This window comes from Salmo trutta, unplaced genomic scaffold, assembly GCF_901001165.1.
Source record: "Salmo trutta unplaced genomic scaffold, fSalTru1.1, whole genome shotgun sequence".
Lineage (NCBI taxonomy): Eukaryota > Metazoa > Chordata > Actinopteri > Salmoniformes > Salmonidae > Salmo > Salmo trutta.
Window position 1 is genome coordinate 1 of NW_021822903.1, and position 72,089 is coordinate 72,089.

The 72,089-nt window shown below is 45.0% G+C and overlaps 1 protein-coding gene and 1 long non-coding RNA gene across 2 annotated transcripts; both read right to left on the bottom strand.

Moving 5' to 3' along the window:
* Positions 1-208: 208 nt before the first annotated feature.
* LOC115186297 (piezo-type mechanosensitive ion channel component 2-like) lies at positions 209-13,550 on the bottom strand. Its single transcript, XM_029745967.1, has 4 exons — positions 13,424-13,550; positions 12,656-12,872; positions 2,006-2,171; positions 209-454 (listed from the first exon to the last, which is right to left on the bottom strand). Exons 1-4 carry the CDS (start codon positions 13,548-13,550, stop codon positions 311-313), a joined length of 654 nt encoding a protein of 217 aa, XP_029601827.1. The 3' UTR covers positions 209-310.
* Positions 13,551-13,582: 32 nt separating this feature from the next.
* On the bottom strand, positions 13,583-41,961 carry LOC115186298 (uncharacterized). Its single transcript, XR_003875672.1, has 3 exons — positions 41,865-41,961; positions 23,507-23,669; positions 13,583-13,692 (listed from the first exon to the last, which is right to left on the bottom strand). It is a non-coding gene; the product is annotated as an uncharacterized LOC115186298 (long non-coding RNA).
* Between the last annotated feature and the right edge of the window lie 30,128 nt (positions 41,962-72,089).

Sequence of the window (72,089 nt, forward strand, 5' to 3'; positions counted from 1 at the left end):
TGAATTAAGGTCATGGAGTGTTACACGTCATATCATCTGGGCCTTTATTGCTCAACTACGCTTCACAATCTACCCGATAATCAATCGTTATAATGCATTAATAAAGTATGTATTCATTCTGAAATAAAGCAAGGTCAGACGTTATATAATGGTTGTCCGAAGTTTCTATCCTCTTGTCCATTGATGAGCCTTCCACCACAGCTTGCCCTTTTTATATGTACCGCTGAACTTTCTTCCCAATGATCAATATTTTTCCTAATGCATTAACACACCAGGTGAGATGAAGAGAAAAGCCTGAACGTTACGCGAGTCACCGTCTCCCTACGTTTCTTTCCTCTGTGCGTTGGTGAGCTTTCCACCACAGCTGTCTCCTCTTGTCTGCAGAGTTCCTGGTGCCGTTCCCAACCGCCTCCTCTTCCTCTCCGTCCTCTCCCTCCTCTTCTTCATCATCCTCCTGTTGAAAAAAGGAATATCTAATCAAAACTCTCCAACATGGTCTGATTGACTAGTGGAAACATAACATCTTCAGTCTGTTTCATGTGATGACCATCACCATGTTCTACCAGCAGTACAGAACCTACTACCCAGAACCTACAGTACAGAACCTACAGTACAGAACCTACTACCCAGAACCTACTAGCCAGAACCTACTACCCAGAACCTACAGTACAGAACCTACAGTACAGAACCTACTACCCAGAACCTACAGTACAGAACCTACTACCCAGAACCTACAGTACAGAATCTACAGTACAGAACCTACTACCCAGAACCTACAGTACAGAACCTACAGTACAGAACCTACTACCCAGAACCTACAGTACAGAACCTACAGTACAGAACCTACAGTACAGAACCTACTACCAGAACCTACTACCCAGAACCTACTACCCAGAACCTACTAGCCATAACCTACTAGCCATAACCTACTAGCCAGAACCTACAGCACAGAATCTACAGTACAGAACCTACAGTACAGAACCTACTACCCAGGACCTACAGTACAGGACCTACAGTACAGAACCTACAGAGAGCTGAGCGTAGATGCTTGGGAGAGAGAGAGAGCGAGAGCGTAGATGCTTGGGAGAGAGAGAAGCGAGAGCGTAGATGCTTGGGAGAGAGAGAGCGAGAGCGCGTAGATGCTTGGGAGAGAGAGAGAGAGAGAGAGACTGTACCATCACATCATAGATAAAGGTGTCCTTGGTGGTGTAGTTTTGAATATACATTTTGAATTCAGAACCATGTCCATTCTACTGCAGAATTGATAGCCATTCCGTTCTAGAATTTAGAAAAATGTTGTCCATTCTATGTCCATTCTATGGCTTATGTTCCCTACTATGTTTATGGGTTGTATCTTTATGGTGTTCCTATCGCCTCTATAGGTTCCTGTAACCAGAGGAGTATGAGAGATACCAGGGTGTTACCTACCTCTATAGGTTCCTGGAACCAGAGGCGTATGAGAGATACCAGGGTGTTACCTATCGCCTCTATAGGTTCCTGGAACCAGAGGAGTATGAGAGATACCAGGGTGTTACCTACCTCTATAGGTTCCTGGAGCCAGAGGAGTATGAGAGATACCAGGGTGTTACCTACCTCTTCCTGGAGCCAGAGGAGTATGAGAGATACCAGGGTGTTACCTACCTCTATAGGTTCCTGGAACCAGAGGAGTATGAGAGATACCAGGGTTACCTACCTCTTCCTGGAGCCAGAGGCGTATGAGAGATACCAGGGTGTTACCTACCTCTATAGGTTCCTGGAGCCAGAGGCGTATGAGAGATACCAGGGTGTTACCTACCTCTATAGGTTCCTGGAGCCAGAGGCGTATGAGAGATACCAGGGTGTTACCTACCTCTATAGGTTCCTGGAGCCAGAGGCGTATGAGAGATACCAGGGTGTTACCTACCTCTATAGGTTCCTGGAGCCAGAGGAGTATGAGAGATACCAGGGTGTTACCTACCTCTTCCTGGAGCCAGAGGTGTATGAGAGATACCAGGGTGTTACCTACCTCTATAGGTTCCTGGAGCCAGAGGCGTATGAGAGTGGCCAAGGTGTAGTACAGCAGCAGCAGCATAATGGGGTTAAGAAAGTGGTGCCAGGCCAGCACAGGGTTAACTATCATCCTCCATGTAGAGGAGCAGTCAGTCTGGATGATGGAGGAGATGCCGAACAGACTGGAGAAGAGAGAGAAGAGAGAGAGAAAAAGACAGAAAAGACAGAGACAATATTGGACCAGGACTCTATTGACAAATAGATGTAACCTCATTGAGAATTATAGCACCTAAATAAAGGTTAGATACAGTCCTACAATATACTGACTGTATTTATACAGTTTACATACAGTTTTTAAGTAAAAATAAATGTAGAAACCGACTGGTATACGGTAGGTCCTCTATTGACTGCAAACAGCAGTATTTTTAATGCAAGGACTTTAAAATGTAAATGTTGTTAAGACTACAAGGGACCAAAGCAAACATAACTTTTGTTTATATACACACACACAAGAGCCTCAAGTTAAAAGTTATATTATTTAAAGCACTGTAGATCTATTTAGTTGGCCAGACTAGTTTTTCCAATAGGAGTTTAATTGGTCTGAATTGATAAGTCGGGTGCATCAGCCAATAATAACTAACCAGCAGTATATTATATTATTACCGATAATAAGTTCTCAGAACCCAGAATATTGATCTCAGTCAGTCCAAAGCCAGGAGGAGAGAAGGTGCCGACTAGGATTTTGTAACGACCGTCGTCGCAATGAGACCAAGGTGCAGCGGAGGATGTGTTCATCATAAAGGATTTTAATAAACGAATGAACACTACAAACAAAACACGAAAACGACAGCCAAACAGTCCTGTCAGGATTAACACAAACCTAGACAGAAAATAATCACCCACACCCCCCAAAAGGAAAAACAGGCTGCCTATGTATCACTCTCAAACAGCAACAACGAACTACAGCTGTTCCTGATTGAGAGCCACACACGGCCCAAACCAAAGAAACAAACCAACATAGAAAAATAAACATAGAACGCCCACCCATGTAACACCCTGGCCTAACCAAAATAGAGAACAAAACCCCTCTCTATGGCCAGGGCGTTACAGATTGTCTCGGGAAACACTCTTCAAAATGGAATGTTAGATTCAAATGAACACAAAATACAATTTCACATTGTCCAAGTAAGTTGTTACATGGAAGCCGTAGTGGTTGAAAGATAAAACAAGGAATACTTAGATCAGCAATGTCATTTCATTGACCACGAAGCTAGAGGGTCATGCACTTTCTTTGACTTCTTACAAAGTCGCCATGAATTTTAAAAAAAGCACACGCATAATTGACACCGCCGGACTGCACACGTGACCCGAACGCAGTAAATAAACCGTACAGGAAACCCCTACAGTATAGTAAAAGAACATGTCATTTTGACTCTTCAGACAGTCACAAATTTGATAGGCCTAAGCACAATTCACTACGTAGGCATCTCTGTCCACAGACATGAAGTCTGTTAACAATTCATTTACATTTACATTTTAGTCATTTTAGCAGACGCTCTTATCCAGAGCAACTTACAGTAGTGAATGCATACATTTCATACATTTCATACATTTGTTTTTTCTTCCACCGTACTGGTCCCCCGTGGGAATCGAACCCACAACCCTGGCGTTGCAAACACCATGCTCTACCAACTGAGCCACACGGGACCATAGGTTCAGAGAGAGAATTCAGAGAGGCACGAGGGTAAGTTCTATCTCCTTCTGTCCGCCTAAACTATTTCCCTATCCAGTCCCACTGAAAACCTAAAATCCTGACTCCCGTCTCGCATGGAAAATTCCTGACTTTATTCTGTAATCCACAGGGTTGCATTATCACGTCACTGGTCTGTGCATGTCAAAATACCTCTATAACATGTCCTCCGCTTCTCTGTGTCTCTCTCTGCGGTCAATATGAGAGCTTCTCTGTGTCGTCTCCTACTGCGGTCAATATGAGAGCTTCTCTGTGCTGTCTCCTACTGCGGTCAATATGAGAGCTTCTCTGTGTTGTCTCCTACTGCTGTCAATATGAGAGCTTCTCTGTGTTGTCTCCTACTGCTGTCAATATGAGAGCTTCTCTGTGCTGTCTCCTACTGCTGTCAATATGAGAGCTTCTCTGTGCTGTATCCTACTGCTGTCAATAGAGAGCTTCTCTGTGTTGTCTCCTACTGCTGTCAATATGAGAGCTTCTCTGTGCTGTGTCCTACTGCGGTCAATATGAGAGCTTCTCTGTGTTATCTCCTACTGCTGTCAATATGAGAGCTTCTCTGTGTTGTCTCCTACTGCTGTCAATATGATGCTTCTCTGTGCTGTCTCCTACTGCTGTCAATATGAGAGCTTCTCTGTGCTGTATCCTACTGCTGTCAATATGAGAGCTTCTCTGTGTTGTCTCCTACTGCTGTCAATATGAGAGCTTCTCTGTGCTGTGTCCTACTGCGGTCAATATGAGAGCTTCTCTGTGTTATCTCCTACTGCTGTCAATATGAGAGCTTCTCTGTGTTGTCTCCTACTGCTGTCAATATGTGAGCTTCTCTGTGTCGTCTCCTACTGCTGTCAATATGAGAGCTTCTCTGTGCTGTATCCTACTGCTGTCAATATGAGAGCTTCGCTGTGTTGTCTCCTACTGCTGTCAATATGAGAGCTTCTCTGTGCTGTATCCTACTGCTGTCAATATGAAAGCTTCTCTGTGCTGTCTCCTACTGCTGTCAATATGAGAGCTTCTCTGTGCTGTATCCTACTGCCCATATGAGAGCGTCGGTAAAGAATGTATGATCAACAAACGGTATGAGAGTAGAAATTGATATTTTATAAAACAGTTGGTCCCTGTTAAGATACCTTGATAGTAAAACCCTCTAGAGTCTAAGCAGGGAGGGGGGTTTTGTACTAAACTAACATATGGGATTGTTTTAAAATTGTCGTAGCAAGGATCATTTAGCTACAGTATTTGATTAGGAGTTTTTTAACCCCTTAAGGAATCGATTCATTTTTTAAATTGGTACCCAGCTACCTTCAGACTAGTCTTGTGAGGCTTTGTTGGGGCGTCCTACTGAAAGACTCACCTTTCCACTGAAGGGAAAGGTGACGGTTCAAACACTACGGAAGTTACAGAAGTTGGCAGATCAGATATACTGACTTTAAAAAAAGTGTCCCAAGACGCTTGTGAGGTTACAGAGCAAAACGGAGAACGCCATCGTGTTCGTGAGAGTCTCATCTTTCATAACAGAGGTCATAATTTGTGACGCTACAGACGTTTTTTGTGAGAAGACCAATTTTCGGGACGTCTCATGGTCTGACGAACAACCGCTCTGGCTCTTGTCACCTTTCACCTCAGAAGTGGAGTTGCGACATCAGCAGATGAGGTGGATTGAGACGCATTCGATGGAAAACAGATATCTCTACCTTAAACTGACGGATTTTGATGGGGATATTTTTCATTATGCTAATTAGATTTCCGCGGTCCCGCGGACATTGACTCTAAAGGGTTAAAACTATTCCCACTCTTCACTCGAACCCTGTTATTCATGAGCTGATTTGCTATCTGTTTAATCATCAACTCGATTTAGCCAATATAGGAAATATTATGTCTTTTGTTGAAGGAGGTTATCTAGCAAGCTAAGCAACTTTGGTCCTTTGACTTTTGTTTGACTGACGTTATAAAGTTTGTATTATTCTATGGTCGGGGTGCTCTGTGTCCAGATATCCTACTGCTAAAATGCACATTTGCATGTTAGTCATTTAGCAGATTGTCACGTCCTGACCAGTAAAAGGGGTCATTTGTAATTGTAGTTTGGTCAGGGGTGTGGCAGGGGGTGTTTGTTTTGTGTGTTTTGGGGTTTTGGTTCTAGGGGATTTTGGTTCTAGTTTTCTATTTCTATGTTTCTTTTTCTATGTGTGGCCAGGTATGGTTTCCAATCAGAGGCAGCTGTCTATCGTTGTCTCTGATTGGAAACCATACTTAGGCAGCCTGTTTTTCCCTGTGGTTTTGTGGGTGGTTGTTTTCGGTATAGCCTATGTGCCTTACGGAACTGTTTATTGTCGGTTAGTGATTGTTGTTTAAGTGTTCTCTTTATTTAAATAATAAAAGAAGAGGAGCACTTTACCCGCTGCGTTTTGGTCCCCCTTTCATCGACACCTGTGACACAGATGCTCTTATCCTGAACGACTTACAGTCAGTGCCATCATTCATCGAGGAACATGGCAACGCTCTGAATTTGAACGGCCTGTTTTGCATATTCATAACAATGTCATTGGCCATCAAAGACAGTTACTTCATCGTTACTAAATACATTTGCTCTGAAAAAAACGTTACATATTTTGTTGCAGACAAGCCGACAAGGTGGCACAGAGACCCTCTTATTTGGGGAGAACCCTGGCAATAGTGACCATATCTTGGTTTTAAACGCTTTAAATTGACATTTCCAATTTTTTTTCATGTGGGGACAGGACCTTTATGTATGGACAGGAACTTTATGTAGGGACAGGACCTTTATGTAGGGACAGGACCTTTAGTAGGGACAGGACCTTTATGTAGGGACAGGACCTTTATGTAGGGACAGGACCTTTATGTAGGGACAGGAGCTTTATGCAGGGTCACAGGATCTTTATGTAGGGTCAGGAGCTTTATGTAGGGACAAGACCTATATGTAGGGACAGGACCTTTATGTAGGGACAGGACCTTTATGTAGGGACAGGACCTTTATGTAGGGACAGGACCTTTATGTAGGGACAGGACCTTTATGTAGGGACAGGACCTTTATGTAGGGACAGGAGATTTATGTAGGGACAGGACCTTTATGTAGGGACAGGACCTTTATGTAGGGACAGGAGATTTATGTAGGGACAGGACCTTTATGTAGGGACAGGACCATTATGTAGGGACAGGACCTTTATGTAGGGACAGGACCTTTATGTAGGGACAGGACCTTTATGTAGGGACAGGAGATTTATGTAGGGACAGGACCTTTATGTAGGGACAGGACCTTTATGTAGGGACAGGAGCTTTATGTAGGGACAGGACCTTTATGCAGGGTCACAGGAGCTTTATGTAGGGACATGACATTTATGTAGGGACAGGAGATTTATGTAGGGACAGGATCTTTATGTAGGGACAGGACCTTTATGTAGGGACAGGAGCTTTATGCAGGGTCACAGGAGCTTTATGTAGGGACAGGAGCTTTATGTAGGGACAAGACCTATATGTAGGGACAGGACCTATATGCAGAGTCACAGGATCTTATGTAGGGACAGGACCTATATGCAGGGTCACAGGATCTTTATGTAGGGACAGGAGCTTTATGTAGGGACAGGACCTTTATGTAAATGCAGGGTCATATACACAGTCAGACTCCGTTTCCTTCCACCTGCCCAGTTCTGTTACATCAACGCAGATGAAGGACAGGAGACAAGGAGATGAAGTCACTCTAGAGTATTGAGATGCAGCCCCTGTGGAATAAGAGTTACCACCAGTTATACCGCCTCACCCCTCCCTCCATACTACTTCCTGCAGCTGGTAATAGCAGGTCACATGACCTGAGTGTCCCACTCCCTTCCTCCCCCCTTCTCCCTGAAGTGTGCACATGTTCTCTCCCCGTCAAACGATATCAAAACAATGTGATTGGTGTTTAACTAAGCATTCATATCCCTTCACACAATCCGTTTTTTTTTTTTAAACCCATGAAGTGCAGCCGTGTTCACTCCAGGGAGACGTGGGAAAGAAATCAGAGAAAGGGGATTGATCTATTGTGGTGTAGAGTTGAAATTTCCCCTAGGACACTGTTTCCCCCCACTAATGGTTAGGGTAAGGATTGGGGGAAGTAAAGCTGATCCCAGATCTGTAAGCTAGGGGCATTTCACCCCAAAATCGGTCTATTGTAAGCTGAGGAGGCAGGAAAGCAATGTGGAAGCTAAGTCTTTCACCACCCTCACTCAGCACCGCCACACAGCCAGCCAGGCAGCAAGGCCAGACCTACTGTCAACACACACAATTAGGACTCCGGAGATGTTAGCCTATTGTATCATGGGGACAAAAACAACACTATAGCAGACATGGGTTCAAATATTATTCAGAACAATTTGAAATACTTTATATGGGCTTGATTCAGCTTTAGCTTGAGCAATGGAACCAATAGAATTGTCGGGAAATTCCAAACCACGCCCATACGGTACTCCAGGAAGACTAGAGAAAAACGTAACACTGTTTGAAAGATTTCAAATAGTATTTGAACCCAGGACTGCACAGCACTTATTTAGGGAGTGGGTGAGTTTCCCTGGTAGGCTAGGACACGGAGGGTTGGGTGTAGTGTAGAGTAGTGTACTGTGGTGTACTATACTGTAGTGTAGTGTAGTGTAGTGTAGTGTAGTGTAGTGTAGTGTACTATACTGTAGTGTAGTGTACTATACTGTAGTGTAGTGTAGTGTAGTGTACTGTAGTGTAGTGTACTGTAGTGTAGTGTACTGTAGTGTAGTGTACTATACTGTAGTGTAGTGTACTATACTGTAGTGTAGTGTAGTGTAGTGTAGTATAGTGTAGTGTAGTGTAGTGTAGTGTAGTGTGGTGTAGTGTAGTGTAGTAGTGTAGTGTAGTGTACTGTAGTGTAGTGTACTGTAGTGTAGTGTACTGTGGTGTACTATACTGTAGTGTAGTGTAGTGTAGTGTAGTGTAGTGTAGTGTACTATACTGTAGTGTAGTGTAGTGTAGTGTAGTGTAGTGTACTATACTGTAGTGTAGTGTACTATACTGTAGTGTAGTGTAGTGTAGTGTAGTGTACTATACTGTAGTGTACTATACTGTAGTGTAGTGTAGTGTAGTGTGTAGTGTACTGTAGTGTAGTGTACTATAGTGTAGTGTAGTGTAGTGTAGTGTACTGTAGTGTAGTGTACTGTAGTGTAGTGTGTAGTGTAGTGTAGTGTACTATACTGTAGTGTAGTGTACTGTAGTGTAGTGTAGTGTAGTGTAGTGTGTAGTGTAGTGTAGTGTGTAGTGTAGTGTAGTGTGTAGTAGTGTAGTGTAGTGTAGTAGTGTAGTGTGTTGTAGTGTAGTGTGTTGTAGTGTAGTGTGTTGTAGTGTAGTGTAGTGTAGTGTAGTGTAGTATAGTGTAGTGTAGTGTGGTGTGGTGTAGTGTAGTATAGTGTAGTGTAGTGTAGTGTAGTGTAGTGTAGTGTAGTGTAGTGTACTGTGGTGTAGTGTAGTGTAGTGTAGTGTAGTGTAGTGTACTGTGGTGTAGTGTAGTATAGTGTAGTGTAGTGTACTGTGGTGTAGTGTAGTGTAGTATAGTGTACTGTAGTGTAGTGTACTGTAGTGTAGTGTAGTGTAGTGTAGTGTAGTGTAGTGTAGGTGTACTGTGGTGTAGTGTAGTGTAGTGTAGTGTTGTAGTGTAGTGTAGTGTAGTGTAGTGTAGTGTGGTAGTGTACTGTGTGTAGTGTAGTGTAGTGTAGTGTAGTGTAGTGTACTGTAGTGGGTGTTGTACTGTGTAGTGTAGTGTGTTGTAGTGTACTGTGGTGTAGTGTAGTGTAGTGTAGTGTAGTGTAGTGTAGTGTAGTGTAGTGTGGTGTGTAGTAGTGTGGTGTGTGTAGTGTAGTGTAGTGTAGTGTGTAGTGTTGTAGTGTAGTGTGTAGTGTACTGTAGTGTGTAGTGTAGTGTAGTGTAGTGTAGTGTAGTGTAGTGTAGTGTAGTAAACTATACTGTGGAAGAGGACATGTGGCACCCTATTCCCCATATACTGTAGTACACTACTGTTTAGTTGTGCACTATTTAGGGAATAGGGTGCCATTCAGACACAGTCACAGTTACTAGGACTCTGTTCATCAGCTCATTGGGGGCCAAGGTTTTTAACGCATCACTCACGCAAGACGCCATCAGGGACACTGACATATCTCAGAGGCTGTGGAAAGTCAACCAAGATTAACAGAACAGAAAGATGAACTACTTAAATTAACATCAGAAGTGGCTTTTTATATCCGTTGACTAATTATTAGTGCTTCGTTAAAGACTTTACGACCAAGTGAGCATGGTGTGTGCAACGCCAGGGTTGTGGGTTCGATTCCCACGGGAGGCCAGTACAAAAAAAAATAAAAAAATAATGAAATGTATGCATTCACTACTGTAAGTCGCTCTGGATAAGAGCGTCTGCTAAATGACTAAAATGTAATGTAAATGTGAGTGAGAAATTAAATTGAACTGTACGCGTCTTTATGTCGTTCTATGAGTCAAAGCGTGAATAACGCGAAAGGCTGTCGCACCTACAAATATTCATTTCACTCTAATCTGTTACACAGCCAGAACAGCCGCCATTAAAGGCAATCTTAAGTGGATGAAAGCAAGTCATTTCAATGAGTTTGTCTTTCAGAAGGCAGCTTGTCAATACACAAAGAGTATCCTCTCCCTCCTTGTGCAAAGTGAAAGGAAGGAAATGGGGGACCATCAAGGTGACAGGTGCTATACAAGGTGATGCTAATGGTATACAAGGTGATGCTAATGGTATACAAGGTGATGCTAATGGTATACAAGGTGATGCTAATGGTATACAAGGTGATGCTAATGGTATACAAGGTGATGCTAATGGTATACAAGGTGATGCTAATGGTATACAAGGTGATGCTAATGGTATACAAGGTGATGCTAATGGTATACAAGGTGATGCTAATGGTATACAAGGTGATGCTAATGGTATACAAGGTGATGCTAATGGTATACAAGGTGATGCTAATGGTATACAAGGTGATGCTAATGGTATACAAGGTGATAGTCACTATATAAGGTGATGCTAATGGTATACAAGGTGATGCTAATGGTATACAAGGTGATGCTAATGGTATACAAGGTGATGCTAATGGTATACAAGGTGATGCTAATGGTATACAAGGTGATGCTAATGGTATACAAGGTGATAGTCACTATATAAGGTGATGCTAATGGTATACAAGGTGACAGGTGCTATATAAGGTGATGCTAACGGTATACAAGGTGATAGTCACTATATAAGGTGATGCTAATGGTATACAACGGTGATAGTCACTATATAAGGTGATGCTAATGGTATACAAGGTGATGCTAATGGTATACAAGGTGATGCTAATGGTATACAAGGTGATAGTCACGATATAAGGTGATGCTAACGGTATACCAAGGTGATAGTTGCTATATAAGGTGATGCAATGGTATACAAGGTGACAGTTGCTATATAAGGTGATGCTAATGGTATACAAGGTGACAGTTGCTATATAAGGTGATGCTAATGGTATACAAGGTGATGCTAATGGTATACAAGGTGCAGGTGCTATATAAGGTGATGCTAATGGTTATACAAGGTGACAGGTGCTATAAAGGTGATGCTAATGGTATACAAGGTGACAGGTGCTATATAAGGTGATGCCTAATGGTATACAAGGTGACAGTTTGCTATATAAGGTGATGCTAATGGTATACAAGGTGATGCTAATGGTATACAAGGTGACAGGTTGCTATATAAGGTGATGCTAATGGTATACAAGGTGACAGGTGCTATATAAGGTGATGCTAATGGTATACAAGGTGACAGGTGCTATATAAGGTGATGCTAATGGTACTACAAGGTGACAGGTGCTATATAAGGTGATGCTAATGGTATCCAAGGTGATGCTAATGGTATACAAGGTGACAGGTGCTATATAAGGTGATGCTAATGGTATACAAGGTGACAGTTGCTATATAAGGTGATGCTAATGGCATACAACGTGACAGGTGCTATATAAGGTGATGCTAATGGTATACAAGGTGACAGGTGCTATATAAGGTGATGCTAATGCTATAGATAGCCATAATAGTATTGGACGTGACACACTGCTGTATGTAAGGCCAGCAGACTAAAGACATTATAATCAATACTCTCCAGAAACAAGGCTATCTTGCCAAGGACACAGTGACAAGGGCAACACTGCTAAAATACATTACCTAAATAAGTAGCTTCTGCAATCATGGCACAGACTGGGTGGGAGTTTACTATATTGCTAACACTGATCCAATTGTTTCAGATGTAAAGGGGGGGGGGGGGGTTAAGGGTCGATTAGGAATTCAACCTTTCCACTTATCCGCAACCTCCACATAAACAACTAATGGTCTCCCTATCCCATCCCATCGTATACATAAAATATAATGACAACATATGTTACAGCCAGTAAGTATTGAGGAACAAGAATACACTACGTTTAGAAGCCTGGTAGATTTCTACAAGTGGATTTTGGCTTCTGCTTGGGACGTGTCGATACTGTTTACATTTAGTAAATGGTGAAAGTTCATATTTACTATGAAATTGCAGATTTACTGAATACACGCAGTTAACTGGAGTTGAGCTGTATAGTAAACACCTAGCAGCCACAGTAGCCAGGTTAACTAAATATCTGTCATCAAAAGAAAGACAGACAGACAGACAGACAGAACAGACAGACAGACAGACAGGACAGACAGACAGACAGACAGACAAGACAGACAGACAGAACAGAGAAAGACAGACAGACAGACAGGAGAGCAAGACAGACAGACAGAGAGAGAGCAAGACAGACAGACAGACAGACAGACAGACAGACAGACAGACAGACAGACAGACAGACAGACAGACAGACAGACAGACAGACAGACAGACAGACGGTATCTAACCTAATGTAGCTGTCCTCTGGAGGGATGCTCTCTTGGAAGAACTGAAACTGATAGAGGTAGAGGACGACCAGGTGGTCCAGCGCTGAATATGGCCATGAGGACACACATACAGCTGAAGATGAGGGTATCGAAGGTGCGGCCAGAACGACCACCACGTACACAGGAACAGGAACACGAAGAAGTAGACTGCCGACGTCAGGGAGGGGCAGCGTGATACCTGGTGGAAACAGTACAAAAAGCATAACGATACATATAGATAGATGCAAACGGATACACTGATATTTACGGATCTATAGGAAGACAAAGAACTAGGCCGCAGATGTCAGCGAGAACACTATTACACCTGGTGGACACAGATACACTTAGATATCAATCAATCAATCAATTAGAGAAGCAGTTATATATATAATATATATATATACACATATACACAGTTGGCTACACCGTGGTTGAAATGGCAGCATTGAAGTATACTGTATTGGATAGGACCAGGAGCTTTTCCTGACAACATCTGTTGGCGCTAGTTTGGGTATAAGGTCATTCAATTCAGCAAGACATGACACCCACCATGTCAGATTTTTATGAAATTGTTTCTGTAGTTAGAAACAGATAAGATAAGCATTCCTGAAACATGCTTTTTGAGGTGGAACGGCTCTATAGTGATATCAATAAATATAACTAACAGTCAAAAATAAGTGTTTGTACACATTGAGAGAGTGTGAGTGATGACTATAGTGCAAAGGGGGGGGGCTGATTCCTCTCTCTCACTGAGAAACACTGACCTGTGAGTCCTAGCAGTATAGTGACCACCACTTTTCCTGCGGGTGGTTATCAGATTCCCAATGATCTCCTTCACTTTAGACGCCACGCCCGCAATGTGACGAAGAATCTTCATCTTGTTGCTCTCCTCCTCCTCTTCATTCTTCCTCCTCTTCCTCCTCCATCTCTTCCTCCTCCTCTTCTCCAGCCTCGTACCCAGCCTCAAAGTCCTCATCCAACAGGACGTTGTCATCAAGGCTCAGCTTCTCCTCTTCCTCCTGGTTGGTAGAGAGAGGAGACAGTCATATATCACAAACAGCAATTAAACCATTTAATTAAGCCAACCATAGTTGTTCCTGCCAAAACCAGAACCTAGTTCTAGACACACTGCCGTACGCAGGTTCTATTTTTCAACCTTTCAGTCTTCTAAGAAAGGGGTGGACAGCCGTCCTAAAGGAGAGCTAGGACAGATGTCCTAATGGAGAGCTAGGACAGCCGTCCTAAAGGAGAGCTAGGACAGCCGTCCTAAAGGAGAGCTAGGACAGCCGTCCTAAAGGAGAGCTAGGACAGCCGTCCTAATGGAGAGCTAGGACAGACGTCCTAATGGAGAGCTAGGACAAGCCGTCCTAAAGGAGAGCTAGGACAGCCGTCCAAAAGGAGAGCTAGGACAGCCGTCCTAAAGGAGAGCTAGGACAGCCGTCCTAAAGGAGAGCTAGGACAGCCGTCCTAATGGAGAGCTAGGACAGCCGTCCTAAAGGAGAGCTAGGACAGACGTCCTAATGGAGAGCTAGGACAGCCGTCCTAAAGGAGAGCTAGGACAGCCGTCCTAAAGGAGAGCTAGGACAGCCGTCCTAAAGGAGAGCTAGGACAGCCGTCCTAAAGGAGAGCTAGGACAGACGTCCTAATGGAGAGCTAGGACAGCCGTCCTAAAGGAGAGCTAGGACAGCCGTCCTAAAGGAGAGCTAGGACAGACGTCCTAATGGAGAGCTAGGACAGCCGTCCTAAAGGAGAGCTAGGACAGACGTCCTAATGGAGAGCTAGGACAGCCGTCCTAAGGAGAGCTAATGGTAAGTGTGGTACAGTGGGTTTGTTAACTGAGCTGCTGTCCATGGTTCTGAAACACGATCTGTCCATGGTTCTGAAACACGATCTGCCCATGGTTCTGAAACACGATCTGTCCATGGTTCTGAAACACGATCTGTCCATGGTTCTGAAACACGATCTGTCCATGGTTCTGAAACACGATCTGTCCATGGTTCTGAAACACGATCTGTCCATGGTTCTGAAACACGATCTGTCCATGGTTCTGAAACACGATCTGTCCATGGTTCTGAAACACGATCTGTCCATGGTTCTGAAACACGATCTGTCCATGGTTCTGAAAAACGATCTGTGCATGGTTCTGAAACACAATCTGTCTATCACTGTGAAACACGAGCTGTCCATGGTTCTGAAACATCCATGGTTCTGAGCTGTCCATGGTTCTGAAACATGAGGAGTCCATGGTACTGAAACATGAGGAGTCCATGGTTCTGAAACACGAGCAGTCCATGGTTCTGAAACATGAGCAGTCCATGGTTCTGAAACATGAGCAGTCCATGGTTCTGAAACACGAGCAGTCCATGGTAATGAACATGAGCAGTCCATGGTACTGAAACATGAGCAGTCCATGGTTCTGAAACATGAGGAGTCCATGGTACTGAAACATGAGCAGTCCATGGTTCTGAAAAATGAGCAGTCCATGGTTCTGAAACATGAGCAGTCCATGGTACTGAAACATGAGCAGTCCATGGTTCTGAAACATGAGCAGTCCATGGTACTGAAACATGAGCAGTCCATGGTACTGAAACATGAGCAGTCCATGGTTCTGAAACATGAGCAGTCCATGGTACTGAAACATGAGCAGTCCATGGTACTGAAACATGAGCAGTCCATGGTAATGAACATGAGCTGTCCCATGGTTCTGAAACATGAGCAGTCCATGGTTCTGAAACATGAGCAGTCCATGGTACTGAAACATGAGCAGTCCATGGTTCTGAAACATGAGCAGTCCATGGTTCTGAAACATGAGCAGTCCATGGTTCTGAAACATGAGCAGTCCATGGTTCTGAAACATGAGCTGTCCATGGTACTGAAACACGAGCTGTCCATGGTACTGAAACACGAGCAGTCCATGGTACTGAAACACGAGCAGTCCAAGGTACTGAAACATGAGCTGTCCATGGTTATGAAACATGAGCAGTCCATGGTTCTGAAACATGAGCAGTCCATGGTTCTGAAACATGAGCAGTCCATGGTACTGAAACATGAGCAGTCCATGGTACTGAAACATGAGCAGTCCAAGGTACTGAAACATGAGCTGTCCATGGTTCTGAAACATGAGCAGTCCATGGTTCTGAAACATGAGCAGTCCATGGTTCTGAAACATGAGCAGTCCATGGTTCTGAAACATGAGCAGTCCATGGTTCTGAAACATGAGCAGTCCATGGTACTGAAAAACGACCGAATCTGATGTCACCAGGAGAGGACAATAGAATACAAAGGTCTATTATACAGCCGTCAGTAAATCTGTTTTATATGGCAGTAGTAGGTGTCATTGCCTTGTGTGTGAGGGTATCATTACCATCTGTGCCAGTCTGTTTGGGGTTTCAATTAACTTAGAGTCGTAAAGAGAGACCTGGACAGATGCCAGGGATGGGGCTTAATGGCAGGGGGGGCTGCCGTCCAACTCTATCATCCCTCCTGAGGAATTCAGAGACACAGAGACCCCCCAAAAAAATTAAGGTGTCCCGATCGCTATCTTCGAACTCCCAATCATAAATAAACCAAGGCGCAGCGTGCATGGAATTCCACATCTTTTAATGAAACTCACCAAAACAGGAGCACAACGAAAACGTGACGTTCTGGGGCTGCTCAAAAGGCAGTTACACCAAAAACAAGATCCCACAACTAAAGGTGGAAAAAAGGGCTGCCTAAGTATGGTTCCTAATCAGAGACAACGATAGCCAGCTGCCTCTGATTAGGAACCATACTCGGCTCAACACAAAGAAATAGACAAACTAGATTGCTCACCCCACATCACACCCTGACCTAACTTAACTAGAGGAAAATAAACGTCTCTCTAAGGTCAGGGCGTGAAAGGTCAGGGCGTGAAAGGTGCGGACTCCCCGGCCGCAAACCTGATCCTATAGGGGAGGGTCCGGGTGGGCATCTATACTTGGCGGCGGCTCTGGTTCAGGGCGTAGCCCCCACTCCACCCGCTGATCCCCCCGCTTCTGTGTCGCCAGAGGAACCAGACCGTGGAACATCGCCGGAGGCTCTGAACTGCCGACCGCCACTGAAGACTCCGGACTGGGGACCGTCGCTGGAGGCTCCGGACTGCGGGCCGTCTCAGGAGGTTCCGTCCCATGGATCATCCCTACAGGCTCCGGGCCATGGATCATCACTGGAGGCTTCGGACCATGGATCATCACTGGAGGTTCCGGGCCATGGATCATCACTGGAGGCTTCGGACCATGGATCATCACTGGAGGCTTCTTACATGGAGCCGGAAACGGCCTCACCGGACTGGGGAGACGCACTGGAGACCGGGTGCGCAGAGCAGGCACAGGGTATACTGGGCCGTGGAGGCGCACTGGAGGTCTGGAGCTTAGGGCTCGCACAACCCGTCCTGGCTGGATGTTTACTTTAGCCCGGCAAGGGCAGAGCGCTGGCACAGGACGAACTGGGCTGTGCAGGCGCACTGGCGACACAGTGCGTAGAACTGGCGCAGGATATACTGGGCCGTGGAGGCGCACTGGAGGTCTGGAGCGTATGGCTGGCACAACCCGTCCTGGCTGGACCCCCCCCCCCCCCCTTAGCCCGGCAAGTGCGCGGAGTTGGAACAGGCCGCACTGGTTTGTGCTGGTAAACTGGGAGTATCGTGCGTAGAGCTGGCGCAGGATAACCTGGGCCGAAGAGAAGCACTGGAGACCAGGAACGCTGAGGTGGCACAATTCTTCCTGGCTGAATGCCAATTCTAGCACGGCACCTGTGAGGAGCTTGCACCAAGCGTACCGGGCTGTAGCTGCGCACTGGCGACACAGTGCGTATCCCCGCATATCACGGTGCTTGCTCGGTCACTCGCTCCCCGCGATAAGCACAGGGAGTTGGCTCAGGTCTCCACCCTGACTCTGCCAATCTCCCCATGTTCACCCCTCCCCAAAATATTTTGGGGGCTGCCTCTCGTGCTTCCGTCGATGTTGGTTCTCCCTGGTCCAGCTCGTCTTCCCAGTAAGCGCACGCTGCTTGCTTTCTTGTGGTGGGATCTTCTGTCATGATCGCTATCTTCGAACTCCCGATCATAAATAAACCAAGGCGCAGCGTACATGGAATTCCACATCTTTTAATGAAAATGAAACTCACCAAACAACAAAACAGGAGCACAACGAAAACGTGACGTTCTGGGGCTGCTCAAAGGCAGCTACACAAAAACAAGATTCCACAACTAAAGGTGAAAAAAGGTCTGCCTAAGTATGGTTCCTAATCAGAGACAACGATAGCCAGCTGCCTCTGATTAGGAACCATACTCGGCTCAACACAAAGAAATAGACAAACTAGACTGCCCACCCCACATCACAACCCTGACCTAACCAAACTACAGGAAAATAAACGTCTCTCTAAGGTCAGGGCGTGACACAAGGCAACAATACTATAGAAACGAGGAGAGTGAAAAATCCTTGTTTAGCACCTTAGGATCCACAGAGTCTCAGGAATACTGCCAGAATGCCTCTCTTTGTTTTAGTTTATGTACGATGTCACTTCCTCTTGGTGAAATGTGAACGTGTTCTATGGCTACAAAGTGCAGGGAGGAATGTAGCCATGGTTGGCTTCGATTGCAGTGGCGTGAAGTAGTATAGTGCATGTTTTTATGGCTAATTGCAGCCTTACGTCCTGCGACGCCAAGTTTCAATGCTTGTTTAGTTTGACCAATAGAAGCAGCCCTGCAGATGCATTTGAGAATGTATATTGCCATTTGTGGTGCTACAATTAATGAAGCTTTGGATTAGTATTCTTTAACTCTTCTCAGGTTTACCTCTTCTCAGGTTTACCTCTTCTCAGGTTTACCTCTTCTCAGGTTTATCTCTTCTCAGGTTTATCTCTTCTCAGGTTTACCTCTTCTCAGGTTTACCTCTTCTCAGGTTTACCTCTTCTCAGGTTTATCTCTTCTCAGGTTTATCTCTTCTCAGGTTTACCTCTTCTCAGGTTTATCTCTTCTCAGGTTTACCTCTTCTCAGGTTTACCTCTTCTCAGGTTTACCTCTTCTCAGGTTTAACTCTTCTCAGGTTTACCTCTTCTCAGGTTTACCTCTTCTCAGGTTTACCTCTTCTCAGGTTTAACTCTCTTTACGTAAAAAAACGTGGTCGTGTTGTCACAATGTACACAATGGCCACACTTGTAATTGCCATTGGGCAAGCCTGGGAACCAAAGGTCATTCCTCATGCTGTGCGTAACAGAATAGGCTTAGATTGCTTGCACGCGAACACAAATGAGAGGGGGCAATATTGTGAATCTGGTATATTTGGATCACATTTGAGGATGTTCCAGTAACGCTGAGCGATTAAACTACATTTCTGTCATTTTTCGGGTTTTTAAACAACTAATTAACTCAGGTCAGTTGAATTGTTTGAATTCCATTTCATTCTGTGAGCTCAATGAGCACATCGGACACTTTCTGTAGAGATAAATCAGATTCAGTCGGAGGGGATCTGGCTTCTCTGTGCTTCGGCAGGACAGAGCAGCTACGTCTGGTAAGACGAAGGGTGGGGGTGTGTGTCTATTTGTCAATAACTGTAGCCATGGTTACCAACCCTTAGTAACGTTTAAAAAAAAATTGTGTTTGATCAGATACAATGCTATTTTATGTTTCACAAAAGACTTTCAACAACAGGCTTAAAACAGGCTTAATAAATTGTTGCTTATTTATAAAAAAAATGCTTTTTTGACATTTCTAATTTACATAGGTATTTAGACCCTTTAACCAGTACTTTGTTAAAGCACCTATAGGGAAGGAAATTCAACAAGCACAGCACATACACAAATGACTGATGATTGGCTGAGAGAAATTGATGATAAAAAGATTGTGGGGGCTGTCATGCTAGACTTCAGTGCGGCTTTTGACATTATCGATCATAGTCTGCTGCTGTAAAAACGTAGGTGTTATGGCTTTACACCCGCTGCTATATTGTGGATAAAGAGTTACTTGTCGAGTAGAAAAGCCAGTGTGTCTATGATGAGTCAACACTATACACGTCAGCTACTACAGCGACTTAACAAGGAGCTGCAGTTAGTTTCAGAGTAGGTGGCAAGGAATAAGTTAGTCCTAAATATTTCAAAAACTAAAAGCATTGTATTTGGGACAAACTTCAACTAAATCTTGCTTTACATGCGTTTTTCTGGATTTTTTTGTTGTTATTCTGTCTCTCACTGTTCAAATAAATCTATCATTAAAATGATAGACTGATAATTTCTTTGTACATGTACAAAATCAGCAGGGGATCAAATACTTTTTTCCTTCACTGTACATTTTGTATTGTAGATATGTAGTGCTGTATGTTATATGATGTACTTATCTTTTGTTTTACGTTTAATTTAAGTATCTTAATGTGTTTTGACCCGAGGAAGAGTAGCCGCTGCCTTGTCAGGAACTAATGGGATCCATAATAAACCCCAGGTAGAGTAGCTGCTGCCTTGGCAGGAACTAATGGGGATCCATAATAAACCCCAGGAAGAGTAGCCGCTGCCTTGGCAGGAACTAATGGGATCCATAATAAACCCCAGGAAGAGTAGCTGCTGCCTTGGCAGGAACTAATGGAGATCCATAATAAACCCCAGGAAGAGTAGCTGCTGCCTTGACAGGAACTAATGGGATCCATAATAAACCCCAGGAAGAGTAGCTGCTGCCTTGGCAGGAACTAATGGAGATCCATAATAAACCCCAGGAAGAGTAGCCGCTGCCTTGGCAGGAACTAATGGGATCCATAATAAACCCCAGGAAGAGTAGCTGCTGCCTTGGCAGGAACTAATGGGGATCCATAATAAACCCCAGGAAGAGTAGCTGCTGCCTTGGCAGGAACTAATGGGGATCCATAATAAACCCCAGGTAGAGTCGCTGCTGCCTTGGCAGGAACTAATGGGGATCCATAATAAACCCCAGGTAGAGTAGCTGCTGCCTTGGCAGGAACTAATGGGGATCCATAATAAACCCCAGGAAGAGTAGCTGCTGCCTTTTTTTTATCACAATATCTGGATTGTCTTTCAGTTCCTTCCAAGCATTTTGTTAATAATTACTGATATGACCTGCTTGTTTAGAGGATTTGCGGGCCAGTTTAGTAAAATAATGCTCTGTCAGTAGAGGAGAACAGAGTGACTCAAATTAGCATAAGGCACAAACTCGACTTTCAAGTAAAAGTTGTTTGTGCATTAAAATCAGCACTATCAGCAACGCATCATAGTTTCTAAACACTGCCATTACCTGGTGGTTGCCAGACGCATTTTAGTTTCTAAACACTGTCATTACCTGGTTGTTGCCAGACGCATCTTAGTTTCTAAACACTGTCATTACCTGGTGGTTGCCAGATGTTTCATAGTTTCTAAACACTGTCATTACCTGGTGGTTGCCAGACGCATCTTAGTTTCTAAACACTGTCATTACCTGCTGGTTGCCAGACGCATCATAGTTTCTAAACACTGCCATTACCTGGTGGTTGCCAGACGCATCTTAGTTTCTAAACACTGTCATTACCTGGTGGTTGCCTATTAGCACAGAATAAATTATTTAAATGGTAATGGAAAACAAATTCGAAAGTGTCAACTTTTAATGCAAAAGGGTCCATCCTATTAGAAGGGGAGAGAGACCGTCCTTTACTCAGGGCTGGCACTTGGTTATCAGTGAGTCTCTGGTGATATCTCAGGACTGACACGTAGGCATCAGTGAGAGTCTCTGGTGATATCTCAGGACTGGCACGTAGGCATCAGTGAGAGTCTCTGGTGATATCTCAGGACTGACACGTAGGCATCAGTGAGAGTCTCTGGTGATATCTCAGGACTGACACTTGGTTATCAGCTAGAGTCTCTGGTGATATCTCAGGACTGACACTTGGTTATCAGTGAGAGTCTCTAGTGATATCTCAGGACTGACACTTGGTTATAAGCTAGAGTCTCTGGTGATATCTCAGGACTGGCACTTGGTTATCAGTGAGAGTCTCTGGTGATATCAGGACTGACACGTAGGCATCAGTGAGAGTCTCTGGTGATATCTCAGGACTGGTACTTGGTTATCAGCTAGAGTCTCTGGTGATATCTCAGTACTGGCACTTGGTTATCAGTGAGAGTCTCTGGTGATATCTCAGGACTGACACTTGGGCATCAGTGAGAGTCTCTGGTGATATCTCAGGACTGACACGTAGGCATCAGTGAGAGTCTCTGGAGATATGTTGATCACCGAAAGTTCTTGTTGCGTTCTGACTGGACCTCCTCAGGTGTGCTGGCGGTGGACTTCCTCCCCCTCGAGCCCCGCCTCGTCTTCCTGCAGGTTGGCCCCTAAGAAAGGGGTGTTGGTATTTGGGAGGTTTCAGAGTCACTATTGCTCTGAAGAGACTTGCTCGGTGGCAGAGGACTGCCACCCCCTTTAACCAGACGTCATCTTGTCTGGTTAAAGGGGGCAGAACCTGGAGTTGAATCTCACTCGTCTGCCTTGCCAGTCATAGATGGCCAACCATGGCTACCTTCCTACCTGTGCTTTGTATCCATAGAATACATCCACATTTCACCAAGAGGAGGTGACATCATCCACATTTCACCCAAGAGGAAGTGACATCATCCACATTTCACCAAAGGAGGTGACATCATCCAGATTTCACCAAGAGGATGTGACATCATCCACATTTCACCAAGAGGAGGTGACATCATCCACATTTCACCAAGAGGATGTGACATCATCCACATTTCACCAAGAGGAGGTGACATCATCCACATTTCACCAAGAGGAGGTGACATCATCCACATTTCACCCAAGAGGAGATGACATCGTACGTAAACTAAAACAAAGAGAGGCATTCTGGCAGTATTCCTGAGACACTGTGGATTCCTAAGGGGCTAAACAAGGATTTTTTCACTCTCCTCGTTTCTATAATGTTGTTTCCGTAGATTTTTTGGGGGTCTCTGTGTCTCCGGATTCACAGACACCAAAATATTACCTATGTAAATATTAACATGGCCTGTTGATTAACCAGACACACTATTTCTCTTGTTATTTATATCATCTGGTTCTATAATTTGCCATTATAATTTGTTTAAATTGTTGTGTCTCAATGGGCCACTAGGCTAGAAATAGGGGCTAAATGCACTATGGTCAGGTCACTCTGAGGAAGACATCGACACGCCAGTCACCTGTTCTCATCCTGTACGACGGATTAAAGTGAGCCTCCTCGAATTAGTCCATTCGGGAGTTTTTCTTGGTAAAGCCACTCTCATGATTTTTGTCATTGTTGTTGTTGAGAACCCTTCCTTTCCTTCTGGTTGCTGAAACGAAAGCCCACCTGAACTGAAACGAAAGCCCACCTGAACTGAAACGAAAGCCCACCTGAACTGAAACGAAAGCCCACCTGAACTGAAACGAAAGCCCACCTGAACTGAAACGAAAGCCCACCTGAACTGAAACGAAAGCCCACCTGAACTGAAACGAAAGCCCACCTGAACTGAAACGAAAGCCCACCTGAACTGAAACGAAAGCCCACCTGAACTGAAACGAAAGCCCACTTGAACTGAAACGAAAGCCCACCTGAACTAGTGAAGTCATTGTTAAGATGATCAATAAATATAGATTTAATAGATAAACAGATTTTATAACAGAAAAATAGGTTTTATTTAAATAATTAACTTTTTTCTCCCATTTTAACAAAAAAATGTAAGTGTGTGTGTGTGTGTGTGTTAGCAAATGTTTTAGTCTGTGCATGTGTGAACAGGTACGAGCGTGTGTGAGTGTGTGTGTGTGTGTGTGTGTGTGTGTGTGTGTGTGTGTGTGTGTGTGTGTGTGCGTCTCCCTCCACTCACCTCTCCCTCCGGTTCGTAGTCAGTGTTGTCCTGGGCCATGTCCTCTGGCGGTCTCTTCTGAAACAGACTACGACACAGCAGCAGGCAGGCCAGCCCTGCTAGAAACATCCCTATGTCAGGGAGGAACACTCGTATACCGTTCCCTGCATCTGCACCTATCACACTGGACACAGAGAGACAGAGAGACAGAGAGACAGAGACACAGAGAGACAGAGACACAGAGAGACAGAGAGACAGAGAGACAGAGAGACAGAGACACAGAGACACAGAGAAACAGAGACACAGAGAGACAGAGAGACAGAGAGACAGAGAGACAGAGACACAGAGACACAGAGAAACAGAGAGACAGAGACACAGAGAAACAGAGAGACAGAGAGACAGACAGACAGAGCTGTGAGAGGCGACACAGCGAGTCTCTCCAACCACAACCCAAAATAATTACTCTTCATAATGTCTGTCTTTACAACCTCTCTGGGACGTGGAGACAGTTCAATAGGTTCACGGAAAGATTTGTGAAAAGACGGATGCTTCCTTTTCTATAACATTCCATTGTGATTATCAAAATAGTGAGGCTTCATAATGGAGAACTGTGTCCTCTACCAAGCTAATAACCCCTTAAACACTACTATAGCGCACTTGGAAATTTAAACTGCAATGTTCCAGTGTTCGCGGAGACGGTAAACATTGCATCTGGTCGGGCTCAAATCGGGAAAATGGCCCCTTTAAAATGTCACTCGCGCTATAACGCGGATCCTTCCGCGCTAAGATGGAATCTAGACCCACTAGGTAACACGTTATTTGGGTGATTCTCAAAGTTTTCGATGGTTGACGTTGAAGAGAAAGGCTCACGTGCAGAGCATCTACCACGCCAGTAACACAGTAGGACTGACACCTTACCCAGACTTTCAACATCATTAGATGTGTTTAATTAGTATGTTACAATCCCCCCATCTCTCACCTGTTAGGCTGAATACATGGTGGGAATCAGAAGAGTTTTCCAAATACAAGACATATTGCTGAATGTTATAGGTATATATGAGGTTCCACAACCACTTTAATGAAATCAAGCCCCGTATTAAATACTCCTCATTAAAATGAAATGAATTCAATTCCAGCTAAACAATGGACTAAAAGTCATGAGAAGAATACATAGCATCTGTGCCATATGGCACCCTATTCTCTATAGGGGGTCTTGGTCTAAAGTAGTGCACTATGTAGGGAATAGGGTCCCATTGGGTCCTGGTCTAAAGTAGTGCACTATGTAGGGAATAGGGACCCATAGGGTCCTGTCTAAAGTAGTGCACTATGTAGGGAATAGGGACCCATTGGGTCCTGGTCTAAAGTAGTGCACTATGTAGGGAATAGGGTCCCATAGGGCCCTGTCTAAAGTAGTGCACTATGTAGGGTATAGGGTCCCATAGGGCCCTGTCTAAAGTAGTGCACTATGTAGGGTATAGGGTCCCATAGGGCCCTGTCTAAAGTAGTGCACTATGTAGGGTATAGGGTCCCATAGGGCCCTGTCTAAAGTAGTGCACTATGTAGGGTATAGGGACCCATAGGGCCCTGTCTAAAGTAGTGCACTATATAGGGAATAGGGTGCCATCTGGGACGCTGACATATGGTTTTTCCCTCTCAATGCAACAGCGAATGTAGAACTGGGCGAAACGTGTTTATATTCCCTAAGGACTGAATAATTCCGTCGTAATCTTTGTTTATCTGGCAGACTCACCAGAGTCATTCAACACAAAACAAAGATTCCCTTCTTTGTGTGGAAGGGAAACATTTTAAATGGTTTTGGGGAATTCCTGTTTTTAATTTTTCGATTATTTAAAAAAATAAAAAAATATGCTCATAAATGTTATGACGAGAAATACCCATTTTCATGACTTAGTTAAAATATGGAATGGTTTAGAATTGAGATGTGTGGTATAATGGACATGGTCACGCCACCTTGAACTAATATAGCTATTAGAACAACACATCAAGTACACTGGCACTCACCTACACTGACACACAAACTATAACACATACACTGAGCTCTATATCCGGTAGGGTAAACATTAGATCAGACAGGACAGGAAGTTCACCAAGAGGACTGTGGGTAATTGGTGCCCAGAAAGCTGTTTGATCGAGGTGGCAGCAGGTCTCTAACAGACCTGGGTTCAAATAGTATTCTAAATCTTTCTTTAGCCTGCGTGGAGTGCAAGAAGGGTGGGGTTTACATTGTTTCCAACTAGTCTATTGGTTCCATTGCACCAGGCAAGCTCAATCAAGCCCAGATAAAGTTTTGGAAAAGATTCTGAATAGTACTTGAACCATGGTCTGGTTTCTAAAGGTCCAGTCTAGTACTGCTAGACTAGAGGACAGGTCTGGTCTCTAAAGATCCAGTCCAGTCCAGTCCTGCTAGACTAGAGGACAGGTCTGGTCTCTAAAGGACCAGTCCAGTACTGCTAGACTAGAGGACAGGTCTGGTCTCTAATGGACCAGTCCAGTCCAGTCCTGCTAGACTAGAGGACAGGTCTGGTCTCTAAAGGACCAGTCCAGTACTGCTAGACTAGAGGACAGGTCTGGTCTCTAATGGACCAGTCCAGTCCAGTACTGCTAGACTAGAGGACAGGTCTGGTCTCTAATGGACCAGTCCAGTCCAGTACTGCTAGACTAGAGGACAGGTCTGGTCTCTAATGGACCAGTCCAGTACTGCTAGACTAGAGGACAGGTCTGGTCTCTAATGGACCAGTCCAGTCCAGTACTGCTAGACTAGAGGACAGGTCTGGTCTCTAATGGACCAGTCCAGTACTGCTAGACTAGAGGACAGGTCTGGTCTCTAAAGGTCCAGTCCAGTCCAGTACTGCTAGACTAGAGGACAGGTCTGGTCTCTAATGGACCAGTCCAGGACTGCTAGACTAGAGGACAGGTCTGGTCTCTAAAGGTCCAGTCCAGTACTGCTAGACTAGAGGACATGTCTGGTCTCTAAAGGACCAGTCCAGTACTGCTAGACTAGAGGACAGGTCTGGTCTCTAATGGACCAGTCCAGTCCAGTACTGCTAGACTAGAGGACAGGTCTGGTCTCTAAAGGTCCAGTCCAGTACTGCTAGACTAGAGGACAGGTCTGGTCTCTAATGGACCAGTCCAGTCCAGTACTGCTAGACTAGAGGACAGGTCTGGTCTCTAAAGGTCCAGTCCAGTCCAGTACTGCTAGACTAGAGGACAGGTCTGGTCTCTAATGGACCAGTCCAGTCCTGCTAGACTAGAGGACAGGTCTGGTCTCTAATGGACCAGTCCAGTACTGCTAGACTAGAGGACAGGTCTGGTCTCTAATGGACCAGTCCAGTACTGCTAGACTAGAGGACAGGTCTGGTCTCTAAAGGTCCAGTCCAGTACTGCTAGACTAGAGGACAGGTCTGGTCTCTAATGGACCAGTCCAGTACTGCTAGACTAGAGGACAGGTCTGGTCTCTAATGGACCAGTCCAGTCCAGTACTGCTAGACTAGAGGACAGGTCTGGTCTCTAATGGACCAGTCCAGTACTGCTAGACTAGAGGACAGGTCTGGGCTCTAAAGGTCCAGTCCAGTCCAGTCCTGCTAGACTAGAGGACAGGTCTGGTCTCTAAAGGTCCAGTCCAGTACTGCTAGACTAGAGGACAGGTCTGGTCTCTAAAGGTCCAGTCCAGTACTGCTAGACTAGAGGACAGGTCTGGTCTCTAAAGGACCAGTCCAGTCCAGTACTGCTAGACTAGAGGACAGGTCTGGTCTCTAATGGACCAGTCCAGTACTGCTAGACTAGAGGACAGGTCTGGTCTCTAATGGACCAGTCCAGTACTGCTAGACTAGAGGACAGGTCTGGTCTCTAATGGACCAGTCCAGTCCAGTACTGCTAGACTAGAGGACAGGTCTGGTCTCTAATGGACCAGTCCAGTACTGCTAGACTAGAGGACAGGTCTGGGCTCTAAAGGTCCAGTCCAGTCCAGTCCTGCTAGACTAGAGGACAGGTCTGGTCTCTAAAGGACCAGTCCAGTACTGCTAGACTAGAGGACAGGTCTGGTCTCTAATGGACCAGTCCAGTCCAGTACTGCTAGACTAGAGGACAGGTCTGGTCTCTAATGGACCAGTCCAGTACTGCTAGATTAGAGGACAGGTCTGGTCTCTAAAGGTCCAGTCCAGTCCAGTCCTGCTAGACTAGAGGACAGGTCTGGTCTCTAATGGACCAGTCCAGTCCAGTACTGCTAGACTAGAGGACAGGTCTGGTCTCTAAAGGTCCAGTCCAGTCCAGTACTGCTAGACTAGAGGACAGGTCTGGTCTCTAATGGACCAGTCCAGTCCAGTACTGCTAGACTAGAGGACAGGTCTGGGCTCTAATGGACCAGTCCAGTCCAGTACTGCTAGACTAGAGGACAGTTCTGGTCTCTAATGGACCAGTCCAGTGCTGCTAGACTAGAGGACAGGTCTGGTCTCTAATGGACCAGCCCAGTCCAGTCCTGCTAGACTAGAGGACAGTTCTGGTCTCTAATGGACCAGTCCAGTACTGCTAGACTAGAGGACAGGTTTGGTCTCTAATGGACCAGTCCAGTACTGCTAGACTAGAGGACAGGTCTGGTCTCTAAAGGTCCAGTCCAGTACTGCTAGACTAGAGGACAGGTCTGGTCTCTAATGGACCAGTCCAGTACTGCTATACTAGAGGACAGGTCTGGTCTCTAAAGGTCCAGTCCAGTCCTGCTAGACTAGAGGACAGGTCTGGTCTCTAAAGGTCCAGTCCAGTACTGCTAGACTAGAGGACAGGTCTGGTCTCTAATGGACCAGTCCAGTACTGCTACACTAGAGGACAGGTCTGGTCTCTAATGGACCAGTCCAGTACTGCTAGACTAGAGGACAGGTCTGGTCTCTAATGGACCAGTCCAGTACTGCTAGACTAGAGGACAGGTCTGGTCTCTAATGGACCAGTCCAGCCCAGTACTGCTAGACTAGAGGACAGGTCTGGTCTCTAAAGGTCCAGTCCAGTACTGCTAGACTAGAGGACAGGTCTGGTCTCTAATGGACCAGTCCAGTACTGCTAGACTAGAGGACAGGTCTGGTCTCTAATGGACCAGTCCAGTCCAGTACTGCTAGACTAGAGGACAGGTCTGGTCTCTAATGGACCAGTCCAGTCCAGTACGGCCAGACTAGAGGACAGGTCTGGTCTCTAAGGGACCAGTCCAGTCCTGCTAGACTAGAGGACAGGTCTGGTCTCTAATGGACCAGTCCAGTACTGCTAGACTAGAGGACAGGTCTGGTCTCTAATGGACCAGTCCAGTACTGCTAGACTAGAGGACAGGTCTGGTCTCTAATGGACCAGTCCAGTACTGCTAGACTAGAGGACAGGTCTGGTCTCTAAAGGTCCAGTCCAGTACTGCTAGACTAGAGGACAGGTCTGGGCTCTAATGGACCAGTCCAGTACTGCTAGACTAGAGGACAGGTCTGGTCTCTAATGGACCAGTCCAGTCCTGCTAGACTAGAGGACAGGTCTGGTCTCTAATGGACCAGTCCAGTACTGCTAGACTAGAGGACAGGTCTGGTCTCTAAAGGTCCAGTCCAGTACTGCTAGACTAGAGGACAGGTCTGGTCTCTAATGGACCAGTCCAGTCCTGCTAGACTAGAGGACAGGTCTGGTCTCTAATGGACCAGTCCAGTACTGCTAGACTAGAGGACAGGTCTGGTCTCTAAAGGTCCAGTCCAGTCCAGTACTGCTAGACTAGAGGACAGGTCTGGTCTCTAAAGGACCAGTCCAGTCCAGTCCTGCTAGACTAGAGGACAGGTCTGGTCTCTAATGGACGAGTCCAGTACTGCTAGACTAGAGGACAGGTCTGGGCTCTAAAGGACCAGTCCAGTCCAGTACTGCTAGACTAGAGGACAGGTCAGGTCTCTAAAGGACCAGTCCAGTCCAGTCCTGCTAGACTAGAGGACAGGTCTGGGCTCTAATGGACCAGTCCAGTACTGCTAGACTAGAGGACAGGTCTGGGCTCTAATGGACCAGTCCAGCCCAGTACTGCTAGACTAGAGGACAGGTCTGGTCACTAATGGACCAGTCCAGCCCAGTACTGCTAGACTAGAGGACAGGTCTGGTCTCTAATGGACCAGTCCAGTCCTGCTAGACTAGAGGACAGGTCTGGTCTCTAATGGACCAGTCCAGTACTGCTAGACTAGAGGACTGGTCTGGTCTCTAAAGGTCCAGTCCAGTCCAGTACTGCTAGACTAGAGGACAGGTCTGGTCTCTAATGGACCAGTCCAGCCCAGTACTGCTAGACTAGAGGACAGGTCTGGTCTCTAAAGGTCCAGTCCAGTCCTGCTAGACTAGAGGACAGGTCTGGTCTCTAATTGACCAGTCCAGTACTGCTAGACTAGAGGACAGGTCTGGGCTCTAATGGACCAGTCCAGTACTGCTAGACTAGAGGACAGGTCTGGTCTCTAATGGACCAGTCCAGTACTGCTAGACTAGAGGACAGGTCTGGTCTCTAATGGACCAGTCCAGTACTGCTAGACTAGAGGACAGGTCTGGTCTCTAAAGGTCCAGTCCAGTCCAGTACTGCTAGACTAGAGGACAGGTCTGGTCTCTAATGGACCAGTCCAGTACTGCTAGACTAGAGGACAGGTCTGGTCTCTAATGGACCAGTCCAGTCCAGTACTGCTAGACTAGAGGACAGGTCTGGTCTCTAAAGGTCCAGTCCAGTCCAGTACTGCTAGACTAGAGGACAGGTCTGGTCTCTAAAGGTCCAGCCCAGTACTGCTAGACTAGAGGACAGGTCTGGTCTCTAATGGACCAGTCCAGCCCAGTACTGCTAGACTAGAGGACAGTTCTGGTCTCTAATGGACCAGTCCAGTCCTGCTAGACTAGAGGACAGGTCTGGTCTCTAATGGACCAGTCCAGTCCAGTACTGCTAGACTAGAGGAAAGGTCTGGTCTCTAATGGACCAGTCCAGTCCTGCTAGACTAGAGTACAGGTCTGGTCTCTAATGGACCAGTCCAGTACTGCTAGACTAGAGGACAGGTCTGGTCTCTAAAGGACCAGTCCAGTCCTGCTAGACTAGAGGACAGGTCTGGTCTCTAAAGGTCCAGCCCAGTACTGCTAGACTAGAGGACAGGTCTGGTCTCTAAAGGACCAGTCCAGTACTGCTAGACTAGAGGACAGGTCTGGTCTCTAAAGGTCCAGTCCAGTCCAGTACTGCTAGACTAGAGGACAGGTCTGGTCTCTAAAGGTCCAGTCCAGTACTGCTAGACTAGAGGACAGGTCTGGTCTCTAATGGACCAGTCCAGTACTGCTAGACTAGAGGACAGGTCTGGTCTCTAATGGACCAGTCCAGCCCAGTACTGCTAGACTAGAGTACAGGTCTGGTCTCTAAAGGTCCAGTCCAGTCCAGTACTGCTAGACTAGAGGACAGGTCTGGTCTCTAATGGACCAGTCCAGTCCAGTACTGCTAGACTAGAGGACAGGTCTGGTCTCTAATGGACCAGTCCAGTCCTGCTAGACTAGAGGACAGGTCTGGTCTCTAAAGGTCCAGTCCAGTCCAGTACTGCTAGACTAGAGGACAGGTCTGGTCTCTAATGGACCAGTCCAGTCCAGTCCTGCTAGACTAGAGGACAGGTATGGTCTCTAATGGACCAGTCCAGTCCAGTACTGCTAGACTAGAGGACAGGTCTGGTCTCTAATGGACCAGTCCAGTACTGCTAGACTAGAGGACAGGTCTGGTCTCTAAAGGACCAGTCCAGTACTGCTAGACTAGAGGACAGGTCTGGTCTCTAATGGACCAGTCCAGTACTGCTAGACTAGAGGACAGGTCTGGTCTCTAAAGGACCAGTCCAGCCCAGTACTGCTAGACTAGAGGACAGGTCTGGTCTCTAATGGACCAGTCCAGTCCAGTACTGCTAGACTAGAGGACAGGTCTGGTCTCTAATGGACCAGTCCAGTCCAGTACTGCTAGACTAGAGGACAGGTCTAGGCTCTAATGGACCAGTCCAGTCCAGTACTGCTAGACTAGAGGACAGGTCTGGTCTCTAATGGTCCAGCCCAGCCCAGTACTGCTAGACTAGAGGACAGGTCTGGTCTCTAAAGGTCCAGTCCAGTACTGCTAGACTAGAGGACAGGTCTGGTCTCTAAAGGTCCAGTCCAGTACTGCTAGACTAGAGGACAGGTCTGGTCTCTAATGGACCAGTCCAGTCCAGTACTGCTAGACTAGAGGACAGGTCTGGTCTCTAAAGGACCAGTCCAGTACTGCTAGACTAGAGGACAGGTCTGGTCTCTAAAGGTCCAGCCCAGTACTGCTAGACTAGAGGACAGGTCTGGGCTCTAATGGACCAGTCCAGTCCTGCTAGACTAGAGGACAGGTCTGGTCTCTAATGGTCCAGCCCAGCCCAGGCTATAGTCTTTGTTTAAATGTACTTTGTTCACAAATACTGTATTAAAACAAGCTTGTATTGTGGGTTGTGGTGGGGTGTGACAGTTAAACTAAGCTCATGAGGCATTAATAAGTTGTATTCTACAAGAATCAATGGGAACATATCATTCATTAATAAGTAAAACAATTTGATGTAGCAACTACAGATTGCACTTTTATATAGCAGGTTTAAAGTTAAAAACCCAAACCAGTGTAACGGGCGTCGTATAGAGGGGACAAAGGCGCGGCGTGTTGATTACTCATGATTATACTTTAATGAAAACTAAACACTTTTACAAAGAAACAAAACGACAGCAAACAGCTCCGTCGGGCAACAGACAACACAACGGAAAATAACTACCCACGAAAACCAAGGGAAAAAAGGCTGCCTAAGTATGGCTTTCAATCAGAGACAACGATAGACAGCTGGCCTCTGATTGGAAACCATACCCGGCCAAAACATAGAAATACCCAAAATAGAATGCCCACCCACCTATCACACCCTGACCTACCTAAACAGAGAAAAACCAACTCTCTTAGGTCAGAGGGTGACAACCAGTTGGTGAATATTCCTGGTTTTAACTCCTACTTCAATTAAAACCCAAACCAGTTGGTGAATATTCCTGGTTTTAACTTCTACTTCAATTAAAACCCAAACCAGTTGGTGAATATTCCTGGTTTTAACTGCTACTTCAATTAAAACCCAAACCAGTTGGTGTATATTCCTGGTTTTAATTGCTACTTCAATTAAAACCCAAACCAGTTGGTGAATATTCCTGGTTTTAACTGCTACTTCAATTAAAACCCAAACCAGTTGGTGAATATTCCTGGTTTTAACTGCTACTTCAATTAAAACCCAAACCAGTTGGTGTATATTCCTGGTTTTAATTGCTACTTCAATGAAAACCCTAACTTGTTGGTGTATATTCCTGGTTTTAATTGCTACTTCAATTAAAACCCAAACCAGTTGTTGTATATTCCTGGTTTTAATTTCTACTTCAATTAACACCCAAACCAGTTGGTGAATATTCCTGGTTTTAATTGCTACTTCAATTAAAACCCAAACCAGTTGGTGAATATTCCTGGTTTTAACTGCTACTTCACTACATCCTGTTTTCCTTCTAAAACCATTTTGTTATCTCTTTCTTCAAGCTGGGTTCTGAGTAGAATTATTAAAGCTGTTACCAATAAACAAAAGCTGTTGCAAAGGTCGTTGTCACACAGCTTTGCAGAGTAAATGTCAATGTAGTCTCATTGACTCAACTATTGGAAGGAATGTGAGCCTGGGTATAAAGGCTAATGAAGGAATGTGAGCCTGGGTACGAGGCTAATGAAGGTATGTGAGCCTGGGTACGAGGCTAATGAAGGAATGTAAGCCTGGGTACGAGGCTAATGAAGGAATGTGAGCCTGGGTACGAGGCTAATGAAGGAATGTGAGCCTGGGTACGAGGCTAATGAAGGTATGTGAGCCTGGGTACGAGGCTAATGAAGGAATGTAAGCCTGGGTACGAGGCTAATGAAGGAATGTGAGCCTGGGTACGAGGCTAATGAAGGTATGTGAGCCTGGGTACGAGGCTAATGAAGGAATGTGAGCCTGGGTACGAGGCTAATGAAGGTATGTGAGCCTGGGTACGAGGTTAATGAAGGAATGTAAGCCTGGGTACGAGGCTAATGAAGGAATGTGAGCCTTGGTACGAGGCTAATGCAAAACTAATGTTTGGTTGTTATGCTGAGATGTGAATAAGTGCCCAATCACCCTCCAAGGTCAGTAAAAACAAAAACAAACTTCGTCCTAAACTTGGCCCTCAGTGGATAGTGGCCTCGTTAAAGTTAACAAAGTTTAAAAAGCAGAGTGCTAATCAACACTATGGAAAATGCTCACTCAAATAAAATATAGTTTAAACTCTTGGCTCCTGTAGAAAAGCCTAATCTAATCAAGACTCCTATGGGTGAGTCTCAAAAGGCATTCTCCCTTTTTCTCTATCCTGTGCACTAAGTAGGGCCCTGGTCAAAAGTAGGGCATTATATAAGGAAATAGGGTTTCACTCGGGACGCGGACTTTGTTTCCACTAGATGGGAGATGTTATTGTTTTGAAGCTCTGTTCATCACAAATGGATGAAAGAAACGGAAAGAAAAACTCTCGTCCAACAACACCAAGTCAAGCCAACAACTTTAATTTCTATTTTTCCCTCTCCTGTTAAAAAGAGAGTACTTCTATTGTACCAGCAGTGGTGGTGAGACCTTCCTGTTGAAAAGGCAAGTGAAAACTACTGACATGCAACAGATTTACATCTGTACACGCACACATTAAGGATCTATTTGATTCATTTAGGGTCTGTTTCCTGGACACAGACTCTGCTGAGTCCACAGAAGCCTATTCATTCAACGTAATTTTGAGTCCAGATGTAGGGTTAATCTGGGGTCAAGATGTAGGGTTAATCTGGGGTCCAGATGTAGGGTTAATCTGGGGTCAAGATGTAGGGTTAATCTGGGGTCAAGATGTAGGGTTAATCTGGGGTCAAGATGTAGGGTTAATCTGGGTCCAGATGTAGGGTTAATCTGGGTCCAGATGTAGGGTTAATCTGGGTCCAGATGTAGGGTTAATCTAGGTCCAGATGTAGGCTTAATCTGGGTCCAGATGTAGGCTTAATCTGGGTCCAGATGTAGTGTTAATCTAAATCCAGATGTAGGGTTAATCTGGGTCCAGATGTTCAGCTGTTAACAACACCTGTCCTGCACGTTCTGCTACTGTCTGTCTGTACAGCTGGGATCCACACTAGCCAGCCGGCAACCCACTGTCATTCTGACTGGATGTGTTCATAATATGTTTTTCAGATCTCACACCTCTTTCTCTGTCCATTCACTCCTCTTTCTCCCCATCACTCGTTCAGATCTCACACCTCTTTCTCTCCCATCACTCGTTCAGATCTCACACCTCTTTCTCTCCCATCACTCGTTCAGATCTCACACCACTTTCTCCCCATCACTCGTTCAGACCCCACACCACTTTCTCACATCCTGTCTCAATCACTTCTTCAATACGTCACTTACTGTAGGCATCCAGACAGACAGACAGACAGACAGACAGACAGACAGACCTTATCCATATGGACAGACAGACAGACAGACAGACAGACAGACAGACAGACAGACAGACAGACAGACAGACAGACAGACAGACAGACAGACAGACAGACAGACAGACCTTATCCAGACAAGCAGACCTAATCCAGACAGACAGACAGGCATTATCCAGACAGACAGACAGGCATTATCCAGACAGACAGACAGACAGGCCTTATCCAGACAGACAGACAGACAGACAGACAGACAGACAGACAGACAGACAGACAGACAGACAGACAGACAGACAGACAGACAGACAGACAGGCCTTGTCCAGACAGACAGACAGGCCTTGTCCAGACAGACAGACAGGCCTTGTCCAGACAGACAGACAGGCCTTATCCAGACATACAGACATGCCTTATCCAGACAGACAGGCCTTGTCCAGACAGACAGGCCTTATCCAGACATACAGACATGCCTTGTCCAGACAGACAGACAGGCCTTATCCAGACAGACAGGCCTTATCCAGACAGACAGACAGACAGACAGACAGACAGGCCTTGTCCAGACAGACAGACAGACAGACAGACATGGTAGGAGTAAAGGAATCAATAGGAAAACACACTCACTCACCTCTCTGGGATCGTATTATCTGTGGTACAGGAATGTCCAAACGCAGCCAACTCCTTGTGTCACTACTCTACTCACTACACTGTGTGTGAGTACAGTCGTGGCCCAAACGTTTTGAGAATGACACAAATATTCATTTCCACAAAGTTTGCTGCTTCAGTGTCTTTAGATATTTTTGTCAGATGTTACTATGGAATACTGAAGTATAATTGCAAGCATTTCATAAGTGTCAAAGACTTTTATTGACAATTACATGAAGTTGATGCAAAGAGTCAATATTTGCAGTGTTGAACCTTCTTTTTCAAGACCTCTGCAATCCGCCCTGGCATGCTGTCAATTAACTTCTGGTCACATCCTGACTGATGGCAGCCCATTCTTGCATAATTAATACTTGGAGTTTGTCAGAATTTGTGGGTTTTTGTTTGTCCACCCGCCTCTTGAGGATTGACCACAAGTTCTCAATGGGATTAAGGTCTGGGGAGTTTCCTGGCCATGGACCCAAAATATCGATGTTTTTTTCCCCGAGCCACTTAGTTATCACTTTTGCCTTATGGCAAGGTGCTCCATCATGCTGGAAAAGGCATTGTTTGTCACCAAACTGTTCCTGGATGGTTGGGAGAAGTTGCTCTCGGAGGATGTGTTGGTACCATTCTTTATTCATGGCTGTGTTCTTAGGCAAAATTGTGAGTGAGCCCACTCCCTTGGCTGAGAAGCAACACCACACATGAATGGTCTCAGGGTGCTTTACTGTTGGCATGACACAGGACTGATGGTAGCGCTCACCTTGTCTTCTCCGGACAACCTTTTTTCCGGATGTCCCAAACAATCGGAAAGGGGATTCATCAGAGAAAATGACTTTACTCCAGTCCTCAGCAGTCAGGCCTGTACCTTTTGCAGAATATCAGTCTGTCCCTGATGTTTTTCCTGGAGAGAAGTGGCTTCTTTGCTGCCCTTCTTGACACCAGGCCATCCTCCGAAAGTCTTCGCCTCACTGTGCGTGCAGATGCACTCACACCTGCCTGCTGCCATTCCTGAGCTAGCTCTGTACTGGTGGTGCCCCGATCCCGCAGCTGAATCAACTTTAGGAGACGGTCCTGGCGCTTGCTAGACTTTCTTGGGCACCCTGAAGCCTTCTTCACAACACTAGAACCGATCTCCTTGAAGTTCTTGATGATCCGATAAATGGTTGATTTAGGTGCAATCTTATTGGCAGCAATATCCTTGCCTGTGAAGGCCTTTTTGTGCAAAGCAATGATGACGGCATGTGTTTCCTTGCAGGTAACCATGGTTGACAGAGGAAGAACAATGATTCCAAGCACCACCCTCCTTTTGAAGCTTCCAGTCTGGTATTCAAACTCAATCAGCGTGACAGAGTGATCTCCAGCCTTGTTCTCGTCAACACTCACATCTGTGTTAACGAGAGAATCACTGACATGATGTCAGCTGGTCCTTTTGTGGCAGGGCTGAAATGCAGTGGAAATGTTTTTTTGGGGCATTTAGTTTATTTGCATGGCAAAGAGGGACTTTGCAATTAATTGCAATTCATCTGATCACTCTTCATAACATTCTGGAGTATATGCAAATTGCCATCATACAAACTGAGGCAGCAGACTTTATGAAAATTAATATTTGTGTCCTTCTCAAAACTTTTGGCCACGACTGTACAGACAGAGAGGGGCACTGGGCTGAGCGGTAAAGGCTGTGAGAGACATAATGAGGTTTAACATGCATCAGATAGGGCTTGTTGACAGACTGCCAGTCCTAATGAGGTATAACATGCATCACATAGGGCTTGTTGACAGACTGCCAGTCCTAATGAGGTTTAACATGCATCACATAGGGCTTGTTGACAGACTGCCAGACCTAATGAGGTTTAGCATGCATTAACTGAAACCACAAGTTGAGAAGTACAGGTCAGAACCATCAAGAGCCTTTAGAAACCTAAGTCGTGTCCCAAATGGCACTCAATTCCCTACATATAGCACGACCAGAACCCAATCGGACCTGGTCAGAAGTAGTGCACTACGAAGGGAATAGGGTGCCATTTAGGACACATAGCCCATGTCAGATCTCTGGCCACGCATACACATTACATTAAGTGGTATTGGTATTGGTACTTATTGGAGAAACCGGCTCGCACTACTTAAGGATATTTGGGAAGTGGATTGTATACAAGCCTCCAAACTCAATCTGTGGTGGCTAGTGGATGGACAAATGGGAGGATAGACTCGTTGTAATGTTTGGGATGGAATCAATGGAAAGGTATCAAACACAATCCTCAGATTTAAAGGCACACCAGCTTCCACTGAATACACTGAATTGAGCAGAAATACATGTGAGATCCTTCACTTGTATTACCCAGAATAGAACGAGAAGTGTGGGAATTTCAATGAGACAAATCGTTTATTAAACCTTAAACCTCAAATAAATCTTGTAATAAATCTGTCACGTCCTGACCAGTAAAGGGCCTATTTGTTATTGTAGTTTGGTCAGGACGTGGCAGAGGGTATTTGTTGTACATGTTTTTGGTTATGTGTTTATATAGAGGGTTATTTTGTGTAGAGTGTTTCTGGGTTTAGTGGTGTATCTATGTAGAAAGGGTATTTGATTTAAGTGGTTCGGGGTTTATTAGGTATGTATTTATGTAAGATGGGGTGTTTGATCTAGGTGTTCCGGGTTGTTGGGTATGTTCTTGTATTGTATTTCTAAGGGGCTGTTCTAGTTTTGTATTTCTGTGTTGGCCTGGTGTGGCTCTCAATCAGGAACAGCTGTACATCGTTGTTGCTGATTGAGAGTCATACTTAGGTCGCCTGTTTTCACCTGTTAGTTTGTGGGAGATTGTGCTGTGTATAGCTTTTTGCCTTACCGGCCTGTCTATCGTCGTTGTGTTTTGTATACGTGTTTGTTTTGGGTTTTTCCTTCTTTGGCTGTAATAAAGAAGACGAGTGTACATATTCCCGCTGCGTTTTGGTCCTCTCCTTACGACACGCTTGACAAAATCATGTGGAAATTGAGCAAGTTGAGGTGACTAAACAGCTTGGAGTAACCCTGGATTGTAAACTGTCATGGTCAAAACATATTGATACAACAGTAGCTAAGATGGGGAGAAGTCTGTCTATAATAAAGCACTGCTCTACCTTCTTAACAACACAATCAACAAGGCAGGTCCTACAGGCCCTAGTTTCTACCTTCTTAACAACACTATCAACAAGGCAGGTCCTACAGGCCCTAGTTTCTACCTTCTTAACAGCACTATCAACAAGGCAGGTCCTACAGGCCCTAGTTTCTACCTTCTTAACAGCACTATCAACAAGGCAGGTCCTACAGGCCCTAGTTTCTACCTTCTTAACAGCACTATCAACAAGGCAGGTCCTAGAGGCCCTAGTTTCTACCTTCTTAACAGCACTATCAACAAGGCAGGTCCTACAGGCCCTAGTTTCTACCTTCTTAACAACACTATCAACAAGGCAGGTCCTACAGGCCCTAGTTTTCTCTCACCTGGACTACTGTTCAGTCATGTGGTCAGGTGCCACAAAGAGGGACTTACAATTGGCTCAGAACAGGGCAGCACGGCTGGCGCTTGGATGTACACAGAGGGCTAACATTTATAATATGCATGTCAATCTCTCATGGCTCAAAGTGGAAGAGAGATTGACTTCATCACTACTTGTATTTATGAGAGGTATTGACATGTTGAATGAACCGAGCTGTCTGTTTAAACTACTGGCACACAGCTCAGACACCCATCCATACCCAACAAGACATATCACCAGAGGTCTCTTCACAGTCCCCAAGTCCAGAACAGACTATGGGAGGCACACAGTACTACATAGCACCATGACTACATGGAACTCTATTCCACATCAGGTAACTGATGCAGCAGTAGAATCAGATTTTAAAAAACAGGTAAAAATACACCTTAAAGAATATTGTGGACTGTGAAAAGACACACACACAGGTACAGACACACACACACACACACACACACACACACACACACACACACACACACACACACACACACACACACACACACACACACACGTACACATGGATGTTGTATTGTAAATATGTGATCGTGGAGTAGTGGCCTGAGGGGAGCACACTGAATGTGTTGGGTAAAGTGTAATGAAATTTAATTTCATTTAATATTTAAAATTGTATATAACTGCCTTAATGTTGCTGGACCCCAGGAAGAGTAGCTGCTGCCTTGGCAGGAACTAATGGGGATCCATAATAAACCCCAGGAAGAGTAGCTGCCTTGGCAGGAACTAATGGGGATCCCTAATAAACCCCAGGAAGAGTAGCTGCTGCCTTGACAGGAACTAATGGGGATCCATAATAAACCCCCAGGAAGAGTAGATGCTGCCTTGGCAGGAACTAATGGGCATCCATAATAAACCTCAGGAAGAGTAGCTGCTGCCTTGGCAGGAACTAATGGGGATCCATATTAAACCCCAGGAAGAGTAGCTGCTGACTTGGCAGGAACTAATGGGGATCCATAATAAACCCCAGGAAGAGTAGCTGCTGCCTTGGCAGGAACTAATGGGGATCCATAATAAACCCCAGGAAGACTAGCTGCTGCCTTGGCAGGAACTAATGGGGATCCATAATAAACCCCCAGGAAGAGTAGCCACTGCCTTGGCAGGAACTAATGGGGATCCATAATAAACCCCAGGAAGAGTAGCCGCTGCCTTGACAGGAACTAATGGGGATCCATAATAAACCCCAGGAAGAGTAGCTGCTGCCTTGACAGGAACTAATGGGGATCCATAATAAACCCCAGGAAGAGTAGCCGCTGCCTTGGCAGGAACTAATGGGGATCCATAATAAACCCCAGGAAGAGTAGCCGCTGCCATGCCAGGAACTAATGGGGATCCATAATAAACCCCAGGAAGAGTAGCCGCTGCCTTGGCAGGAACTAATGGGGATCCATAATTAACCCCAGGAAGAGTAGCTGCTGCCTTGGCAGGAACTAATGGGGATCCATAATAAACCCCAGGAAGAGTAGCCGCTGCTTTGGCAGGAACTAATGGGGATCCATAATAAACCCCAGGAAGAGTAGCCGCTGCCTTGGCAGGAACTAATGGGGATCCATAATAAACCCCAGGAAGAGTAGCCGCTGCCTTGGCAGGAACTAATGGGGATCCATAATAAACCCCAGGGAGATTAGCCGCTGCTTTGGCAGGAACTAATGGGGATCCATAATAAACCCCAGGAAGAGTAGCCGCTGCCTTGACAGGAACTAATGGGGATCCATAATAAACCCCAGGAAGAGTAGCCGCTGCCTTGGCAGGAACTAATGGGGATCCATAATAAACCCCAGGAAGAGTAGCCGCTGCCTTGGCAGGAACTAATGGGGATCCATAATAAACCCCAGGAAGATTAGCCGCTGCTTTGGCAGGAACTAATGGGGATCCATAATAAACCCCAGGAAGAGTAGCCGCTGCCTTGGCAGGAACTAATGGGGATCCATAATAAACCCCAGGAAGAGTAGCCGCTGCCTTGGCAGGAACTAATGGGGATCCATAATAAACCCCAGGAAGAGTAGCCGCTGCCTTGGCAGGAACTAATGGGGATCCATAATAAACCCCAGGAAGATTAGCCGCTGCTTTGGCAGGAACTAATGGGGATCCATAATAAACCCCAGGAAGATTAGCCGCTGCTTTGGCAGGAACTAATGGGGATCCATAATAAACCTCAGGAAGAGTAGCAGGAACCAGTAGGGGCCTTTCTTTGTGAGGCAGTGGAAAACCTCCCTGGTCTTTGTGATTGAATCTGTGTTATGAAATTCACTGCTTGACTGAGGGACCTTACAGATAATTGTATGTGTGGGGGGTACAGAGATGAGGTAGTCATCATGTTAAACACTATTATGGCACACAGAGTGAGTCCATTCAACTTATTATGTGACTTGTTGAGCACATTTTTATATCTGAATTTATTCAGGCTTGACATAACAAAGGGGTTGACTCAAGAAATGTTTAAAAACATAACTCCACTTAGACATTATGGGGTATATTGTGTGTGTAGACTAGTGACAAAAATCTAAATTGAATCAATTTTAAATTCAGGCTGTAACACAACAACATGTGGAAAAAGTCAAGATGTATGAATACTTTCTGAAGACCCTGTATTCTATATCTACAGTATCTCTATAATTTTAGGGTGTATAATAATAACTTCGTTATTTTGTGAAGTCTATATTATGTACAGTATACTGTAGGTTTGTATTTACAGTATGTTTGTATTGTCTTACCTTTCAAAGCCAATCTGACGTATAGATTTCTCCCACGTTGAACCTGAACAAAATCACAAGAGCATTTCATAAGAGCAGGTATAGATTAAGAGCATTTCATAAGAGCAGGTACAGATTAAGAGCATTAAATAAAATCAGGTACAGATTAAGAGCATTTCATAAGAGCAGGTACAGATTAAGAGCATTTCATAAGAGCAGGTACATATTAAGAGCATTTCATGAGAGCAGATACCGATTAAGAGCATTTCATAAGAGCAGGTACAGATTAAGAGCATTTCATAAGAGCAGGTACAGATTAAGAGCATTTCATAAGAGCAGGTACAGATTAAGAGCATTTCATAAAATCAGGTATAGATTAAGAGCATTTCATAAGAGCAGGTACAGATTAAGAGCATTTCATAAGAGCAGGTACAGATTAAGAGCATTTCATAAGAGCAGGTATAGATTAAGAGCATTTCATAAGAGCAGGTACAGATTAAGAGCATTTCATAAGAGCAGGTACAGATTAAGAGCATTTCATAAGAGCAGGTACATATTAAGAGCATTTCATAAGAGCAGATACAGATTAAAAGCATTTCATACGAGCAGGTACAGATTAAGAGCCTTTCATAAGAGCAGGTACAGATTAAGAGTATTTCATAAAAGCAGGTACAGATTAAGAGCATTTCATAAGAGCAGGTACAAATTAAGAGCATTTCATAAGAGCAGATACCGATTAAGAGCATTTCATAAGAGCAGGTACAGATTAAGAGCATTTCATAAGAGCAGGTACAGATTAAGAGCATTTCATAAAATCAGGTATAGATTAAGAGCATTTCATAAAAGCAGGTATAGATTACGAACATTTCATAAGAGCAGGTACAGATTAAGAGCATTTCATAAGAGCAGGTACAGATTAAGAGCATTTCATAAGAACAGTTATAGATTAAAACCATTTCATAAGAGCAGGTACAGATTAAGAGCAGGTACAGATTAAGAGCAGGAATAGCGCTTGGTTGATTTAGACACTTGATTGAGCTACTTTCACTACTAGTTTGGAGTGTTCCTGAGTACCATTCTTAAAGACACATTTCCAGGTATTCTATTATTTTATATTCACCTCATGGCTAAAATTACCCACAGCGGATAACGCACAAAATGATCCACGGCTGATAATGCACAAAATGACCCACGGACAATAAAGCACAAAATTACCCACGGCGGATAACGCACAAAATGATCCACGGCTGATAATGCACAAAATGATCCGCGGCAGATAACGCACAAAATGACCCACGGCTGATCATGCACAAAATGATCCACGGCTGATAATGCACAAAATGATCCACGGCGGATAACGCACAAAATGATCCACGGCTGATAATGCACAAAATGATCCACGGCTGATAATGCACAAAATGATCCACGGCAGATAACGCACAAAATTACCCACGGCGGATAACGCACAAAATGACTCACGGACAATAAAGCACAAAATGACCCACGGCGGATAACGCACAAAATGACCCACGGCGGATAACGCACAAAATGACCCACGGACGATAACGCACAAAATGACCCACGGCCGATAACACACAAAATTATCCACGGCTGATAATGCCTTTGTTCCAGTGCCAAGGAAAACACATCATCACCTTGTGACTGAAGACTACAGACTAATCTAGAATAATGACAAATCAATTTAGAGGTGTGTGTGTGTGTGTTTTCTCAATTACTTAGCAGAGTATTTTGGTGTTGAATATCACACTGATGGAGGTTCAGTTGTGACATTTTGACTTCAAAGGCAGATGGTCTTATAACTAACTACATGTAATACACCTTCTGACCCCTCTTTATTATTTTATTCTCTTATCTCTCTCTATCTCTACTGCTCTCTCTCTCAACACAGACACACCTTCCTTCTGACATCTCTTCATCATTTTATCTTCTTATCTCTCTCTATCTCTACTGCTCTCTCTCTCAACACAGACACACCTTCCTTCTGACATCTCTTCATCATTTTATCCTCTTATCTCTCTCTATCTCTTCTGCTCTCTCTCAACACAGACACACCTTCCTTCTGACATCTCTTCATCATTTTATCCTCTTATCTCTCTCTATCTCTACTGCTCTCTCTCAACACAGACACACCTTCCTTCTGACATCTCTTCATCATTTTATCCTCTTATCTCTCTCTATCTCTACTGCTCTCTCTCTCACCACAGACACACCTTCCTTCTGACATCTCTTCATCATTTTATCCTCTTATCTCTCTACAAATTGGTTCTCTCTCTCTCTCTCTCTCTCTCTCTCTCTCTCTCTCTCTCTCTCTCCCTCTCTTCCTCTCTCTCTCTCTCTTCGAGTCCTTAAAAAAGTATGCAGTATTTTGTTTTTTTATGTATTATTTCTTACATTGTTACCCCAGGAAATCTTAAGTCTTATTACATACAGCCGGGAAGAACTATACAAGCAGATACAAGCAGATCCTCTGTTCGGACCACCACCCAGGACAGTGGATCTAATCCCAGAAGCCGACCCAAAACAACGGCGCCGCAGAAGGGGCAGATGATCAGGCTCCGTAGACGGGCACATCGCCCACCGCTCCCGAGTATACTACTCGCCAATGTCCAGTCTCTTGACCACAAGGTAGATGAAATTCGAGCAAGGGTTGCCTTCCAGAGAGACGTCAGAGATTGTAACATTCTCGTCAGTTATCGTCACAGCTGTGTACATTCCCCCTCAAGCAGACACCAAGATGGCCCTCAAGGAACTTCTCTTGACTCTATGTAAACTGGAAACCATATATCCTGAGGCTGCATTTATTGTAGCTGGGTATTTTAACAAAGCAAATTTGAGAACAAGGCTACCTAAATTCTATCAGCATATTGATTACACTACGCACGGGGGTAATACACTCGACCACTGCTACTCTAACTTCCGCGATACATACAAAGCCCCGGCGACGCCCTCCCTTCGGCAAATCCGACCACGACGCCATCTTGCTCCTACCGTCTTATAGGCAGAAACTCAAACAGGATGTACCAGTGACTAGAACCATTCAACGCTGGTCTGACCAATCGAAATCCACGCTTCAAGATTGTTTTGATCACGCGGACTGGGATATGTTCCGGGTAGCCTCAGAGAATAACATCGACCTATACGCTGATTCGATGAGTGAGTTTATAAAGAAGTGCATTGGAGATGTTGTACCCACTGTGACTATAAAAACCTTCCCTAACCAGAAACCGTGGATGGATGACGGCATTCGCGCAAAGAGAACTGAAAGCGCGAACCACCTCATTTAACCATGGAAAGATGTCTGGGAATCTGTCTGAAATATAAACAGTATAGTTATTCCCTCCGCAAGGCAATCAAACACGCAAAATGCCGTTATAGGGACAAAGTGGAGTCGCAATTCAACGGCTCAGACACGAGACGTATGTGTCAGGGTCTACAGACAATCACGGACTACAAAAAGAAAACCACATCACAGACACCAACAACGCGCTTCCAGACAAACTAAACACCTTCTTTGCCGGCTTTGAGGATAATACAGTGGCACCGTCACAGCCCGCTAACGAGAACTGCGCCACCCCCCCTGTCCTTCTCTGTGGCCGACGTGAGTAAAACATTTAAACGTGTTAACCCTCGCAAGGCTGCTGGCCCAGACGACACCCCTAGCCGTGTCCTCAGAGCATGCGCAGACCAGCTGGCTGGTGTGTTTACGGACATATTCAATCATCCTATCCCAGTCTGCTGTCCCCACATGCTTCAAGATGGCCACCATTTTTCATGTACCCCAAGAAGGCAAAGATAACTGAACTAAATAACTATTGACCCGTAGCACTCACTTCTGTCATCATGAAGTGCTTTGAGAGACTAGTCAAGGATCATATTACCTCCACCTTACCTGACACCCTAGACCCACTTCAGTTTGCATACCGCCCTAATAGGTCCACAAATGATGCAATCGCCATTACACTGCACACTGCCCTATCCCATCTGGACAAGAGGAAAACATATGTAAGATTGCTGTTCATTGACTACAGCTCAGCCTTCAACACCATAGTACCCTCCAAACTCATCATTAAGCTGGAGGCCCTGGGCCTCAACCTCGCCCTGTGCAACTGGGTCCTTGACTTTCTGACGGGCCGTCCCCAGGTGGTGAAGGTAGGAAACAACATCTCCACCTCGCTGAACCTCAACACTGGGGCCCCACAAGGGTGCGTGCTCAGCCCCCTCCTGTACTCCCTGTTCACCCACGACTGCGTGGCCATGCACGCCTCCAACTCAATCATCAAGTTTGCAGATGACACAATAGTAGTGGGCTTGATTACCAACAAGGACGAGACGGCCTACAAGGAGGATGTGAGGGCACTCAGAGTGTGGTGTCAGGAAAACAACCTCTCACTCAACATCAACAAAATGAAGGAGCTGATCGTGGACTTCAGGAAACAGCAGAGGGAGCACCCCCTATCCACATCGAAGGGACAGTAGTAGAGAAAGTGGAACATTTTAAGTTCCTCGGCGTACACATCAACGACAAACTGAAATGGTCCACCCACACAGACAGCGTGGTGAAGAAGGCGCAACAGCACCTCTTCAACCTCAGGAGGCTGAAGAAGTGTGGCTTGTCACCCAAACCCCTGACTAACTTTTACAGATCCACAATTGAGAGCATCCTGTAGAGCTGTATCACAGCCTGGCACGGCAACTGCTCCGCCCACAACCGCAAGGCTCTCCAGAGTGTGGTGCGGTCTGCACAACGCATCCCCGGGGACAAAATACCTGCCCTCCAGGACACCTACATCACCCGATGTCACAGGAAGGCAAAAAATATAATCAATATCACTTGAATAATGTATTCATATCTTACATTACTCATATTATATGTATATACTGTATTTTATACCATATATAGCACCTTGCCCATGCTGCTCGGCCATCGCTCATCCATATATTTATATGTACATATTCTCATTCACCCCTTTTAGATTTGTGTGTATTAAGTAGTTGTTGTGGAATTGTTAGATCACTTGTTAGATATTACTGCACTGTCGGGAACTAAAAGCACAAGCATTTCGCTAAACTCGCATTAACATCTGTTAACCGTGTGTTATGTGACCAATAAAAATGTGATTTGATTTGAACAGAGGCCTAGAAACATCCATCCATGTTGGTGGAAGCCGAGAAGGCAGCTCAGTACATCTTTTCTTGGCGGAGGTGTTTAACGTTAACAGGAAGCCCAGCAGCAGTCGACACTAGAATAACACAGTGTGTCTGGTTTGCTCTTTGGCTCTTTTCAGACCAAGAGGACTGTCTTGAAACAGGAAACCCTTCAAGTCACAACCTCGACATAACAACCACAGTAATGTTAGGAATGTCCAGGTCCAAATATTTGTAACACCTAACTTCTCCCAGCCCAAACTGAGGAGCATACAGGTGTATGGAGGGTGTGTGGGTCTGTGTGTGTGGGGGGGGGGGGGACGAACTGTATTGTAGACTATAGCATTCCTCATATAACATCGCGCATTAGCAATGACATAAGTAACATCGGAAGGAAGGTGACATGTGTGATACAGAATAATCTGCGGAGAGGCGAGTTGCTGAAGAACCTGTCCTGGGTTTTATTATAACCGCCTCAAAATATAAAAAGCCATAAGTGTTCACTGAGCCAATAACTAATCATTATCACTGACTCTACTATCAACTAACTTATCCATATCACTGACTCTACTATCAACTAACTTATCCATATCACTGACTCTATTATCAACTAACTTATCCATATCACTGACTCTACTATCAACTAACTTATCCATATCACTGACTCTATTTCAACTAACGTATCCATATCACTGACTCTACTATCAACTAACTTATCCATATCACTGACTCTACTATCAACTAACTTATCCATATCACTCTCTTTCATTAACTAACTTATCCATATCACTCTCTTTCATTAACTAACTTATCCATATTACTGACTCTATTATCAACTAACTTATCCATATCACTCTCTTTCATTAACTAACTTATCCATATCGCTGACTCTATTATCAACTAACTTATCCATATCGCTGACTCTTTCATTAACTAACTTATCCATATCACTGACTCTATTAGCAACTAACTTATCCATATCACTGACTCTATTATCAACTAACTTATCCATATCACTGACTCTATTATCAACTAACTTATCCATATCCCTGACTCTTTCATTAACTAACTTATCCATATCACTGACTCTTTCATTAACTAACTTATCCATATCACTGACTCTATTATCAACTAACTTATCCATATCACTGATTCTACTATCAACTAACTTATCGATATCACTGACTCTATTCTCACTAACTTATCCATATCACTGACTCTACTATCAACTAACTTATCCATATCGCTGACTCTATTATCAACTAACTTATCCATATCACTGACTCTACTATCACTAACTTATCCATATCGCTGACTCTACTATCAACTAACTTATCCATATCGCTGACTCTATTATCAACTAACTTATTCATATCACTGACTCTACTATCAACTAACTTATCCATATCACTCTCTTTCATTAACTAACTTATCCATATCACTCTCTTTCATTAACTAACTTATCCATATCGCTGACTCTATTATCAACTAACTTATCCATATCGCTGACTCTTTCATTAACTAACTTATCCATATCGCTGACTCTATTATCAACTAACTTATCCATATCACTGACTCTATTAGCAACTAACTTATCCATATCACTGACTCTATTATCAACTAACTTATCCATATCACTGACTCTTTCATTAACTAACTTATCCATATCACTGACTCTTTCATTAACTAACTTATCCATATGGCTGACTCTATTATCAACTAACTTATCCATATCACTCTCTTTCATTAACTAACTTATCCATATCACTGACTCTATTATCAACTAACTTATCCATATCACTGACTCTATTAGCAACTAACTTATCCATATCACTGACTCTATTATCAACTAACTTATCCATATCACTACCTCTATTATCAACTAATTTATCCATATCACTGGCTCTTTCATTAACTAACTTATCCATATCGCTGACTCTATTATCAACTAACTTATCCATATCACTGACTCTTTCATTAACTAACATTTCGCTGACTCTATTATTAACTAACTTAACTAAATCCTTGACTCTCATGAACTAACTTATTATATCACTGACTCTTCCTTAAATAACTTATCTTGACCCTGTCAGACTACTGGCTTGACTCTGTCAGACTACTTTACCCTGTCAGGCTACTGGCTTTACACTGTCAGACTACTGGCTTTACCCTGTCAGAACTACTTTACCCTGTCAGACTACTTTACCCTGTCAGACTACTGGCTTGACCCTGTCAGACTACTGGCTTTACCCTGTCAGACTACTGGCTTTACCCTGTCAGACTACTGGCTTTACCCTGTCAGACTACTTTACCCTGTCAGACTACTTTACCCTGTCAGACTACTGGCTTTACCCTGTCAGACTACTGGCTTTACCCTGTCAGACTACTGGCTTTACCCTGTCAGACTACTTTACCCTGTCAGGCTACTGGCTTTACCCTGTCAGACTACTGGCTTTACCCTGTCAGACTACTGGCTTTACCCTGTCAGACTACTGGCTTTACCCTGTCAGGCTACTGGCTTGGCCCTGTCAGACTACTGGCTTTACCCTGTCAGACTACTTTACCCTGTCAGGCTACTGGCTTTACCCTGTCAGACTACTGGCTTTACCCTGTCAGACTACTTTACCCTGTCAGACTACTGGCTTTACCCTGTCAGACTACTGGCTTTACCCTGTCAGACTACTGGCTTTACCCTGTCAGACTACTGGCTTTACCCTGTCAGACTACTTTACCCTGTCAGACTACTGGCTTTACCCTGTCAGACTACTGGCTTTACCCTGTCAGACTACTGGCTTGGCCCTGTCAGACTACTGGCTTTACCCTGTCAGACTACTGGCTTTACCCTGTCAGACTACTGGCTTTACCCTGTCAGACTACTTTACCCTGTCAGACTACTGGCTTTACCCTGTCAGACTACTGGCTTGACCCTGTCCAGACTACTGGCTTGGCCCTGTCAGACTACGTTACCCTGTCAGGCTACTGGCTTTACCCTGTCAGACTACTGGCTTGACCCTGTCAGACTACTGGCTTGGCCCTGTCAGACTACTGGCTTACCCTGTCAGACTACTTTACCCTGTCAGACTACTGGCTTTACCCTGTCAGACTACTGGCTTTACCCTGTCAGACTACTGGCTTTACACTGTCAGACTACTGGCTTGGCCCTGTCAGACTACTGGCTTGGCCCTGTCAGACTACTGGCTTTACCCTGTCAGACTAGTGGCTTGGCCCTGTCAGACTACTGGCTTTACCCTGTCAGACTACTGGCTTTACCCTGTCAGGCTACTGGCTTTACCCTGTCAGGCTACTGGCTTTACCCTGTCAGACTACTGGCTTTACCCTGTCAGACTACTTTACCCTGTCAGACTACTGGCTTTACCCTGTCAGACTACTGGCTTGGCCCTGTCAGACTACTGGCTTGGCCCTGTCAGACTACTTTACCCTGTCAGACTACTGGCTTTACCCTGTCAGACTACTTTACCCTGTCAGACTACTGGCTTTACCCTGTCAGACTACTGGCTTTACCCTGTCAGACTACTGGCTTTACCCTGTCAGGCTACTGGCTTTACCCTGTCAGACTACTGGCTTTACCCTGTCAGACTACTGGCTTTACCCTGTCAGACTACTGGCTTTACCCTGTCAGACTACTGGCTTTACCCTGTCAGACTACTTTACCCTGTCAGACTACTGGCTTTACCCTGTCAGACTACTGGCTTTACCCTGTCAGACTACTGGCTTTACCCTGTCAGGCTACTGGCTTTTACCCTGTCAGACTACTGGCTTTACCCTGTCAGACTACTGGCTTTACCCTGTCAGACTACTTTACCCTGTCAGACTACTGGCTTTACCCTGTCAGACTACTGGCTTTACCCTGTCAGACTACTTTACCCTGTTACACTATTTTTTTGTACCCTTTTTTCTCCCCAATTTTGTGGTATCCAACTCCCGTACGGACTCGGGAGAGGTGAACATCGAGAGCCGTGCGTCCTCCGAAACACAACCCAACCAAGCCGCACTGCTTCTTGACACAATGCCCGCTGGAGGCCAGCCGCACCAATGTGTCGGAGGAAACACCGTACACCTGGCGACCTGGTCAGCGTGCACTGCACCCGGCCCGCCACAGGAGTCGCTAGTGCGCGATGAGACAAGGATATCCCTGCCGGCCAAACCCTCCCCTACGACGCTGGGGCCAATTGGGCGCCGCCCCATGGGCCTCCCGGCCGCGGCCGGCTGCGACAGAGCCTGGACTCGAACCCAGAATCTCGGGTGGTACAGCTAGCACTGCGATGCACCCGGGAGGCTGCCTGTCAGATTACTTTACCCTGTCAGATTACTGCTGTAGATTTGACAGTTTCATTGCATTCTTCTCTCTCCCTTGATCCTGATAGTCTAGTGCTGCACGCTTTTCCACTGGCCATATTTAAACGCTGTCACATTTACAGTGTGACTATAATATAATGATAAATAATATTACGTATTAATAATATATAATTACTTTCTATCTGCCCAGGGAGGGAGTGTCAAATTTAGCAGGAGGGCCGTGGTGGTGGTTGGGGTGAATTTATATGTGGCTGGGGATGAGGGCTGTATTTAAACCTCAGCCCAAAGCAGTGAGGAGAGGAGAGAGGAGAGAGAGAGAGAGAGAGAGAAGATCCGAGCAGGAAGAGGAACAGGAGGAGGAGGAGGAGGAGGAACAGGAGGAACAGGAGGAGGAGGAGGAACAGGAGGAGGAAGAGGTGCAGGAGGAGGAACAGGAGGAGGAACAGGAGGAGGAACAGGAGCAGGAGGAGGAACAGGAGGAGGAGGAGGAACAGGAGGAGGAGGAGGAGCAGGAGGAGGAACAGGAGGAGGAGAAGGAACAGGAGGAGGAACAGGAGGAGGAGGAGGAACAGGAGGAGGAGGAGGAACAGGAGGAGGAACAGGAGGAGGAGGAGGAGCGAGACAAGCAGGCCTGCTCCTGTCTGCTCCTGTCTATTAATCTCCGTTCTCCCTGCTCTGCTTAGTAGCAGCTGTCTGTCACCATGTTAGCTTAGTGAGGTAGTCAGTCCATTCATACATGTCAAGTTATGACCCTAATGGCTTATTTGGCTCTGGCCAATAAAGAAGCACAGGAAATGATGTACACTATCCTGAGATAAGATCAGAACTGTTTCAGAATGAGAGAAAGCTTCTTGTCCATATCCCCGTGGTCTAGCCAAAACGAAAGGGGTGTAGAGATGTTAGATCTGGATAGACGACCTACTATAAATAATGATTTTTGTTTTGACAGGCATTAGTAATGTACAGTACTAAGGAAATACCAACATCTTCACATATTATTTGTCACGTCCTGACCATAGTAAGTTGTTATTTTCTATGGTCAGGGCGTGACAGGGGGGTGTTTGTCCGTTTTGTATTTCTATGTTTAGTTTCTAGTTTTGTATTTCTAGGTTGGTTTTGTTTGGCATGACCTCCAATTAGAGGCAGCCGGTTGTCGGTGTCTCTAATTGGAGGCCATATTTTAAGTTGTCCCACCTGGGTTTTGTGGTAGTGTTTGTTCTTCCTGCGTCACGGTTTGTTGTTTTGTTCCTTCAGTTTATTTTTGTATCGCATTAAGTTCCACTGTCCAATAAATACGTGGAACGAAACCGACGCTGCATTTTGGTCCGATCATTGGAACAGACGTGACATTATTTGGATGAGTATCTGAACTGAGACCTGTAATTTAGAGGCCAGTTATGCAGTGACGTGTCATGAGTACATCAGTGATGTACAGAGGAAATACCAAAGTCTCCTACATAATTATATAATTCCATTGTACAGTATTTTTTAACTTGATCTGACTTTAAATTTATCTCGGAAATCTGGAACTAAAATCTTGCGTAAATTTGGTCCGAATAAAACAGACAAAAAAAAAACCCCAACAACGTTCTGTTCAGATGTTATTGGTAATACAAAAGTCTTTCAGTCTAAAAAAAAAAAAAAAAGGAGAAGGAATGTGTCTCCCTGTATCTGAAGGCTATTCACGTGTTAAATAAAACCTCTAAACCCTAGTCATTTATGCTGCAGCGCAGAGCAATAAAGAAATGCACAGTTTCATATAGGTATCTCTGTTTAATGTTGCGGGTAATTATAAAGAAAAAAAAACTTTTTCTAATTGCCTCCCCCCCCTCCCCTCCCCCTCCTTCTTTCCCTCCCTTCACACCCAATGATTTCCTTCCTTAATGCTAATGTTGGCAGCTGCTAGTAGCTTACCAACGCATACTGCCTACTGTGCTGTACAGTGTTGCCCAAGGCGGTATGGTCATTATAACCATCTGAGGAAGGTAAATTGAAATGGAAACTGTATTTAGTTCCAGTTAAAACAGAGAGGCCCTTAGAACAAGGGGAGGGGGGGGGGGATCAGGGTTCTACCTTGTCTAGACACAGTGGAGTTTTACAACTGATAAGTGTTCCAGATGTCCAGTGAGTACACACAGGGCACTATTCACAACTCCCAACACCTCCCAACACCTCTCACAAAATTAAATCCCTCACATTGTTTCCTGTTTCAGCCTGTAAAAAGTTGTTCCCTTTCCCTTAATTTTCCATACACGATGAGAGTTTTACATCGCTAAACATCTCTGCCTATCTCAACAACAACAACAAAAATATAGGTCGAATATCCCTTTGAGCATGATGAAGTTATTAATTACACATTTAGATGGTGTATCAATACACCCAGTCACTACAAAGATACAGGCGTCCTTCCTAACACAGTCGGACGGAAACGGAAGGAAACCTCTCAGGGATTTCACCGTAAATGCCAACGGTGACTTTAAAACAGTTACAGAGTTTACAAGCATTTCGCTACACCCGCAATAACATCTGCTAAACACGTGTACGTGACCAATAAAATTTGATTTTGCATTGATAGGAGAAAGCTGAGGATGGATCAACAACATTGTAGTTACTCCACAATACTAACCTAAATGACACAGTGAAAAGAAGGAAGCCTGTACAGAATTAAAAATATTCTAAAACATGTGTCCTGTTTGCAACAAGGCACTAAAATATACTGCAAAAAATGTGTCAAAGCAATTCACTTTTGTACTGAAAACAAATTATTGTGTTTAGGGCAAATCAAATAAAACAGATTACTGAGTACCACTCTTCATATTGTCAAGCATAGTGGTGGCTGCATCATGTTATGGGTATGCTTGTCATCGTTAAGGACTGGGGAGATTTTCAGGATAAAAAATAAATGGAGTGGAGATCAGCACAGGCGAAATCCTAGACGAAAACCTGATTCAGTCTGCTTTCCACCAGACACTGGGACGTGAATTCACCTTTCAGCAGGACAATAACCTACAACACAATGACAAATCAACACTGGAGTTGCTTATCAAGAAGACAGAGAATGTTCCTGAGTGGCCGAGTTACAGTTTTGACTTAAATCTGCTTGAAAATCTATGGCAAGACCTGAAAATGGATGTCAGGCAATGATGAAAACCAATTTGACAGAGCTTGAAGAATGTTGAATTCCCCCCTTCTGACACCCAGGTGGCGACACCCATCTCTGCATGCCTGGCAGATATCTCAGGTTGGATGTCGGTCCCACCACCTCGAGCTCAACCTCGACAAGACGGAGCTGCTCTTCCTCCCGGGAAGGTCTGCCCGCTCAAAGACCTCGCCATCACGGTGGACAACTCCACAGTGTCGCCCTCCCAGAGTGCAAAGAACATTGACGTGACCCTGGACAACACCCTGTCGTTCTCTGCAAACATCAAGCAGTGACCGCTCCCTACCTCAAAACGGAAGTGATGCAGGTCCTAGTCCAGGAAACTTGTCATCTCCCGTCTGGACTGCTGCAACCCTCTGTTGCTGGGCTCCCCGTTTCTGCCATCAAACCTCTTCATTTATCCAGAACGCTGCAGCCCACCTGGTGTTCAACCTTCCCAACTTATCCAGTACGCTGGCAGCCCACCTGGTGTTCAACCTTCCCACTTATCCAGTACGCTGCAGCCCGCCTGGTGGTTCAACCTTCCCAACTTATCCAGAACGCTGCAGCCCACCTGGTGTTCAACCTTCCCAACTTATCCAGAACGCTGCAGCCCACCTGGTGTTCAACCTTCCCAACTTATCCAGAACGCTGCAGCCCACCTGGTGTTCAACCTTCCCAACTTATCCAGTACGCTGCAGCCCACCTGGTGTTCAACCTTCCCAACTTATCCAGAACGCTGCAGCCCACCTGGTGTTTCAACCTTCCCAACTTATCCAGTACGCTGCAGCCCCGCCTGGTGTTCAACCTTCCCAACTTATCCAGTACGCTGCAGCCCACCTGGTGTTCAACCTTCCCAACTTATCCAGTACGCTGCAGCCCACCTGGTGTTCAACCTTCCCAACTTATCCAGTACGCTGCAGCCCACCTGGTGTTCAACCTTCCCAACTTATCCAGTACGCTGCAGCCCACCTGGTGTTCAACCTTCCCAACTTATCCAGTACGCTGCAGCCCACCTGGTGTTCAACCTTCCCAACTTATCCAGTACGCTGCAGCCCGCCTGGTGTTCAACCTTCCCAACTTATCCAGAACGCTGCAGCCCACCTGGTGTTCAACCTTCCCACTTATCCAGAACGCTGCAGCCCACCTGGTGTTCAACCTTCCCAAGTTCTTCCCATGTCACCCCACTCCTCCACACACTAGACTGGCTTCTAGTCGAAGCTCACATCCACTGCAAACAGTATCTTAAATAATCCTCCTCCTCACCTCGACCCCACCCCTCCTCAAGTAGCCAAGGTAGACAGTCTGGTTTTACATTATCCAGAACGCTGCAGCCCGCCTGGTGGTTCAACCTTCCCAACTTATCCAGAACGCTGCAGCTCGCCTGGTGTTCAACCTTCCCAAGTTCTTCCCATGTCACCCTGCTCTTCCTCACACTCCACTGGCCTCCAGTTGAAGCTCTCATCCACATCTAGATCATGGTACATACCTATGGAGCAGCAAGAGGAACTGTCCCCTACTCCCTACTTTCCAGGCTATGCTCAAACCCTACACCCCCAACCCGAGCACTCTGTTCTGCTACCTCAGGTCTCTTGACCTGTTGTTGTCCCTCCTAGCTATCTTAAGATAAATGCAATTAACTTTAAGTCGCTCTCGATAAGAGTGTCAGCTAAATTACAAAAAAACATTTTTTTTAAATAAGTAAATGTTGAACAATCCTGGTGTGGAAAGCATTTAAGAGACGTACACAAAAAGACTCACAGCTCTCAGAGACGTACCCATGAAAGATTCACAGCTGTAATCACTGCCAAATGAGATTTCTAACATGTATTGACTCAGGGTGTTGAAACATAGATATATGAGTGTGTTTATTTTTCATAAATGTTTTTATAAATGTTAGAATTTTTCTTACACTTTGACATTACAGAGTATTTTGGGTAGAACGTTGAGAAAAATAACAATAAATGGGTTCAGTAAGTCTGTAGAAACATGTTAGTGGGTTCAGTAAGTCTATGTTAGAACATGTTAGTGGGTTCAGTAAGTCTATGTGAGAACATTTAGTGGGTTCAGTAAGTCTATGTTAGAACAATGTAGTGGGTTCAGTAAGTCCTATGTTAGAACATGTTAGTGGGTTCAGTAATCTGTGAGAACATGTTACTGGGTTCAGTAAGTCTATGTTAGAACATGTTAGTGGGTTCAGTAAGTCTATGTGAGAACATGTTAGTGGGTTCAGGTAAGTCTATGTGAGAACATGTTAGTGGGTTCAGTAATTCTATGTTAGAACATGTTAGTGGGTTCAGTAAGTCTATGTTAGAACATGTTAGTGGGTTCAGTAAGTCTATATGTGAGAACATGTTAGTGGGTTCAGTAAGTGTATGTTAGAACATGTTAGTGGTTTAGTAAGTCTATGTTAGAACATGTTAGTAGGTTCAGTAAGGATAACTCTATCATACCTCCAATAAGTCAGAACACATTCTTGAGATAGCTAGTGGGATGTTGGAATGCTGTTCAGATAGTTTAGATGATAGTTCAGAAAGTTGTTACCTTCTTCTGCATTGGAACCTGTGGAGTCAATGCATCCCCTAACTTAGCCCCCAGACACCAAAAGTGACACATCACCAAAACTTAGCCCCCAGACACCAAAAGTGGTACATCTCCTAACTTAGCCTCCAGACACCAAAAGTGGTACATCTTCTAACTTAGCCCCCCAGACACCAAAAGTGGTACATCTCCTAACTTAGCCCCCAGACACCAAAGTGATACATCTCCTAACTTAGCCCCAGACACCAAAAGTGGTACTATGTACTGACTGAGCCCTCAGACACCAAAAGTTGGTACTATGTACTGACTGAGCCCCCAGACACCAAAAGTGGTTCATCTCCTAACTTAGCCTCCAGACACCAAAAGTGGTACATCTCCTAACTTAGCCCCCAGACACCAAAAGTGGTACATCTCCAAACTTAGCCCCCAGACACCAAAGTGATACATCTCCTAACTTAGCCCCCAGACACCAAAAGTGGTACTATGTACTGACTGAGCCCTCAGACACCAAAAGTGGTACTATGTACTGACTGAGCATGGTGTGGAAACTAACCTAACCCTCAGGTGAGAGAGAGAGGTGAGCTCCACCTGTACTGGGGTGATCAACAACCCCTCTTTCAACACTGAGGGTCAAAGTTCAAGCACACAAACAGTACACACCTACTTATTCTAGGGTATCACTAGAATAATATAAAGACATCAAAACAATAAAATAACACACATGGAACATGTAGTAACCAAAAAAACTGTTAACAAATCAAAAGGTGGTGAGGTGTGATGGGTCATTGTCCTGTTGAACAACAAATGATAGTCCCCACTAAGCGCAAACCAGATGGATGGGCGTACTGCTGCAGAATGCTATAGTAGCCATGCTGGTTAAGTGTGCCTTGAATTCTTAAACAAATCACTGACAGTGTCACCACAAAAGCACCCCCACAACCATCACACCTCCTCCTCCATGCTTTACGGTGGAACCACACATGCGGAGATCATCCGTTCACCTACTCTACTAACTCTACGTCTCACAAAGACACGCCGGTTGAAAACCAAAAATCTCAATGTGACTCATCAGACCAAAGGACAGATTTCCACCTGTGTAATGTCCATTGCTTGGTGTTTCTTGGCCCAAGCAAGTCTCCTTTTTCTTATTGGTGTCCTTCAGTAGTGGTTTTCTTGGCAGCAATTCCACCATGAAGGCCTGATTCACTCAGTCTCCTCTGAACAGTTGATGTTGAGATGTGTCCTGTTACTTGAACTCTGTGAAGCATTATTTGGGCTGCAATTTCTGAGGCTGGTAATTCTAATGAACTTATCCTCTGCAGCGGAGGTAAGTCTGGGTCTTCCTTTCCTGTGGTGGGTCCTCATGAGAGCCAGTTTCATCATAGCGCTTGATGGTTTCACGACTGCTCTTGAAGAAACTTTCACATTTCTTGACATTTTCCGGATTGACGGACCTTCATGTCTTAAAGTAATGATGGACTGTCTTTTCTCTTGCCATAAGATGGACTTTGTCTTTTACCAAATAGGGCTATCGTTCTGTAATACCACCCCTACCTTGTCACAACACAACTGATTTGCTCAAACGCATTAAGACAGAATAAATTCCACAAATTAACAAGCACACCTGTTAATTGTGAAACGCCTGCCAGGTGACTACCTCATGAGCTGGTTGAGAGAATGCCAAGAGTGTGCAAAGAGTGTCATCAAGCAAAAGGGTGGCTACTTGAAGAATCTAAAACATAAATATATTTTGATTTTTAAAACACTTGTTTTTGGTTACTACATGATTCCATGTTTGTATTTAATCATTTTTTATGTCGTCACATTATTCTACAATGTAGAAAATAGTAAAAAATAAAGAAAAACCCTTGACCGAGTAGGTGGGTCCAACTTTTGACTGGTACTGTACTGTAACGAATGGAACAGGACAGGTCTGTACTTACAGTTGAAGCGGGGGGTCACAGAGTTAGAGTTAAGTCAGGGTACAGACTTCAGTAGTGAGGGTCAACAGAGTTAGAGTTAAGCCAGGGTACAGGACTCAGTAGTGAGGGTCACAGAGTTAGAGTTAAGTCAGGGTACAGACTCAGTAGTGGGGGTTAACAGAGTTAGGGTTAAGTCAGGGTACAGACTCAGTGAGCGGGGGGTCCCAGAGTTAGGGTTAAGTCAGGGTACAGACTCAGTAGTGAGGGTCAACAGAGTTTGGGTTAAGTCAGGGTACAGACCAGTAGTGAGGGTCAACAGAGTTTGGGTTAAGTCAGGGTACAGACTCAGTAGCGGGGGTCAACAGAGTTAGAGTTAGTCAGGGTACAGACTCAGTAGTGGGGGTTTAACAGAGTTAGGGTTAAGTCAGGGTACAGACTCAGTAGCGGGGGTCAACAGAGTTAGAGTTAAGTCCAGGGTACAGACTCAGTAGTGGGGGTTAACAGAGTTTGGGTTAAGTCAGGGTACAGACTCATAGTGGGGGTCAACAGAGTTAGGGTTAAGTCAGGGTACAGACTCAGGTACCTCACAGTTGAAGGCGCGGTCTATGTTGTTCCCCGGCCAGTAGGCTGTGACAGTGATCTGATAGATGATGTGGAAGAGCAGGAAGCTGAGACTGCTGAAGCACAGGGACATGAGCAGACGCCCCGTGTGGCCTGGAGGACAAATAACAACAAGGAACTTTAACTTCTTACATTTATTAGACAAGGATGATGCACAGCAAGGGCCTCAGAATTGAACACTAAAGCACTTTCTGCCCCGTCCCTGCCAAACTCCCTCCAGCCTATGCTTATTTCAACCCAATTGAGGGGAAGTCAATGAGTACACACATTTGGAAGAAGGGGGATAAAGTTAATTTGTTTTCATTGGGAAATCAAAGAATGCATTCACAAGTGCCTCTGGAACACAGAGACAGAGACAGAGACAAAGACATAGACATAGACAGAGACAGAGAGAGAGAGAGAGAGAGAGAGAGAGACACTTGTCTTGAGTAAAAGCCTAATTGGATTTATACCAAAACATCGCATAACTGATCATATTTACAACCCTACACACCCTGATAGATAAACATGTCCACCAAAATAATACCAAAATATACGCTTGCTTTATCGACTTCCAAAAAGCATTTGATTCTATTTGGCATACAGGACTGTTCTACAAAGTTATTGAAAGTGGTGTAGGGGGTAAAACATATGACATAATTAAATCAATGTATACTGGCAATACGTGCAGCATTAAAATTGGTAAGAAAAGGACAGAATTCTTTAACCAGGGGCGGGGCCTTTGCCAGGGTTGCAATCTGAGCCCTGCACTCTTCAATATTTACATTAACGAATTGGCCACTATTCTAGAAAAATCCTCAGCCCCTGGTGTTAGTCTCTACAATTCAGAAGTTAAATGCCTACTCTTCGCAGATGACATATGCCTGCTGTCACCCACAGCACATGGCCTACAGCAAAGCCTGGACCTGCTAGAGCAGTACTGCCAGACCTGGGCCCTGCAGTAAACCCCAAAAAGACTAAAATAATGATTTTCCAGAGAAGATCCAGATCTCAGGGAATTAGACCAAAGTTCATATATAGAGTACTGTACACACTACAAGTACTGAGGTTTAAATATATATAGTACTGTACGCACTACAATTACTTAGGTTTAAAAATAAGCTCAACTGGACACCTTAATGATGTAGTGAATGAACTGAGAGAGAAAGCACGCAGGGCATTCTACGCCATTAAAAAGCAAATTCAAATTGAAATACCTATTAAAATTTGGCCAAAACTAATTGAATATGTCATTGACCAATAGCACTCTATGGCAGCGAGGTGTGGGGTCCACTTGCAAAACAAGATTTCATCAAATGGGGACAAACATCCCATTGAAACCCTGCATGCAGAGTTCTGTAAGATTCCTCCTACATGTCCAGAGGAAAACTACAAACAATGCATGCAGGGCAGAATTAGGCCAATATCCACTAATAATAAAAACTCAAAAAAGAGCAATTCAGTTTGGAAACATCTAAAATACAGTGACCCCCCTCTCATATCATTACCAAGCCCTGCAATGCCAAGAGCTAAGCAAAGAAAGAGTCCCCTCATCCAGCTGGTCCTGGGGCTGAGTTCACAAACCTGTTCTACTAACACACTGAAGCCTCAGGACCCTCATCCAGCTGGTCCTCGGGCTGAGTTCACAAACCTGTTCTACTAACACACTGAAGCCTCAGGACCAGAACATCCAATCAATCAGAATAAACCAAATTACAACACAGTCAAAACAAAACTACATTGCTTATTGGAAACACAAGCGCAAACAAAGCAAAATGCAGTGCTATCTGGCCCAAAATAGACAGTACACCATGGCTAACTATTTACCATGGTTACTGATCAAAAACCTTAGAAAAACCTTGACAAAGTACAGGCTCAGTGAGCACAGCCTTGCCATTGAGAAGGGTAGACACAGGAAAACCTGGCTCCCTGTAGAGGAAAGGCTGTGCAACCACTGCACAACAGCAGAACCTGAGACAGAGCTGCATTTCCTGACAAAATGTAAAAAAATATAAAACAATTAGAGAGTGTCATTTTCCCAAATTTGAAACCCTTATTCAAGGTTTCAAAGACCTCTCTGATGAGGATAGGCTACCCTCCTGTTGGGGAGGGACGCAGAGAGCTGTGTGTTGGCAGCGCACTACATTGCTGCCTGCCATAAGTTGAGGGACAGTGTCTGACAGACCAATAAACCTGCACATGTCCTCTAATGTATGCTTATTGTTATTGTTCAATGTATGGTTATTTGAACCCTTGGTTATTGTTGTTACTGTTGTCCTGTTGACAATTTGATTCTCATTTTTATTTTTTTTATACTGTAAATATCCAAAATAAGCTATGACAATATGTACATTGTTACGTCGTGCCAATAAAGCGAATTGAATTGAATTGAATTGAGAGACAGATACAGAGAGAGAAAGCAAGAGAGAGAGAGAGTGAGACAGAGAGAGAGAGCAAGAGACACAGAGAGAGAGGGAGAGAGGGAGAGAGAGAGAGAGAGACAGAGACAGAGACAGAAACAGAGAGAGAGAGAGAGAGAGAGAAGAGCAATAGACGAGAGAGAGAGCAAGAGAGAGGGAGACAGAAGAGAGAGAGAGAGCAAGAGACAGCGAGAGAGAGAGACAGGGAGGAGAGAGAGAGCAGGGAATGAGAAAGAGAGAGAGAGACAGAGAGAAGAGAAGAGAGAGAAGAGATAGAAGAGAAAACCTCTACAACAGCTGCTCATCACATGAGCCAGGTTTTAATTACAGCACCGACAAGGTATTGGGATATTGGTGTTAATAGCTGTTATGGTAGTAAGAGAATACAGTAGGATTAATGAACAGAGAGCCTCGCCGTCAACACGAGGAAGTGGAACAATTCCCATCCTCAGGGGTCAAAAACTTCATTAAAATAATACCACCACAATTTTGACATTGATGTTTGCAAGGTGACAAGGGGAAGTGTAAACCGAGGTGGATTCAGTGAACCATGCTAGCATGAAATGAGTAACTTTGCCTGTTGACGTTGTGTTAGAAACCATTGAGTTCATGCATTTACTATAGTTTAGAGGGGCACAGTCTTGGGGCAGGGGATTTGAACATGGGTTTATGCTCGCTTCGAGGCAAGCAACACAGAAGCAAGCATGAGAGCACCAGCTGTTCCGGACTGACTGTGTGATCACGCTCTCTGAAGCCGATGTGAGCAAGACCTTTAAACAGGTCAACATTCACAAGACTGCAGGGCCAGACGGATTACCAGGACGTGTACTCAAAGCATGTACGGACCAACTGGCAAGTGTCTTCACTGATATTTTCAACCTCTCCCTGACTGAGTCTGTAATATCTACATGTTTCAAGCAGACCACCATAGTCCCTGTGCCCAAGAATACTAAGGTAACCTGCTTAAATGACTACCGACCCATAGCACTCACGTTGGTAGCCATGAAGTGCTTTGAAAGGCTGGTCATGGCTCACATCAACACCATTATCCCAGAAACCCTAGACCCACTACAAGTCGCATACCGCCCCAACAGATCCACAGATGACCCTGTGGCTCAGTTGGTAGAGCATGGTGTTTGCAACGCCAGCATGGTGTTTGCAACGCCAGGGTTGTGAGTTTGATTCCCAGTACAAAAAAGAAAAAAAAATGCATGAAATGAAATGTATGCATGCACTACTGTAAGTCACTCTGGATAAGAGTGTCTACTAAAATGTAAATGTAATGATGCAATCTCCATTGCACTCCAAACTGCCCTTTCCCACCTGGACAAAAAGGAATACCTATGTGAGAATGCTATTCATTGACTACAGCTCAGCATTCAACACCATAGTACATATAAAGCTCATCAATAAAATAAAGACACTGGGACTAAACACCTCCCTATGCAACTGTACTTCCTGAAGGGCTGCCCCCAGGTGGTAAGGGCAGGCAACAACATCTGCCATGCTGATCATCAACATGGGGGCCCCTCAGGGGTATGTGCTCAGTCCCCTCCTGTACTCTGGGGGGGGGGGTGTCTTGGGCAAGTTGCTGCAGGGGGTGCTGAGATGTTGGCTGGGTTAGCCAGGTGGAAAGCTTGACCAGCCGTACTGGTTCACCGCTGTATATAGCCTCGTTATTGTGTAACTTTTTTTTTTTTAATTCTTATTATTATATTATTATTTTTTTACTTTAGTTTTTCTTAAAACGGCATTGTTTTTAAGGGGCTTGTAAAGTAAGCATTTTACAGTATGTTTATACCTGTGTTAGTCGGCAAATGTGACAATAAAATTAGATTTGTACAACAAAAAACAAAAAGTGTCCAGCCTACTTATCGGACAGACTGCCTGACAGTGAACAGAGCAAGCAGCCACAGTCTCAAACAGTTCCACTTCTGATTGGACATTAAATATAATGCACCTTACTGGGACACTTTGGATTTTACTATGAGCTACGGCAGCCATACCCATATTGCTGCCTGGGCGTTGTGTGTGTGTGTGTGTGTGTGTGGTGTGTGTGTGTGTGTGTGTGTGTGTGTGTGTGTGTGTGTTGTGTGTGTGTGTGGTGTGTGTGTGTGTGTGTGGTGTGAGAGGCCACTACCACTGAGCAGCATCACTGGACCATCATAAACTGCTAAATACTGCCTACCACAACAACTCTCCTAGGCTGCTTATCAAATACTACCTACCAATATCTCTCCTAGGGCAGCTTTATCAAATACTACCTACCAATATCTCTCCTAGGCAGCTTTATCAAATACTACACACATGAAAAAATACTACAGTACTTACTATAGAATTCTGTAGAATACTGCAATGCACACTGATCATGTGTAGTACTTACCACAGTACCAGACAACAGTTTGGACACACCTACTCGTCAAGGGGTTTTCTTTATTTTTACTATTTTCTACATTGTAGAATAATAGTGAAGACATCAAAACTATGAAATAACACATATGGAATCATGTAGTAACCAAAAAAGTGGTAAACAAAATCAAAATATATTTTACATTTGAGATTCGTCAAGTGCAGTCGCAAAAACCATCCAGCGCTATGATGAAACTGCTCTCATGAGGACCGCCACAGGAATGAATACCCAGAGTTACCTCTGCTGCAGAGGATAAGTTCAACAGGGAACTTCAGGCGGAGCTGGCCTGTAGAGGTAACCTTCAGGATTTAAATCAATACATTCGTATGTCCATCTCCGCCGACCGCCGAAGAACTCTGCCACCCAGGAACCCGAAACCTTCTTTTTCCATGATTCCGTCATCCTGTCCGAGTCTTCCAGAGCCCATGCAGTTGGGGCCATGCTCCTCTCCCGTGTACTGAACGTCAAAAGCGGATCCAAGAAGGACTCTGCCTATACTGTGTAGGGAAAGATCATCTACTCAGCCATTGCCCTGTTCGTCCCCCCCACGGAGAGATGAGAAGGGTACCCCCCCGCTGCCATGCAGGTAGACGTGTCCTTATTTCTAAATATCTCCCAGAAGCAATCCTCCATCCCAGTATTGATAACCGTGAAGGTGGTTACTAAGTACGTTGATAGATTCGGGAGCAGCAGGTAATTTTAATCGTTCACCAGCTAGTACAAGAGCTTGACATTGATCTACACCTGTCACCCCTCCCTTAAGGATTAACACCCTGGACGGGCAGCCATTGGGCACAGGGCTTCATCACGCACCTGCACAGAGCGTCACCCTCCAGACTGGAGTCTTCCACACCGAAAACCATTCAAATCATGGAATTCTCATCCCCCAAACAGCCACTCAACCTTGGACACCCCTGGCTTTGTCGTCACGACCCTGTCATCTCGTGGCGACAAGTTGAACTACTGTCCTAGTCTTCTGCCTGCTTCACCAGTTTGTCTCAGCTACCATTGCAGTGCCACCCACCATCCCATCTGAATACATCCAGTACAGCAATGTCTTCAGCAAACCAAGGCCTTCACTCTGCCACCACATCGCCCAGGGGACTGTGCTATTGTACTTACTCTCTGGAGTGTCTCCACCGAAGAGCCGTGTTACCCCCCCTATCTATCCCGGAAAATGAGGCAATGGAGAACTACATTGTTGAAACACTCAAACGGTTTCATTCGTCCTTCTTCCAGCTTCTTCTTCGTTGGAAAAAAGGACGGTGGTCTCCGTCCAAGTATTGATTAACGGTCCCTGAGTGACATCACGGTCAAGAACCGTTTCCCTCTTCCTCTGATCCCAGCGACCCTTAAACAAATGGGGCCCGTGCCAACATTTATTCAAAACTCGACCTGCGAAGTGCATTTTCCAGGTTACGGTCAACTGCTTTCTCATCGTCTACATTGACATCCTGATTTACTCCCACTCTCTGATGGAACACATACAGAATGTGCAAAAGGTTCTTCAATGGCTCCTTGACCATAACCTTTATGTGAAGACTGAAAAGAGCACCTTCCATGTAACCTCGGTAAACTTCCTGGGTTTCGTACTGACACCTGGAAGGGTCAGCATGGATGAGAACAAAGTCACCGCGGGTCAGCAACTGGCCCAAACTCACCACTGTTAAGAAACTCCAACGTCTCGTTGGTTTCTCCAACTACTATCGCCGGTTCATTTGGAACTTCAGTTCTACGGCCGCTCCCCTCACTGCCCTTACCAGCCAAAAGACCCAGACCCTTCAATGGACCGATACCGCCCTGACTGCTTTCATCAACAACTTGAAACACCTCTTCACCTCAGCTCCTGTCCTTCACCAACCTGATCTTTACCCTTCCTTTCACCCTGGAGGTGGATGCCTCCGAAGTAGGAGTAGGAGCCATACTCTCTCAGTGGGTGGGAACACCTCCAAAATCACATCCCTGTAGCTTCTTCTCCAGGAAGTGATCCTCCGCTGAGAGGAATTAGGATGTGGGGAACAAAACTCCTCGCCATCAAGCTGGCCCTCTCGGAGTGGGTTGGAGGGAGCACAACATCCCTTTCCTGTCCTAACAGATCATTGTAATCTGGAATATATCAGAGGTTAAACTCCAGACAAGCCCGCTGGGCTCTCTTCTTCACACGCTTCCATTTTCATGCTACTTACATCCCTGGAAAGAAAAAAAAACGCTAAAAGCTGATGCTCTCTCCCACCAGTTTGACCTTCCGACCAGTAACTCAGACCCTACAAAACACCATTCTTCCTTCCTCTTGCATTACGGGACCGTACAGTGAGAGGTTCACTCTGCCATACAAGAAGCCCTAACCTCAGACCTCGGCTCCTCCTGAGACACCAGCTGGAGAGTTACGTACCAGCAGCTGTTAGACCCCAAACTGATGCAATGGTGTCACACGTCCTTGGGGTCAGGACATCCGGGGATTACACAAACCACCCAAACTTCTATCCCGTAAGTTCAGGTGGTCCTCACTGGCATCCGACGTAAGGGATTACGTACTCTCCTGTTCAGTCCTGCGCCCCAAAATAAAAGCCCTCATCATCTCCCTTCCCGGTAAGCTTCAACCTTTGCCAATCCCTTACAGACCATAGTCCACATAGCTGTTGACTTCATCACAGACCTTCCTGAATCCTCTGGTAACACCACCATCCCTTATCATAGTAGCCCGTTTTCAAAAATGTGTGGTCTGGTTGCTCTTCCTCATTTACCTAACCGCCATGGAATTGGCTGAGTGTAGTTCCAGCATTGTGTTCCGTCTGTATGGCATTCTGGAGGACATTGTCTCTGACCGCGGGCCCCAGTTTGTCTCCCGAGTGTGGCGAGCCTTCTGTGACCGACTGGGGTCGCTCTGAGCCTCTCCTCTCCGGGTACCATCCCCAGACCAAAAGGCAGACGGAACACCTGAAATAGGGAAGTACCGTCCGCCAACAATGTTCTGCTCCTCTCCTGGGCCGAATACTCTCAGAACTCACTCATGCATTCATCCCTCCGCCTTACTCTCGTTTCAATGTGTGCTTGGTTACCACCCCCCCCCCCCCCCATGTTTCCCTGGGAGGAGGAGCCTGGTACTGCCCCAGCTGTCGACGACGGTTTCAGCGTAGTGAGCGGTTATGGGAGACCGCTCAGAGGCATCTGCAGGAAGCCTCTAATACCCAGAAATGTTTTGCCGACAGACCCTGCCAACCTACGCCACTCTTTCACCCGGACAGCGTGTGGCTCTCTACCAGAGACATCCGCCTCCCCTGCAAAAAGTTCTGTCCTCGCTTCATTGGTCCCTTCAAGATAACCCATAGCATCAACCCTGTCACCTACCGCCTCCAGTTACCCCCGTCAGTATAAAATCTACTGGTTCTTCCATGTGTCTCTGTTAAAACCAGTCCTCGTCATCCTCCAGTCTCAACCCGCAGTGCGCCCTCACCATTGGGACTTCAGAGGGGAACCTGCCTACGCCATTCAGGCCATCCTTGATTCCAATACCTGCGGTCGCAATCCACTATTAGTGGACTGGGAAGGTTATGGGCCTGAAGACCGATCCTGGGTCCTCGACCAGGACATGCTCGACCCAGAGATGATTCTGGCATTCCACCGTAACCGTCCGGATTGTCTGCTCCCCGCCCTTCCGCTCCACTCTCCGGTTCCGTTGGGTCATTCGGGGGGGGGGGGGGGGGGGGGGGGGGGGGGGGGATACTGTAAGGGTTCTGTATTTCATTTCTGTTTCTTTGTGTTCTTGAACGTAGCCCTGTCTTTCAAGGCAAAATAAACACGTGCTGTGCTTTGCGTGTGAATCTACACCTTTTTCTCCAGGAGTATTCATTACAGTGCGTCCAAACATTTGACTTGTACTGTATATAAATAATTATACAGATTTCTTCTTATTACAGTATTTTACCTATAGTAAACTTTAATACTACAGTATTTACCCTATAGTAAACTTTAATACTACAGTATACTACAGTCATGTCCGTAAAACTACAGTAAATATCACAGTATTCACTGTCGTGTTTTTGTTGACTTTAGTCCAGTGAATACTATAGTATTTAACCATAGTATACTATAGTATTTATTTCATGTGGATACCTCCAAACAACATCTCTCCTAGCCAGCCTTATTAAAACACTGGAGAGAAACTTTTGGTTCTAGTTTTTCCTAGTATTTTCCCCTGACGGTCACCGGGAGAGAAAGAGGAATGCTTGTTAATAGGAAGTGGAGTCATAAGGTCCAAATTGGTTCATAACTTCTGGACAAGGTACGACTTTGGCTCTTTCCTCAGCCATAACGTCTCAGAAAAAATGTTACAATTTGACTACTTAAATTCAGCAAGGGGCAAATAACAGCTTGGAAAAGTACCCTTTATTTTACCAATAATTGTCCAACTGTGCCAGACAGAGAAATATTATCTAGAAATAGTATCTATTATCGAGAAATAAGACTAAACTAAAAACTAAAAAAGGTAAATTTAAATCATGTACCCCCCCACCAAAAAAACAGCATAACTTTAAGCTTTATCAACAGAAGGAGCGAATTAACTTGTAGCCATGTTGTTGGTGCAGCTTTACGTTACTAAGGAAGTGGTACAGCTGAATCCTAAATGATTCGACACCCTTGATAAAAATTTGTAATAATGACTGTAGAACATTTTTAACAATTATAATACTGCACTATGGGGAAATTATAATATTTTATACTGATACAATTGCTCAGAGAAAGTTAAAGTTGTCTGTGTCAAAACAGACAGACATGCTAACGTTTTTTGGTGCTTATATTCGTCCTGTACCTGTGTACATGACTGTACGTGTCTGTCTGTCTGTGTTTGGTGTCTGTCATTGTGCATGGCATGTATCCTTTCAGTTTATCATTTCTCCCCAAGTCTGAACCTCTGCAGGCTCAACCCCCTAATACCACAGACAGTAGAAGCAGACAGACTGGTATATATGTAGAGAATGGGGGTAGGACCAGGATGTTCAAACAGAGTATATAGGTAAGACTAGGGGGTAGGACCAGGATGTTCAATGAGAGTACTATATGTAGAGAATGGGGGTAGGACCAGGATGTTCAATAGAGTATATAGGTAGAGAATGGGGGTAGGGACCAGGATGTTCAATAGTAGTATATATGTAGAGAATGGGGGTAGGACCAGGATGTTCAACAGAGTATATATATGTAGACAATGGGGATAGGACCAGGAATGTTCATAGAGTATATATGTAGAGAATGGGGGTAGAACCCATGGAAGGATGTTCAATAGAGTTAGTATAGTTAGAGAATGGGGGTAGGACCAGGATGTTCAATAGAGTATATAGTAGAGAATGGGGGTAGGACCAGGATGTTCAATAGAGTATATATGTAGAGAATGGGGGTAGGACCAGGATGTTCAATAGAGTATATGTAGAGAATGGGGGTAGGACCAGGATGTTCAATAGAGTAATATGTAGAGAATGGGGGTAGGACCAGGATGTTCAATAGAGTATATATGTAGAGAATGGGGGTAGGACCAGGATGTTCAATAGATATATGTAGAGAATGGGGGTAGGACCAGGATGTTCAATAGAGTATATATGTAGAGAAGGGGGTAGGACCAGGATGTTCAATAGAGTATATGTAGAGAATGGGGGTAGGACCAGGATGTTCAATAGAGTATATATGTAGAGAATGGGGGTAGGACCAGGATGTTCAATAGAGTATATATGTAGAGAATGGGGGTAGGACCAGGATGTTCAATAGAGTATATATGTAGAGAATGGGGGTAGGACCAGGATGTTCAACAGAGTATATATGTAGACAATGGGTGTAGGACCAGGATGTTCAATAGAGTAATATATGTAGACAATTGGGGTAGGACCAGGATGTGCATAGAGTAATATATGTAGAGAATGGGGGTAGGGACCAGGATGTTCAATAGAGTATATGTAGAGAATGGGGGTAGGACCAGGATGTTCAATAGGTATATATGTAGAGAATGGGGGGTAGGACCAGGATGTTCAATAGAGTCTATATGTAGAGAATGGGGTAGGACCAGATGTTTCAATAGGAGTATATATGTAGAGAATGGGGGTAGGACCAGGATGTTCAATAGAGTATATATGTAGAGAATGGGGGTAGGACCAGGATGTTCAATAGAGTATATATGTAGAGAATGGGGGTAGGGAACCAGGATTTCAATAGAGTATATATGTAGAGAATGGGGGGTAGGACCAGGATGTTCAATAGAGTATATTTATGTAGAGAAATGGGGGTATGACCAGATGTTCAACAGAGTATATATGTAGAGAATGGGGGTAGGACCAGTAATGTTCAATAGAGTATATATGTAGAGAATGGGGGTAGGACCAGGATGTTCAATAGAGTATATATGTAGAGAATGGGGGTAGGACCAGGATGTTCAATAGAGATATATGTATAGAATGGGGGTAAGGACCAGGATGTTCAATAGAGTATATAGTAGAGAATGGGGGTAGACCATGATGTTCAACAGAGTATATATGATAGAGATGGGGGTATGACCAGGATGTTCAATAGAGTATATATGTAGAGAAATGGGGGTAGGACCCCAACAAGTAGAACAGCTTCACATCTTTACAGTCAATTACTCAACTAAAGATAGAGAGGACCAGAACTATACTGGTTTCACTGACCTACACGGAGTGGACAAAACATTAGGAACACACCTTCCTAACATTGAGTTGAATCCCCCTTTTGCCCTCAGAACAGCCTCCATTCATCAGGACATGGACTCTACAAGGTGTTGAAAGCTTTCCACAGGGATGCTGGCCCATGTTGACTCCAATGCTTTCCCACAGTTGTGTCCAGTTGGCTGGACGTCCTTTGGGTGGTGGACCATTCTGGATACACACGGGAAACTGTTGAGTGTGGAAAAACCCAGCAGCGTTGCAGTTCTTCACACAAACCGGCGCGCCTGGCACCTACTGCCATACTCCGTTCAAAGTTACTTAAATATTTAGTCTTACCCAGTCATCCCTCTGAATGGCACACATACACGATCCATGTCTCAATTGTCTCAATGCTTAAACATCCTCCTTTAAATCTGTCTCCTCCCCTTCATCTACACTGATTGAAGTGGATTTAACAGGTGACATTAATAAGGGATCATAGCTTTCACCTGGATTCACCTGGTCAGTCTATGTCGAAAGAATCAGGTGTTCCTAATGTTTTGTCCACTCAGTGTATGTGATATTATGTGATCCTGAAGTCAACCTGCTGTCAGCATCATACATTACATGACATTAACATTAGGAGTCTTCTTCTCTCATTACCTATTGATGAGAGGGTAAGTGGTACACTTTAAGACTCTCCTTTCCCTCTCCTTCCTCCATACTCACTATCCCTTCGCGCCTCACTCCATCATCCCTTCCTCCGGCTCGTCTCCTTCCTTCCAACCTACTTCTAACCCTTCATATCTTCTGTCCTCCCTCCATCCCTCTCCTTCCTTCCCTATCTCCCTCCCTCCATTCATTCCCCTCCTTCCTTCCCACCCTCCATTCCCCTCCATGCTTCCCCCCCTCCATCCATCCATACCCTCCATCCTACTCACCCTCCATTCCCTCCCATCCTTCCCCCCCTCCATCCACATTCCCTTCGCTCCTTCCTTCCTACCACCCTCCATTCCCCTCCATCCCTCCCTCCTTCCTTCCTACTCACTCCTCCATTCTCTCCTTCTCTCCCCCATTCCATCCTTCC

Excerpts from the sequence above, each read along its gene's own strand:
- LOC115186297 (XM_029745967.1), bottom strand. The coding sequence starts at position 13,550 with ATGAAGATTCTTCGTCACATTGCGGGCGTGGCGTCTAAAGTGAAGGAG. Across the intron at positions 2,172-12,655 it reads CCAGAGGACAGCTACATTAG|TCTGTTCGGCATCTCCTCCA; the intron begins GTTAGATACCGT and ends TCTCTTCTCCAG. Across the intron at positions 455-2,005 it reads GGCTCCAGGAACCTATAGAG|GAGGATGATGAAGAAGAGGA; the intron begins GTAGGTAACACC and ends TTTTTTCAACAG.